Genomic DNA, 72089 nt, shown 5'->3' on the forward strand with positions numbered 1-72089 from the left:
GAGCTGGATTATCTAAAGTTAAAGCTGCTAGGTCAGATCTGGGATTAGTGTAGAAAAACTTGAAAGATTGAGGAACATTGTACATTCTATCTGCTTTCTTAGGTACAGCATTTTGGTTGTCAGAGAAACCACAGGTTGTGACAAACATCTTTCAAGCCAACACCACTGGTGGAATGAGAGAGGGTTCTGCAAATTCTGGTTGTAGCAAATCATAATATTTTCTAAGAGACAGAGAATCCTCAGTGTTCTCCCATGGAAAACAAATGGAACATCATGGAAACAGTCTCAGAGAGAGTATCTAACACAGGGGGATTCAGATATTTCAGATATCAGTCTCAGAATCTCAATCAGAAGCCTTAGGAGAAAAGAAAGCATCTGTTCCCTCACATTTTCTAATTGTCCAGCTCTTGAAACTATGCAATGAAATAGGAATCCCCTTTGTTTTAAACCAGAAGCCAACTTACAAGTGTCAATAGCCTGCACAAGACCCTGAGCTAAGCCCAATAAATGACTCCTGCCCAGAGAAACCTACACAGGAGAAACTAAATGTTTAGTTTTCTTTTTGTTAGGAAAATTAGGGCAAACAGAACCAGTACTGCCAGCAACAGCTTCCTCCAGAAGAAGCACATCATAATGGTTAAGCGAGTGAATATTCCCTGCCTTCTTCCATGACCAACAAGAGTGGCTTTCCATGGCCCACTGAGGGGACCCCAGCAGCCATACAGACTGTGGCTAACCCTGGTCCAGGGTGGCTGTATGAACAACAGAGTCTGTGAAACTAGCTTTGGCCACAGCAGACCTACCTGCCACTGTGGCAAATTACCAGCCTGATGTGATGACAAAGGCTGCTTAGTTAACTTTTTCTTTTTGTAGCTGGAAGAAGGTCTGACCAAGTAGCCAGCAGTTTTACCACCGTCAAGCTGAGAAGGGGGCTTGTTTCCCAGGGAAACATAGCAGCAACTGTCAGTAAAACAGGAAAGTAGCAAAAAAAAATAATAATGTACTTTAAACAGCCCCAAAAACAATTTTGCCATAGAAAGGGTAGTTTTAAACCACTTTCTACTGCAAAAGTAAAAAAAAAAAAAAAACTGCACTCCTGTTTGAGTACATAAAAGTCACAAGACAGTCAAGGAAAAAACTTTCCCAATGGGAACTTATCTGCTCAACAATGGAACAGCATTAGCCAACTGTCAATCTTCAGACGCCTGCAGAGAAGCACTCTTCTTTACGGCTGGAAAGCTATGAATGGCGTTCTGTCTAAATCTGTCTTTAGTCAGTTTAGCTTGAGATGACCAATGGTTTGGGTATGTGGAACGTGTCCTGAAGCTTTAGAAGATGGATGGGTTATATCCTATGCAGGATATAATCCAGGTAGCTTAGTCTACTGCAGCAGTGATTAATATGAATATCATCCTGACTGAGTGGAGAAGAAATTGGTGCATCTGTTAGCAAATACAGTAAGGAGAGGGGCACTAGGATAAAAGCAATGGTATTATACACAGAAAATGTTTACTAGTATTGGCTTAGACAGAATTAAAGGAAAATATAGGATGATTTCATAAAGAATGAGTTTAGGGGCCAGACAACTTGGGAAGGAAATGATTTATATGACAGACTAATGAAAGTAAGGCTTTTTGAAGGCAAATAACTTGTGTAGGTTAAAACAAATGCCCACTGAAATCTCAAGACTTGCATTACGAAATCATAAAGGATAGGAGATACAGAAAAGCAAATATTTAATATTGCTCTTTTCCATTAATTCCCCCATATTTAAATATACCAGTTCCAAGAACATCATACCGTGTTAAAAAGGGACTATTCCAACAAATGGCAGTCTTGGACTTAGTCTGCAAGTCCAGATTTTCAGCCATTCAGTCTCCATATTTGAGATTTTAATTGGTTACCACATAAAATTCATATAGAAGTTGGTTTATAGACAGATGAACATTGGCACGATGCAAGGAGAAGTTACAGGTTCATAGGTTGGTACTTGGCTATCAGCCCTAGGGCCTATACAAGCTTAGCCATAACAATTCCCTGGACCCCTGTCTAGCAGGGCGACTGATGTGATCCCTGGGGTGAATTTCCTATCTCCCATCCAATCGTCAAGGTTCCTTTTGAAGAGGGCCAGAGGCGCTCTGCTTGACATGTATGGGCAGTCTATTCCAGAGTCTGGGGAGTCTCTGGGTCAGGAACCTATCCCTTCAGCATGTTTTGTTCATTGTGATGACAAGGTTTAGATCCCTGGAGCATGTGGCTCTGAGGGATTGGGATTTCTTTAAGTGTAGCATGTCCAACAGCTCTGGGTTTGACATGGCCTTGTATGTTAAGCAGAGATCTCACCTCTGAGTAGACGATATGCGACAGAGTACAGCTGGAGTTTATTTTTAGATGGTCAGTGTACAGGGTTTAAAATCACTTGATTCAAGTTGGAATACACTACACTCAAGCCACATCTATCCCCAAGCATACTACATTTGATGTATGCATACTCTTTCAATAAGTTGTAGGAATTTTTTTTTTATTTTTTTTATCAGAACCCAAATAGTTTAGCAGCACTATACATCAAGGCCACTTTTAACAACATGAACAGATATAAGTTATGGAAGTTATTACTTACAGTTCAACACTGGCACATGTTAGGATATCAAGAAAGGGGCCTCTATCTCCAAAATAAAAAAGTGAGGCAAAGTTGAATTCTTCCCCATGGCACAGGAAAGAAGCTCCAATGTTCTCAAAACAGGCTACAAAGAGGAGTTAACAATACCAACTTCTTCTGAAACACTGAAGAAGCAACTACTGCTTTTCATAGATTTATAACAGACGAAGACATTCAAATAAACATAAAAACAAAACTGATAATTTAAAACAGCAACAGAACGTCAAGGTCTGCTTGAGGGGGTAGCTTCCATAAGCTGGAGCCTGATTATCACATCTGGGAATAATTTCCATACTATTGGCTCTTGAAATACACAAAGGGAGCAGTTAAGACCAAAAACAGAAAAATCAGTAAAGCATTACTTAGCATGGATGCTTTGTAGAGTAATGAAATATTACCGCAACATTTAGAATGACAGCTAAACTAAAAGTTAAGAAAAGCAATGTTTTATCTCATTTTCACAGCTGTACCTAGAAAAAGAAAAGAATTTAGAATAATATTGACAAGACACTAAGTAGTAGTACAGTGGACAAATTTAGCATGGTCACAAAAAAAAATGAAATTACCAAACATCTGGAAAGGTGAAAAACAGTGAGTCAAAGAAGTGACAAGAATAAGGGACTTATAAGATCCATGGAGATGGTGTAAAGTATCTAGAAAAAATATATAACGCTCAGTGAAACGTATATGCCACACGTAAGAACAACATTGTGGTTGAATAAAGAGGAAAAATGGGAGGTTTATACAGTTTATGTATGGACTTGCACATGAAGATTAAAGAAGGCAGAGTTTAGTCATAGAACACTACCTAGTTATCTGGACCTTGCTGTTATATTTCCATATACACAGCTAGCAGTTACTAGTACCCTAAAACACTTCTAATAACTTAGAACCACCCCCATTACAACTACAAAGCTCAAGTTGTAAATGTCTATTGTGAAATTAGTCATAGTAAGTCAACAACATGTAAACAAGTATTTATTTCATTTTGTCAAATGATATACCCATCCAGAGGCCTTCTCGATATGTCCAGTCAGGCAGAAAAATTCCATACGAAGTAATAATTCTAGACACCAAATATAAACTTACTGCCAGGCATATGTATTCCAACATTAATAGCAAGATGCATGCACTGCAAAACGCATTGTGACAGTCTCTTTATGAATGGACAGGAACAGCAGATACATTCTGATATTTCCAAATAAATTGTATACATTTCTGCATTAACATTATTTTACAGACATTCACGTAAATATGCTGGCTAAATCCAAACAATAACTCACAACCTTAGTTTACAGGAATGAGTACAGACAATTTTATATACAAGACGTTGTTCTGCATTACTTACAAGAATAAACACTACAGAAATTCTCATAATGCAGAATAAGCACTGAAATTTAGTCAGTAATGTGCATTATCAAGTTGAAAATGATCTACAAAAAATACACTCTGAGGTATGTACAGCTATAATGGTTTAGAGCTACTGGAAAGTGTTCGTGCTCACAAGAATAGAGCATGCAGTCACTAGCAAAACAAAGCTGTAAACACCTACACTAGGATTTTACAGATCTAGGGATATCAGTCTGATTAAATCTGTAGTCCACTCTAGTAAAATGCTGAGAGCCCAGCAATATACAAAGTTAATACAGCTGCAGTTTAACACAATGGACCTGCAAATTATTTTTTTTTTACTTTTCTACACAACAATGGCTTGATAATCAAAGGTACACTTCTCTGTTAAAAAAAAAACTATGAATAGTTTCCAGACATATTTATTTACAATAATTTCTTAAATTACTAACATATACATTCCTTTCCAAAAAGGAGGCAAGTTTCTTCCCCACAATTGCTCTTTTTGCAGCATTCCATAAAAGAAATGTCTCTGCTACAGACCCATGTAGCTTATGCTGTGTTCTGTGCTGATTGATTGGCACATGGAAAATGTGGGATGAAACAGTACAATACGGTTCATCACTGATACTGCCGGTAATCTACAAAGGCAGATGGCTGCAACTGTGAAGCATCTTCTGCAAACTGGGGACCTGCAAATTTGAAGGGAAAAAAATACAGCATCAAACTCGCAAGAGAAAACCAAGTCATGCTATGAAAAGATTAGAATCACACCCACATATATATGAAACGATGTCTACTGATTAATTAAAAATATGCTAAAATACAACCTTCAGACAGAAGCTCACTGCAACACTGGTTAATATAACATGATTACATAAATGCACTATTACCATGTAAATATATATTCCACTAATTACATCTAACACTGTATTGTCCTCACTTTGTATTCCTTGTATGCTGTAAATATACAATAAAATAGTCTCTGTAATCTTGTATACAAATAACTGTATCTGATGTTCATTTAGCTTGAATTGTGGCTGACAAGGGTCAACAGACCAGTCCATCTACCCAGTTGATCAAAGAGAAATAAATAAATCCCAGTACTGTTAACTCCCTTTAGAGAGACAGCTACCATGTAATCACTTTATAATATTCAAATACCTACATCTGTAACTTCTACCTTTAAAGAATTTCTACTTTTATATATACACAAGTACATTATATTATTGCTATACTGTGCGCAAATACATATGACCAAAATTACTTTATCAGCTGACTGATTCAAAAAAGCATACTAAAAGATTAAACACTGTGTGATGTTCTTTTTAATTATGACAACCTTTAAAGCATACAATGTCAAAGCCCCGACTACAACCCACACAAGGAGAATTTAACTAGTGGCTGTGACATTTTAAGAGTCATCAGGAAGGGACAAACTGAGCAACAGCTGCCAGCTCACCTCCTTAACCTGGTATGTAACATTAATAAAACCTGCTGGAGGGACAGATTTGCCTCCCACAGGTTACCACACTTTTGGAACAGACTCCCACTTCATGTCAAATAGAGCACCTCTTTAGCCCTCTTCAGACATAATCTGGACAATTGGATGGGTGACCATAAATTCACCCCGGAGGATCAACCTGTGTCCATCATGGACAGGGGCAATAGGTGCTGACTCTGGAAATAAGGGTAAGAACTTGTATAGGCTTGTAAGGGCCCTAGGGCCATTAGCCTAGTAACTTCCTATGATTACGTGTCCTCTGATGGAGAAAAAAGTGCACCTTTGGGCACATATGCAGTACACACAGCAATCTCACACATTCCTCTACTTCTTTCACCATGACTACAGCTAACTGCTATTAGAAGAGGGATATGAAGGCCTCCATTATATAACTTGTCTTGTATGACCAAGGCCTGGAATGCTTTGGCACATGTCTCATATGCGACAGGTATCCTGTGCACAAATGAGTAATGTCAGCATCATTATAGCACAGGTTGTCTCATGTGCGCCAGGTCAATGCCAGCCAGACTTCCTTGGCCGGTGAGGGGCTGAGGTTAAAGGTGAAGCACCACCAATGTACCGTACAAACTGCCAGTGTGCACTATCCACATATCTTACACCAGGTCATCATCCAGATGTACATCCTAGGAGGGTAAAGCATTGGTACTCGGGCTGGATATCAGTGAGCTACAACCCATCTGTTAAGAATACTGCAACAGTGATCAGTGGGACATCTACTGTTATGGTAAGTTCTTACACAACTGTACTTTTTTAGTAGAGATGCTAATATAAAGGAGGAGGCTGAATTCAGGTTGAGGGAGTCCAATTCCTTTCCCTACTGCAGATATGATGGAGTGTGAAAGAAAAGGGGATATTTTATGTGCTAAGAAAATTATTAGATTTTTTACATGTATCATCAAGATGCAGGTGAAAGATGAGTGAAGGGTCCAACCCAAGACCAGTATACTTGAAAGAGGAAACTTGCTCTAAGGGATGGTTGCTGTGAACACAAACTGCAGACTTCTGTTACTTGAAAGAGGAAACTTGCTCTAAGGGATGGTTGCTGTGAACACAAACTGCAGACTTCTGTTTAGTACCAAAAAGCATAGTTTTAGTTTTGGATGTGTGCAGTATGAGGCTTTTAGTAGTAATCCACTCAAGGTGTCAGATCAGATGTTGATGTAAGGTATTGGCTAGATTAGTTGAGGACCCTGGAATCTATATATAGGACGAGGAGAAGATAAGGAAGATCAATGAAAGTTTATTGATGTATATAGAAAACAGAAGGGCTAAGAATATAACCTTGAGGTACACGTCTGAGTAGTTGTGAGGAAAGAGAAAGGTACAGGAGTTACAGTTCACTGAGAAATGGTGGTTAATCAGATAAATTTGGAACCACAGGATCGCACAAGGGCTAAATGCCTAGTTCTGAAAGGTGGATTACAAGACAGCTGTGATGGACTAAATCAAAGGTTCTGATGATTTCTGTAAAAGCTGTACCAGAGAACATACCTTTGTCCAGTGACATGAGTATTTCATCAGTCAGAGACCAGATGGCTGTGGCCATGCTACTCCCTGACCAGAAGCCATGTCTTTTTTTTTATGATAGAAGGTGGTATTTACTAACATATTTTGAGACACAAAGGTAGACAATTTTCTCCAAGATTTTGCACAGGGTTTGGAGAACGTAAGTAGGGCGAAAGTGTAATGGAAGTGTGGGTTGTATTTGTTTGGGCAGTAGTTTACTATAACAGATTTCCATATATTAGGTATAACATTAGTAGGAAGACAAAAGATTAAAGACTGCATGTGTTGATGGCTGTGGGATCAATTCCCCATTCAGCTGTACATCATGCCATCACTGGGCATTTGGTGTGTGTGTTTGTTCTTTTTGAGTAGGGTACTTTAACATTATCAGAAAAAAGCACCCATGAATTGCACTTTTTCATTGTATTTGTAACTTCTCTTTCCCCCATCCTCTATCCTTTTGTATTACATTTAATTTTCTCTATTTATTTTACAATTATACACAGCAGCATTTAGACCTACACTATTTGCTCCGACAAGACTTGTCAGCCCCCACATGTGGCACCACAGCCACCAAAATCTGTGGCCCAGGCTACCCAGGTCACCCTCACACAAACAGCAGTTGCAGGAGGCACACTAGTGATACCTGCACCAGAGGTTGGGGCTGCTGTCCAAACCAGTAAAGTAGAGGTTACATGTCTGTCATGTACCAGCAGCTGACTGACTAGCAGCTAGATGCCCATACCGGCCATCTCAAAACATCCTCTTGCACCTCTGTGAGTTGTGTTCCTGCCCAGCATCGGTTCCTTTATCTCAGCCAGGGCGTAGAAGTGAAGGAACCCAGGGTGACAAGTAAGAACCCACTGGCAGGGACAGCACCTGTGCAACCCAATCTTATACTCCATCCTGGTATTACTGTCGGCATACCTCTCAAACTGTATAGCATTTGGGGGAATACTTAAATTTGTTGTACCACCCCTAATAAAGTGCATCATATTTTGAAAATTCTAAGTTAACATGACCAACATATAAACTGTGTTCCTAATTTGTGATTTGTACCATAATTTTTTTTGTGATAGCTCATTAACTCTGCAGGTAACAATTATGAAGTACGCCTTTTCTCTCTCTGTCTCTCATACACCCCACTGTGTGTACATATGGATCTACTTTTTTTGTTCGAAATTACATTATTTCAAACAAGAAAAGCATGGCCCCACTTTCATAAAAGCTGATTTCACAGAATCTGTAAAATAAAGAGAAAATAAAAAAATACTGTTTTGCAGGGGGCAAGCTCCCCTGCACCTCCGCAACTTAAAGATACCAACTTCCAGGATGTTATCCCCACTGTAGTGCAATCTCAGAGTTGATATATTTAAGTTGCAGGGGTGTGGGGGGGTGCACAGCCCCCCCCCCTGCAAAACAATTTCTAAACATTGGGCACCTGACCCACTAAAATATTTTACCCCACCACCATCCTGGTCATTTCTTAACTTTTCACATTATGTTCTACCCTCTGCTTGCTTACCCCACCCCATTCAGTACTTTCCTATATTCCCATATTCAACTTTTAATTTGGTTAAAATAAAAAGTGTGAATAGCAGCCAAAGACTTGACTTTAGAAGAACTACTTTTAAATGGTCAGATTAGTTTGGATCTCTCTGACTTTCAAACATCCCAAAATTCCAACTATTTTTGGAATCCCAAAGGTCCACAAATCTATTGTGGAACCCCCATTGCGCCCAATTGTCGATGCTAAAGCATCAAAGACTATTTGCTTAGCAAAATATATTGATAGCAAAATTAAACATGTATTAGATGATAGGCAATGGGTGATAAAAGATTCTTGGGATTTTTTTTAGGAAAAATCAAGCCTGAGATGTAATCTGGCAATTTGATTATGGTCACAGTTGACATCTGCAACTTTTTTCTGTAATTCCACATACAATTGGGCTTGAGTAGTTCTATGACTATCTTTGTTTCAATTCTAGTATGGACCATAAAACTATTTTAATACTCCATACTTGTATGGAACTAGCACTCAACAACAATCTTATTACTTTCAAAGACCAGATTTTTAAGGTGTGGCTATGGGTGCTTGTTGTGTCCCGGTATTCGCCAACATTGTTCTTGCTCATTGGGAAGATTTGTGCATTCTAGACTCAGAATTTAAATGTATGTGGGCACTGTATGGTCAGTATTTGGATGATTTGATTCTTTTTTGGACAGGTAGTGAAGTTGACTCTGAGAGGTTTTTTACATATATTAAGCCACAGTGGTGCAGCAGTAGCATTGTCGCCTCACAGCAAGAGGTTCTCCCGTTCAATTCTCAGCTGGAGCAACTTCTGTGTGGAGTCTGCATGTCCTCCCCGCGGTCGAGTGGCATTCGAAAGACATACGTGAATGGGCATGCCTTCATTGAAGGTTGGGTGTCAGGCTGGCACCTCGGTGCCATAAAAATCGACTGCCAATCATTAGCGGACCGGAGTTCCGCTGTGGTGACCCCTAACTGGGAAAAGCCGAAAGAAAAACAACAGTACTACATATTTCTTGAAATTTACTATGATCAAAGATGTGTATCAGTTAAACTACTTGGACATTACCATTAAGAAGGACCTTGATAGGAAGATTTTTTTACCTCCCATTTATACAGGAAGCCCACATACTCAAACTCTTTATTACACTTTCAGAGTTGGCATCCATCTCACCAGAAGAAGTCCCTTGTTAAAGGGCAACATGTGAGACTTGCAAGGATGATTTCTGAGGAATCTGACTTTTTGGCTGAATGTAATATACTGCAGAACATGTTGGAAAAAAAGGGTTACCCTGCTGTCTTTGTTAATAGTATTTATAGTGAAGTATTGGAAAAAAGACAGCAAGGCACTTGAAAAGTTTTGCTTTTTTCTGGTCTTTCTGAAAAGGTAGAGAATGTATGTGGCAACAGATTTCGTAGGGCTTTGAAGTCTTACCTATACTTTGGATTTCTTTGATATAAAACAAATCATTAAACTATGGTGCATTTTCAACCTGGACAATGAAGTTTTGTGTAAGGTTGGTACACAACCCCTTATTGTTTATAAAAGGTGATATGTCCTTGAAGGGACTAATTATGGGGAAGAACATGGAAATTTTGGACACAGCTGGTAATAACAAATGTGGTAGATGTGGTCAGTGTTCTTATATCATGGAAGGATCTAAACTAGTAGGTAAAGGTTTTGGGACCATTTCTCTTAAGAAAAAATATTATTGTTTTTCTAAAGGTGTGGTGTATCTTGCAGTCTATGATTCCTGTGACAGTTTCTACATAGGAAAAACTATTGGAGTTGTAAAACAAAAAATCTAACATCTTTATGATACAAGACAGAAAAATGACAGCAATGCCCTCTACAAACATATTAAGAAGCATGCTACTCATTCATTTAAATTTGGGATCATTGACCATGTGGACCTCGATTCTAGAGGGGGACCTTCTAATGTATATCTTGAGTTTTTTAAACTCAAATGGCAGATCAGAACAAACACTTGTATTGCACCTGGTCTTAATGATAAGATTGTCTCTTGGCTCTTTGTTAAGGTTAAAATCAATGCATTTTAATTAATAATATTTATCAGTGGTTGACCTATGTAAATGTCACTACTTTTATATGAATGTATGGTCTTTTACTCATATAACATTTTTTCAGAGACATTGTACTTATGAACAGTGGGTGTTTTGACCTTGATGTAGTGTGAACATGTTTTTACAAATGTTTGTGTGTTAGGGGAAATGATGTCAAGTGATGTGTGATTTATTCAAACTATGAAATGTTGAATGTGTTAGGGGAAATGATGTCAAGTCATGTGGGATTTATTCAACCTATGAAATGCTGAATGTGTTTTTAAAAAGGAACTTTCATTGCTTTACTTGTTATTCTGAAGAAATCTTTTGATGAAAGCTTGCTCAATAAATCTCTTATTTATTTTATTAAGTATGTGTTGTGCGGTTCTGTTGCCTTTCTGTGCATATTTACCAGAAGGCTTATTAGTGATCGTACTGTGTTTTTAGTGCATGTATAAATTTGGCATGTTTACGTGTAGTGGTTAGCAGTGTCCTGTATGGACGCAAACATCTAGAAAGTAAATTTTCCTGTAAACCACACCCAGTAAATAGGTAAGCTTTGAGTAACCACTTTGCAAGCTATGGTGCACAGAGCAGCTACTTTGCATGGTGGGGAGCACTGCCCTTAAATTTAGTGTTATGTAGTCTAATCTAGTGTCTTACTCCAAAAGCAACCTTAGTAGCCCTCTATTAACTCCTTGTGCACCACACCCTTCTAACTCACCTAATGAAGGCCCTGACATCATGGATATGTGGTTTCCCAATTTCTCCACAGCCAGTTTAGTGGATATGGATATTTGAGACAATGTAGAAATTGTCTCCTGTACACTGACAAACACTTACTCCTTAGAGAAACAGTATGCAAGAAAATGTACATATACAGTGTCAATGTAGGCAAAACTCTCATGTACAAGCACACATAATAAAAATCGAGTTCTTAGAAACACACATGCTGAACCCACCACATACAGTACACACACCACACAGACCAACTTATACTGAGGCACTTAAATAAAATCTTACCAGACTTTCCACCTGTAAAATTATCCTCCACAAACCCAAAACCTTCATCAGGGTTTGTTTGACCTGAAAGCTTTGCTTTATTAATCCCTTGTTCAGTATCAGTGTTGCTTGGTTTGTTTCATACTGTATCTCAGAGAATTCCCATTCTCTGAAACAGGCTCCCCATCCACATTTAGCAGAGCCCCTCCCTAATCCTATCCAAATGTAACAAGGACCAGTGGATGGGAAATTATAAATTCACCCCTAGTCTAGCACCTATGTCTCTGACGGACAGAGGCAGCCATTAAATCATTCCCTAGGTATCAAACACCTCTTATAATAATAATGCTTAAGCTACAATAACTCGTGGGATACATTTGCACAGCTAGGCTTTTAAAGGCCCTAGTGGTAGTTAGCCTAGTATAAAACTATGAGAGAAGACTGTCATAGTTAATTGTCAAAGGTAGGAGTTGAACTGAATCAAGAGAGGTGGTGACAGTTGATGCAACACCCTGATACCATGTCAAAATGGAATGGGAATACATCAAGGATCAGCTCTGAGCCCTTTCTAATTTGCAGTGGTGATGGACTGGTTGACAAACGAGATCAGACAGGAGTCCCCGTGAACTATGATGTTTGCAGATAACATTGTGATCTGTTGCGAGAGTAGGGAACAGGTGGAGGAGACCCTGGAGAGATGGAGATATGCTCTAGAGAGAAGAGGAATGAAGGTCAGCAGGACTAAGACAGAATATATATGTGTGTGAATGAGAGGGAGGATAGAGGAATGGTGAGGATGCAAGGAGTAGAGGTGGCGAAGGTGGATGAGTTTAAATACCTGGGATCAATAGTTCAGAGTAATGGTGAGTATGGAAGAGAGGTGAAGAAGAGAGTACAGGCAGGATGGAGTGGGTGGAGAAGAGTGTCAGGAGTGATTTGTGACAGACGAATACCAGTAAGAGTGAAAGGGAAGGTCTACAAGAGGGTAGTGAGACCAGCTATGTTATATGGGTTGGAGACAGTAGCACTGACAAAAAGGCAGGAGTTAGAGCTGGATGTGGCAGAGTTAAAGATGTTAATATTTGCACTGGGTGTGACGAGGGTGGACAGGATTAGGAATAAGTATATTAGAGGGTCAGCCCAGATTGGAAGGTTTGGAGACAAAGCCAGAGAGGCAAGATTACGTTGGTTTGGATATGTGCTGAGGAGGGATGCTGAGTATATTGGGAAAAAGATGCTAAGGATGAAGCTACCAGGTAACAGGAAAAGAGAAAGGCCTAAGATAAGGTTTATGGATGTGGTGAGAGGACATACTGGTGGTTGGTGTGACAGAGCAAGATGAAGACAACAGGAAGAAATGGAAACAGATGATCCGCTGTGGCGACCCCTAACGGGAACAGCCAAAACAAGAAGATGGTGATAATAATGATCGGCTAATCTGCACATCACTGAATCCCAGTTATCTACTGCAAGTAACAATTAGTACTTTCTCTCAGTAGTTCATAGTACTGGCAGACACACCGTATGAGCAAAGGAACTCCCATATTCAGTCTCACTCTCACATATATATGCATACCCCACATAAAATGTCTGTGTTGTCATAACATCTCTAATGTCTTCTTTTTCCTGCCCTCATAAATCATGGACGATTTCAGGCAGTCATTAAGGTCAGAAGCTTCACACACTATATTCTGAGATACAGGGTAGTGCAAAAGCTGTTTGAGTATTGAAATATCACACTTTACAGGAGGCATAATTTAAAGCCATTGCTGATTATTTTCCTGTGTTACGTTATGAAGGTGACAGAAGTCAGCCTAATCTTTTCTGCCCCATCCCCTTATGCATCACAAACTGTTGCAGGCATTAAATAATTCCCAAGACCCTCCACATATGTTTAAAAAAACTCTACTACACAACTTATCTGTTACCGCAGTGGGTTAGTGCCAAGGATTAATGATGCAATGGTACAGGTTTCAAATCCTTTTGCCACCCCCTTTTGCAGTTACCTTTGTATGTGTTTGTTCACTTCTTTTTAAGAGGGTATCGCTGGTGTCTACTGGTAGTACAGAGGTCTTATGAGCACATGGGAGAGTTGGGAGGATACAGAGCTGGAATCCGTTAGTATTCCTGGTGTCTACTGGTAGTACAGAGGTCTTATGAGCACATGGGAGAGTTGGGAGGATACAGGGCTGGAATTCGTTAGTATTCCTGGTGTCTACTGGTTCCCTGCACTGCTTTTTCTTTCTTTTTTGTTTTCTGAATCATATGCCTTTAGGGCATGACATATAGAGTGAGTATCCCTAGTGTCTAATGTTTTCCCCCATTATCATTACGTGTATGTGCCATTATGGCATGAGATATTAGCCCTGGTGTTCAGTATTTTCCCCTCCAGAGTCCCATTTTGTTTAAGTGCCATTAAGGCACAATAATGGAGTAATTGTTGGTGTCTACTGTCTCTCAGCAACCCACGTAGAGTTATATCTGGTGGCCAGTGGTCCCCCATCACAAGTGGTTGCACTTATTCCTGGTGGCTAGTGTCCCTCCCCAACCCATTGCTGTAGGCTTTGCTACATAGTCCAATGGTGTGTGAAGTATGACAGCTACCCCAACCCACATCTACACCCCCCCCCCACCAGACTACACTCACAAACATAGTCACACATTCACTCATACACACACCTACCTAACCTGCCCCTTCACTAATCCCCCTACTGTTACCTCCCAGGCAGGTGTACATCTTAACACCACCTAACCACTACACTCTCCAGTCCCATACACCTTGATGGATGAACATGGCCTCTTGGCTGTGTTCATTACCATGAGCAGCTAGGAGTGGTCGTGCTAGTTTACTTAGCTGAGCAATTCTTTAAACTGCTTGGCTGCATATATGGCTTATTGTATGTAGTTATGGGGAAAGCACATGGCTAATTAGTAATGCCTCTCCCTCAGGCTGCCTCATTCATGTGCAGCACAGCCACAGAGACAGCTCACCATGGTGCTGCATGTCTTTATGCAAAAGCACTGTGATAGGGCTCTCTCTCTGGATTAGAAAAAGTTAACGTAGTGTGTACTCCTAACAGTGGCTTTTATGAATTTGGCCCAGGGAGTAGTTCCTGGATTTTAATTTTTCTTTGAAAATACTGTTTGGATTGCTGATCTAATGCTTGTTGGTTAAAAGAAAAACAATCATGTTGTCACAACCCATCAAGCTCTTCTGAAAGACTGTTTCAGTGACCATATGACTGTACATTAAGTTGCACATCATGACTGTAATGCTGTTGAGAACCAGACTCTGTGCTCAATACAATACAGCATTGCTGTCTTAACATCTTAAACTGTGCTATTCACTCCTAAATTTCAGTCATTGTGGAACTCAACATTTCTAAACCATGCCTAGTGGTTGCAATGCTGTGGAATGAAAGGATTACATTAAAAAATATATGTTCCTCGTGTTAAATACATGCCAAGTTTGATAGTTGTAAAATCAACTGACCTGTTGGAAACTGAGCAGAAGCAAATCTGGTTAGTAAGATGCCAGCTCCTTCAATCAAGGCAAGAAGGATGCCCCCCATAGCTGCTGATCCTACCATAGCAACTGGGCCATCTAAAAAGGAGGCAAATGCACACAATTACCAGGCTTTAGATTTTTGATTACACACATTTGCAAATAAACAGTTGGTTGACAAATAGGGTAGAGACTCCCAAACAAATTCTGTTGGGAATACGAGGTATACTTACTTCTTGCTGCAAGCACAGCCCCAGTAAGGGCACCACTTGTGATGGAATTCCAAGGGTCTTCTTTGCCTCTCATTTTTACCAAGCTGCAGTCAATCATTGAAAACAGTCCACCCCAAACAGCAAAGCTACCTATTCAGAAATAACTGAAAGTTTAAAAAGTACAGGGGAAATTCTGAACAGTTCCTTTGCTCAAATGAGAACAGAGTGAACAGACTTCTGTCTTAGTGTTATAACAAACAGCAAGGTCACACAATAACATGCAATACAATGGACCAAAACACAAGCAAAGAATTTGATTTCAAGGTTTACTGTTTACTCTGACACCTTTGACAATATTTTAGCACTGTCATACCATAGATGGAATTACTTCTTAAATGTAAATTCAACATCACCAGAGATCACATTTTATAAGGATCAATACTTCCAAAACATGGATGCTAGGAAATCGGAAGCACAGTACATAATTACTTTCTAGTTTTATGCATGCACATTTTTGCCAACTGTTAAAAGATTACAAAACTGCAATATTTCAAGTCATCTAAGCAGCTTCTTAAAGTAGACATGATTCAGACCACCAGTTTCCACTGATAGTTACAGTAGGAATCTTGGATAGATACAAACTACTGGGATTTAAAAGCCTACAAACAGAAGACAGAAATTAAATCAAAACCCTCAAGTAGGTTTCTCCACCAGCAATACTGTTTCCATCAAGTTCACTAACCTACTTCTGATAACAAATCTTGAGAGACAGAGGACAGAAAAAAAAAGTGTTTCTCTGCAATCCATCCCACTGTACTGGAACATCCTGCTGGTCAGACAAAGGTATCCCAGTTTGGGATAGGATGAGCATTAAAACCAGACAGTAAAACAGAGGAGTGCAAAAGGGTCTCATATTTCTGCTCAAGAATCAAGAAGTGCAAAGCACTGCATAGGACACAAACATGCTTATTGTATAAAAATGTGGTTACCTCCTATATGGGGAGCTCTGGTTTTAATAGACGCAAGGCTCCCTCTCAGCCTGTGATTCACTCCCTGTGAAAATAAACAAGACGAGATGCATTTTAAATATATATATATATATATATATATATATATATATATATATATATATATATATATATATTCCAAATAAAAAATACTGGATGATGAAGACAAATATACATTAATGCATAGATTCTTAACTGCCACAAATGCAGAGTTTAAGCTGTATCAAACTAGCCTACTGCAATGCAAGCCTGACTCCCTTGCATCGGTTCCTTCCTTTGAAAAACACCAAGCAGTATCACCAAATACAAGGCAAGCGCAATACTACTGCAGAAATCTGATATTGGCATGGATTCTAATTAAGCATTCAAGCACTGAAGTCTCCACCCTCTGTTACACAAATGTTGCATCACGTGACATACATTTCTCAAATTCAAAGGCTGCCTGTATGTCAAAGACTCCAAAAGAAAAAAAAAATTAAATTAATTTAAAAATATACAACTCTGAACAGACAAACCTGATGGAGAGCTGATCCCCCAACCAAGAGAAGTAAAGGTACAGCAGTGGTTCTTCACCGATTGTTCTGTCCTCATTTGGGAGACCCGAAATTATTTCAGAGTAGGACTGAGCATGTCTGAAGATATTATGAATTTAAACATTTAACTGTCTAGTGTGGATTTTTAAATGTTTAAATTCATAATATCTTCAGACATGCTCGGTCCTACTCTGAAATAATTTTGGGTCTCTCTAGGGTGGATTTGAACCTGTGGTGGGGGTGCTGCAGTAGCGTTGTCGCCTCACAGTAAGACGCTGTCAGGTTCGATTCTCAGGTAGAGCGTCTTCTGCGTGGAGACATGCGTGAATGGACGTGCCTTCATTGAAGGTTGTGCGTCAGGCCTGGCAAGCCGGTACGTAAAAATCAACTGCCAATCATGAGCGGACCGGAGTTCCTTTGTGGCGACCCCCTAACCGGGAAAAGCTGAAAGAGACACACAAAAGTATCTAGTGTGGATTTTATGTAGGGTCAGGCTAAAAGCAAGTCAGTGGATATGTGTATCTGTCTGCAAATAGTCATAAACAGCACAAGGATAAAGTGCTACACCAAACTTGCACTATTATAAATGTGTATGTTGGGGGGGGGGGTATTCTGTTTCTGGACAGAGCAGCACATTTTTATGTGTGTGAGGGAAAAGTGCATAAACAACTTTTGTGAAACCAAGGGAAACTGTGTTGTCATTTGAGGAAGACTCTCTGCAATCAGAGACCCAATGACACATTTAGTCATAGCTGCAAGCATCCTGGCACCTAAAGGAACATGGCAGCAAAACATACACAAACAAAACTCAAGACACTTGTTTTGATTATGGCAGAGCAAGCAAAGGGTGTGCCGGAATGTGGTGTGGCTAAGAAACCACTTTTACACATATAGCCCAATAAAGGAATGCACACTGAAAGGGACATGTTTGGGTAACTGTACATTCTGTGACTGTAATACATGGGGTACAGCTTTAAATGCTAATGACTAGCTACATTTAATGTGCATGTTATATGGTACACAGTCATTCTAGTGAGTTCACTCTGATTAAAGAGCTCATGGATGACAAGACACTCATTCCCAGCATCTGTGTGTTTACGGACCAACCTGACAAACACCCATGTCACACAGTGTCAGTGTTAAAAGGGAAGAAATATTTGTAGAACTGGGGAAATGTAACAGTTGTTAACAGTTTATGTGCTTGAAAGTATTTTTTATAGTATTTCAAATTTTTTGAAACTTGAAATTCATATGGTTGTGACCATATCATCAAGTTTCCGAAAACTTAAAAAAAAAAAAAAAAAAAAAGAAAATTGTTTTTGAATATTTATTTTGTGTTTTTGGAAACTCAATCATATGGTCTTGACCATATGAATTTCAAGTTTCTGAAAACTGGCTGATATAATATAAACCCATTTGGAAGTATAGAGTTATAACTTTCTCATTAAAATACATCTTAGGAGAAAACTGGAAACTTTGGGTCCTGAAATTCAGTGTACTCTTTACCCCATGTTGAATAGCTAAGAAGCCTGAAAAGTTACATTGTGCCACATCTTTATGACTGGAAAGAAGTCTTGAAGACCTTTGAATGGCTTAAACAGGAGTACAAAAGCATCAGCAATCAAACATAATTTTGGGAATTACTGTGAACCCAGAAATGGTTTGCCTTTTATCTACCTTCTGATAAGGACCTGAAGAAATTATATATACTGATATTTTAAGATGAAGAATGAAGTTAAAAAAATGTGAGTTGTGCTACATGCTTGATTCATTAATACGAAAGAATAGTTTGCAGTAAAAGAAATGATAAAAAAAAGAGGCAGACCAAATTTTATCAAAAGTGATGGCGGAATGTACAGAAGGTCAGCACCCTAATAAAACAATCAAAATGGTTACCTTGCTAATCAGAAGTGTACAATGTAAAATACAAGTCAAACAAAAGAACTACCGAGAAATGCATTAAGGTAAAAATTAAAAACAAGTGAGACTGCATTGAAACAATAATGGGTAAAGATTTGAGGATATACTACACCAGTAATGGAAAAGAAAATGGCAACCATTAGGTGCAGACAACATGTAGTGGATGTAAAATGTAAGCACAGAGTACTATTTGTGCTATAATCATAGGAAGCATTGTCCTGCGTTTAATGACTTTTCTACAATCTGTACTAAAAGGAACCATGTTTTCAAAAACTGTATAATGAAAAAAAAAGTGCATTCAAAAGAATTTGCAAGCTGCTTAGAACTACAGAAGTGAGCTACTTGTTAGCACTACTAAAGCGAATACTGAAAATGCATCAGAGGCACTGAAAAATAATGCATATCAAACTTTTGGCACAAAAAAGTGAATTTAAATTGCATAAAGCCACAGAATGTAATATTTAGTTTGAGTATATAATTATCCGCGGTGGTGCAGCGATAGCGTTGTTGCCTCACAGCAAGAGGTTCTCCTGTTCAATTCTCGGCTAGAGTGCGGGGAGTGCCTTCTGTGTGGAGTCTGCATGTCCTCCCTGCAATTGGGTGGGCGTTCAAAAGACATGCGTAAATGGGTGTGCCTTCGTTGAAGGTTGGATGTCGAGCTAGCACCTCAGCGTTCGTGTAAAATCTACTGCCAATCATTAGTGGACCAGAGTTCCGCTGTAGCGACCCCTAACTGGGAAAAGCCGAAAGACAAACAACATATAATTTTGAAGCTCGGGGACTCGGCACACAGGAGTGCTGTGCTGTATGACTATTGTTAACACGTTTAGAACACCAGCTGGAACCAATGGGTCAGAAATATTGACATATGAATACAGAAATGAGACATACAACATCCATACCTCTCAACCTCTTAGCACAAGAAATCTGTATAAAGCCTGACATAATGGGGAGACAAAGGCTCAAAAATAGGGACAAATTTTAAATATTACTCTTAGAAAGTTGTTAGAGTAACAGAATTTGTATTAGCCTGAAACTCAAATGTTATGTCATTACTTAGTGACTTCAATCCACAGATCATCCAATTGATTTGCCAGAAAACCACAAATTTTATGAGGAACGAAAAATATGAGGCAAAGATCTAGACATTCTTATAATATGGACAGCTGAGAGCTACAACAAGAGCCTATTTTAAATCACAATATTTACAAAAGTTAAGTATCCTAATAATAGGGCTGTTTGCCTGCCCAGAAGCTAGGGATTCTTAAAGAATTTCACAGTGTAAAATGAAAGAGCACATGAGCACAGCTACAGATATACTTCAAGACCCACAGTAGTATCTTTCACAACTATTCTAATGTATTTGCAAGTTTTGATATCATCCTAAAGGCGGATGAGACATGTAGAAGGAACAGCCCTGTCAGGTATTCTACATCCAGAAAACCACTAAAGAAACAAGTCAAATGTAAGAACAACTTGAGATTTAAACATGATATCAAACACCGTGAAGTTGCATTTGATAATGTGCTCTCATTCTGTTCTTTTGATGTTAAAAAAGGGAGCTTATAACGTGCTTAATATAAATTTGACATAAATGAGCAATGTACTTCCACAAAACGTATAAAAATGTTTAAGTAGAAAAAAAGGATAGGAGATGTATAGGTTTAAATGCTAATGAGTACGTGAAAGGAATTTGCATGTCATGTGATACACATTCTTTCTAACTAGTTTATGCTAATTAAAGGCCTAATAGAGACCAAAAGCTCATTCCTAGTATCTGTGTTGATTACTCACCATCCTGATAAACACCATCTGTCACAGTGCCTTGGTATGCAGAGATGGTAGAAAAGGATATCATTTACTACCATTTTAAGACACAATATATCAGTATAAGCACAGGAGAAGATGTTGAAAGGCTTCACAACTTCTTGCTGCTCCACAAGGCAGACAGTGCTGGAAGAGCTGAGTGCTAAGGTTTGGAGTGAATGGACAGTGCTGACCTGCTCATCCTGGGAAAAAGAAGGAAATCTGACCAGCAGCTGGGAAGGATGTGGTCAATATCAGTTGTAACACATGCAGTCTGTGTATTATACCAGTAGTAGTTGTGTACATGGTGAGTGCACTAAGCAATATTATCTCAATAACAATAGCACATGTGGTCAGGGTACTATACCAGGACCAGGGACATAGGTGATCACAATATATCAGCAGCAGTGACACATGACTAATGTCCTATACTAGCACTAGTGGGATGTGTCAGTTTACTTATACTACAGTAGTGGTACATTAAGTCAGTGTGCTACAACACACAGCAGTATCGCACATGATAGGGTCAGTGTACTAGACTACCAGTGGTGACACAAAGTCAATTTACTCCACCAGCAGCAGTGGCAGATATGGTCAGTGTGCTATAACAATGGCAGTGGCACACGTGGTAAATCTACAATTTCAAAGCACTGGCATACAGTCATTGCACTATACCAAATGCACTCAGTGTTTCAGACCAGTAGCAGTAAAACACGTGATCAGTGTATTATACCACCAGCAGGTGCACATATGCTATATGTACTATACTAGCAGCAGTGGCATACTTGTTCCAGGTGTACATATGATCCATATACTATACAAGCAGCAGTGGCATACTTGTTGTAGGTGTCCATATGCTCTATATACTATACTATACTATACTATACTAGCATTCTTTTAATGCAACATCAGGAATGAATAAGCATTTTATTTTCAGCTCAGCATTATGAACACATAATCTAACAGAATATTATGAAATAGATACTTTACCACTGGAGCATTTCTAAAGCCCTTGATAGCTTGAAAGATGCCACCTCCAATAGCGCCCATAGTAAAAGCACCACCGCAGTCATCTACTATCCTCCACGGGCTAAGAGGAAGAAAGAAATAACTGTGATACTCAAGTCTAAGAAACAAACACTTTACCACAACAGAATATTCTCCCCATCTCCTGAGAGTATGTTTCCATTCTCTTTTTGACCTTATTGAAAACAGCCATGTTACAAATCACATTACAAAAAAAAAGGAGCAGGACACCAAAACCTTCACAATAATTAAGGTGAATTATTATTCAAATGCAACGTTGCCTTCAGAATCTGCATAGCACATTGAAGTGATACTTTCTTCTTGCTACTGTAATATGGGATTATTCTACCATGCAAGAATGATGTTAAGCCATTTTTACAATTCAGGTTCAGAGATGTAACTAAAGAGTAAAATTCACAAAAGCTGGAAATGCATATATATTTAAAACATCACAATATGGCAATTGTAAAAACAAAGCAGTACTGATACAAATAAAGTTAAAAAAACTTTATTCAGCTGCTTTTACTGCATTTATGTCCGTCAGTTTCTTAACCTTGAATTACCTTCTGTTTCCCCCAATCTTACTTAAAAAAAGTTTATTCAGCTGCTTTTACTGTTTTGTCTCTTTTCCTACTTTATTTTGCTTTTACTGCTTGTTCTTAAAGTGTTTAATTTCATTAATTATGTTGCAATTATTGCTACTTGTTAGTAGCCTGATTAAATGGTAATTGTTACTCTAAGTATCTTACTTTTGGTTAAAGGACTTGGACTTCAGGCCACTTTGTGGTCTACACTCTTGTGGGAGGCGAGGGTAGCATCTACCCTTCTGAGCTGTGAATTGCTGGGTAATTGCCTGTTGTTCCAAGTGTCTTTGTTCCGGTTTAAGCACTTGGGTTCCAAACCTGTTATTTTACATTAGGAAGATTTGTGCTCTGGACTCTTGTGGCAGGAGAGTATAGCCTACACCCTTTTAAGCTGGAAATTGCTGGTTGAAGGCTCATTGTGTCTGTTATTCTGAAAGTGTCTTAGTTCTGATTTAAGCACTTGGGCTCTAAACCATTTACTTTACATTGGGAGGGTTGTGGTCTGGACTCCTGTGGCAGGAGAGTGTGGCCTACACCCTTCTAAGCTGGGAATTGCTGGTGAAGGCTTATTGTGCCTGTTATTCTAAGTGTCTTTATTCTGGTATAAGCACTTGGGTTCCAAACCAGTTACTTTACATTAGGAGGATTTGTGGTCTAAACTTTTGCAGCAGGAGAGGATAGCCTGCACCCGTCTAGCTGGAAATTGCTGGCTGAAGGCATACTGTGTCTGTTATTCTGAAGTCCCATAGTTCTGGCTTCAGCACTTGTGCACCAAAAACAGTTGTTTTGCATTAGGAAGATATGTGGTCTAGACTCTTGTGGCAGGAGAGTGTGGCCTACACCCTTCTATACTGGGAATTGCTGCATTATTTAAAGGTTGTAAATACCCTTCTAAGGCCAAAAATATAGCATCTATGGAACCTGATAACATCCCAGGCTGCATCCTACATGGGCTCCAACAGGAATTAGCAACACCACTGGGTACTCTTTTCAATCATAGTCTAAGCACCAGCTTTGTACCAGCTGAATGGAAAACAACCACCTTTATTCCCATGCACAAAGGTGGTGTTTCCACTGACCCTGGGAACTACAGACCTATTAGCCTGACTAGCCTTATCGGCAAGGCCATATAGTGAATCATCATGGACCTTATCAACAAAGATATAGGTAATCTACAAACACTTGACCCTACTCAGTTTGGATTTGTCAAAGGGAGATCATGCCTGTTAAACCTGGTGGACTTCTTTGAGACAGTCACCAAGGCCCCGGACAAAGGGAAATCTGTGCATACAGCCTATCTAGACATAGCCATGGCATTTGACACTATCCCCAACTCAGGCATCATTGACAAACTCACCCAACTAGGCACCAATCCTTATATCCTTAGATGGGTCACTGATAGAACTCTATCGAAATAGGGGAATCCACCTGCAGCAACACACCTGTAACCAGTACTGTTCCACAGGGATCAGTCCTGGGACATTTACTGTTTGGAATCTATTTCTGAGAAGTACAAGCAAAAACTAAAGGTCTATGGCTGACATATTTTGCTGATGACTGCAAACTGGGAGAAGCCATAGAATCTCCAAATAATGTCAACATCCTACAAGAGGGTCTTACACAAACAAATGATTGGTGCCAAAGTCATGGCCTTAAACTTAATGCAAAAAAAAATGTGTTAGGATTCTTTTCAGTAAAAGCAATGTTCCTGCTAACCACCACATCAATAGCAACACCTTAAGTACGCACTCAGTGGTGACAGACCAGGACACACAGGTTGACAGCAACCTTACCTTTGACCACCATGTCACCACAGTAAGCAATAAGAAGGGCATTTTATATTGCTCATCTCATAAGTAAGGGCATTGCCTCCAGAAAAAAAGAAGCTATAACCTTGCTGTACTCTTCCTTCATCAGGCCAATAACAGAGTACAATGCCTCTTTTGGTATGTACCTTTCCATCACCTGCAGCAATTGGAAAAACCATAAAGGTTCCTCCACAAGGAAAATTCAAGGTCTTTAGCATCTGTCCTATGGGGATCATCTGAAATAACTGTCACTTTATTCTGTTTCATACAGACTATGCAAGAGGAAATCTCTGACTCTTGTTTTACTGGAAACGCTGCATATCCATAAGTCAAATGGTACACTGGTTACTTGCTCTAAAGACCTTAACCTGGCATGTGACATTAATAAAACCTGCTGAAGAGAGAGATTTCTCTCAGAAGTTACCATACCTTTGGGACAGACTCCCACTTCATGTCAAAGAGCACTTCTCCGGCCCTCTTCAAATGTAATCTGGACGACTGGATGATTGGATGGGTGACCATAAATTCACCCCGGGGGTTCCACCTGTGTCCCTATTGGACAGGAGCAATAGGCATGGAAATAAGGGTAAGAACTTGGCTAGGGTTGTAAAGGCCCTAGGGCCATTAGCCTAGCAACTTCCTATGATACAAAGATAACAAAAATGGTAATGCAAACACAATCAAACACTACATTGCACGCAGAACTGAAGAAAAAACAAGTAATCTCCATGGTATCCCCGAAGTCTCAAAACAGCCCACTAAAGTGTAGTGGGTCCAAAAACAAAACAGTATAAGAAACTTCTCTGTGTGGAAGATTTTCAGTCCATATATTTCTAGTTAATCACTGTATATTAATCAGATCAGACAATAGTAGTAGAAGTAGCGAACGTAAACTCATCTTAAATCAAAACAAAACAAAAAGTAATAATAGAAAATATATAATTGTACAGCATTACTAAGTGTTCAAAAGCAATCCAAGCAAGGCAGGCAGTCTGTTTCCAGTTGAAAATCCTTTATTAAGTACACAGACAAGCGATGCAAGTAAAACAAAAATAGAGTAATAATTTCCTCACAAGCTTTCTAAATATATATATATATATATATATATATATATATATATATATATACTTTTTATAAGACATGGGAGTGGTTTATTGTGTTGTAAAACAAAGTGTTATTGGTACACATGTTAAATTCACATCCCTTCCCCCATCAGTGTGACAGTCGAGCTGGTCCTGCCCTGCTTAGTAGCTGTCATAATAATATATAACCCTTATGTACTTTAAATAAAATTATATAATGATGTGGTACCTCTTATTTAACCAAATTATTAAGTAGATTATTAAGTCTTTGATTTTATCCAAGACAATATACTACATGGCTGGAAATATATCAACCTTAGTTCATTTGGCAATCAAAATATATACATTTTGCATGTAAAAATCAATTTCTATTTTCATAACATATTGTTAACAAAGATCTCTTTCGTCCTTCTAGACTTCTTCAGGTCTGTGTACAAGAACCCTAAAAAACTATATAATTGTATAAATAGTTAGTATTGTTATTACACATCATTTTGAATAAAGAGGAAAAAAGAACCAGAAGAAAATAAAAATAAGAAAAAAATGTATGTATGATGATGGAAATAAAATATACACTTAAATTTCAACTGATTTAAAATGGTATTTAAAACCAATTTGTAGAATAAAATACAATTAGTCATGTAAACAATGTGGCAATTTTCTAAGTTCCAGTGCACTTTTAATTGAACAGTAGTAGTTTAGTCAGGCTTCCTAAAAGAGTTCAGCTTTAATTGCCACATGAGTTCATGTTTCTCCAGAATATTCGGGATATATCCTTCAAGATCACCCATGTCTATGCAATCCAGGATCTGGAACTTAAAACCTGTGTGTCTTTTATGAAGAGAAAGGTGTTTGGCTAGTGCATTATTTTTACATCTAGAGTGGATTTCTGACAGATGACATGAAATCCTATGCATGAGTTTATTTACAGTCTTGCCCACATAGAATGCATCACATTCATTGCACTGTGCCCTGTAAATTACTTTTTAAGTGTTACAGTCACCCCCTGCACTGGTTTTAATGATCTTCTTTAAATAAGGGCAATAAAAACTATCACCTTGCTGTATAAATATACAAAATGTACAATTAGTTTCACATCTTTTAGTGCTTTTCTCACATGGTCTAGGTTTAAATTCAACAAAACTTTTAATGTTCCTGGCCTTCCTATAAACAAATTATGGGGCTTCACCTAAGATGTTAATCAGAAAAGGGTTTCCTGTGACAATGTCCCAGTTTTCTTCAATAATATTTTTGATACTGTGATAATCCAAAGTGTATGTCAGGCTGCAGCTATTTTTGCATTTGTTATTCTCTGTGGAATTACTAACATTTTTCTACTGGGGAGGTTGAGTGAAGGTGCTACAGTACTTTACAGTTCTATAATGGGTTCCAGGATATTGCCTCTCACTAGAAAATAATTCTCAAGTTGTTCAGGTTTCTCAAAAATGGTTCCATCTCTGTTGTAATTCGAGCGTTTGGACTTCACTACATTATACTTGGTTTTTGTAGGATGAAGACTTTTATTGTGGAGTAATAAGTTAATCCTCGTTGGTTTTCTGAATAGATCAGTGGTAATTCTGTTATTGTTGGTGTCCTTGGAAATCTGCATATCTAAGAAAGTGGTTTAAGTACAGCTATGGGAAGAGGTAAACTTCAGGAAGGGGGTTGTTTGATTGAGGTAAATGATAAAATCTCCAAGCTGCAAGGTGTCACCTTCCCACACAATAAAGACATCATCAATAAAATGTAAATAGCATGTGATATGCTGCATGTAATCTGTGTTGTTTAACACAAAGTCCTCCTCCCATTTGCCCAGGGTTATATTAGCTATGCTGGGAGCCATGGCAGTCCCCATTGCTATACCAGTTTTTTGTTTGTAGTGTTTGCCATTGAAAGTAAATAAATTGAAGTCCAGTACAAGATTAATGAGCTTGCTTAACTTTTGCAGTTGTACCGGTGTACCCAGATTATGTTTCTTAAAAGACTCCATAGCTGCTGTTATACAGTAATTGTGAGGGAGCACTGTGTACAAGGATTTCACATCAATAGTTACCAAAATACCATCAGCTTCCACTGTAATGTTTCTTATTTTCTTCAAAAAATCAATTGAATCTCTTATGTATGACTTATTCTTTTCTGCTAGAGGTTTCAGCAAGTAATCAAATTAAATAGCTGTGGCTTCAGTAAGGGAACCTCCAACTTGATACCACTGGTCTATAGGTGGGTCTTCTCTGTTCTTGTGCGGCTTTGGTATTCCAAAAAAGTAAGGTAAACGTGGGCATGGGCTCCATAAATAATTATAAAGATTTTCAGTGATAAAAGTTTTTCTTCCCGTAATGTGGTGAGATTAGTGTTCCATAAATCATTTGCTCTTTTTATGTCATCCATGGTAAATAACTCATAAAATATGTTATCTTCCAGCATGTTCTCTATCTTTTGGTTGTAGCTAGTGGTATCAGTTACAAGTATACCTCCTCCCTTGTCTGCCTTGATTACATGCCTGGATTTATCATTGCCTAGCTCAAGCAATGCTTTTCTTTCTCCCTGTGTTAAGTTATAAAGTTTTTTCTTAGGAGGTTTTTTAAGCAGTTTCCCGATATCCATCTCACATTTCACTTCAAAAGCAGCTAGTGTTTGATGGAGTGGTGGACAATAGCTGCTAGGCCTTTTTGTAGTTTCATCAATAGGCTTATTTTCAGTGTCATTACTTTTGCCATGAAACTGTACCCTTAAGTTGAGCTTCCTCACAAACATTTTAAGGTCTATCAGTACCTGAGCAACCTCACTCCTGCAGCTTGGTACAAAAGTAAGTCCTTTGGACAACACACTTTTTTCCTCTTCAGGCAGTGCTTTAACAGAGTGGTTCCAGATATGTGAAGCACCTGTTATTGTACCAGTTATTGTGGCTGGTTCCTCCATCTGAGCCTGGGACATGGGTTGTAGTCGGGGTTCCAGTCGGGATTGCCCAGGTATTGTATTTCCCTCACCCCTGTCCACTGTTTGGTTCTCCTGTCTCCCTGGGAGTTCGTGGATAGAGTATGAGACCTCTGGAATTCCTCCTCTGCTTTCTGGAATCTCGGTGGGTTGTAGTAGTATTCCTCACTGTGGCTGTGGTATGGGGGGACCTGGTAAGAGGGACAAGCTCTGGGGTTGTGGTGGTCGTTCTTGTTCTGGTACTGGCTTTGGTATTGGTGTGGTGGTTGATGTCTGTGCTATCGATATTGGTCTTCATTACTTTCGAATACTTAGTAATGCTGTACAATAATATATTTTCTATTATTACTTTTTGTTTTGTTTTGACTTAAGACGAGTTTACGTTTGCTACTTCTACTACTATTGTCTGATCTGATTAATATACAGTGATTAACTAGAAATAGACACACAGGTTGTAAGTTCCAGATCCTGGATTGCATAGACATGGGTGATCTTGAAGGAGATATCCCGAATATTCTGGAGAAACATGAACTCATGTGGCAATTAAAGCTGAACTCTTTTAGGAAGCCTGACTAAACTACTACTGTTCAATTAAAAGTGCACTGGAACTTAGAAAATTGCCACATTGTTTACATGACTAATTGTATTTTATTTTATTCTACAAATTGGTTTTAAATACCATTTTAAATCAGTTGAAATGTAAGTGTATATTTTGTTTCCATCATCATACGTACATTTTTTTATTTATATTTTCTTCTGTTTCTTTTTTCCTCTTTATTCAAAATGATGTGTAATAACAATACTAACTAATTATACAATTATATAGGTTTTTAGGGTTCTTGTACACAGACCTGAAGAAGTCTAGGACGAAAGCAATCTTTGTTAACAATAGGTTATGAAAACAGAAATAGATTTTTACATGCAAAATGTATATGTACATATTTATATATATTTTTTGATTGCCAAATGAACTAAGGTTGATATATTTCCAGCCATGTAGTATATTGTCTTGGATAAAATCACAGACTTAATAATTTGGTTAAATAAGAGGTACCACATCATTATATAATTTTATTTAAAGGACATAAGTGTTATATATTATTATGACAGCTACTAAGTAGGGCAGGACCAGCTCGAATGTCACACTGATGGGGGAAGGGATGTGAATTTAACATGTATACCAATAACACTGTTTTACAGCACAATAAACCACTCCCATGCCTGATAAAAAGTATATATATATATTTTTAGAAAGCTTGTGAGGAAATTATTACTCTATTTTTGTTTTACTTGGATTGCTTGTCTGTGTACTTAATAAAGGATTTTCGACTGGTAACAGACTGTCTGCCTTGCTTGGACTACTTTCAAATACTTAGTAATGCTGTACAATTATACATTTTCTATTGTTACTTTTTGTTTTGTTTTGACATAAGACGAGTTTACGTTCGCTACTTCTACTACTATTGTCTGATCTGATTAATATACAGTGATTAACTAGAAATATATGGACTGAAAATATTCCACACACAGAACTGAAGAAAACAGGCAAGTCATTTCAAGCCTCTGACACTTCCTAGTCGGAATTTAGAGCACCGATAACCATTTCTGTATGACAAGTATCTATTAAAATGCCTATCATTAACAAAACATTTTAAACACTGTCTGCTACTCCTTTCAAGCTACAAACTACCCAGTTCCAAAACAGTTGTGCAGATGGTTAATTCATAGGCTTAATATTCGTAAACGCTGTGAATCAAAGTATTATACGATCAAAGTATAAGTGAATCAAAGTATTATATGTACTACGATCTTCAAACAAACTACTAGTTAATAGTACCAAACCCAATAATGCTGCAGGAGATTGTCTTTTTTCCAACTCAGTTGGCAAAATGTGGAACAAACTTCCACTTAATATCTCATCTTTGTCCACTCTTCCACTCTTTAAAAAACAACTGAAAATCCATCTTAATAAACACTGGCTTTGCTCCTGTACCAATCCTGATTAACCTTTCTTCCACCTTTCCTCTACCTCAATATTTCCCTCTCACTATAACACATCCTGACTGATCCCCATGGACATAATATCCTTGTAAATACAACTTATCTCATATATACTATGGGGAAAAAAAAAAAAAAAAAAATTTTTATGACTATGTATTATTTTGACTACGGGATGATATTATAAATTGCGTATTGCAATTATTTGTTTTGTTTTGATATGTGTATCTTCTATGTATTTTTTCTGTATTCCCCTTACTTGTTATAACCTTTGGAGCTTTTCTCCCCGGGCCTCCACTGAAAATGGACATATATCCAGCTGGACTAGCCCGGTCAACAAATGTAAAATAAATAAATAAAATTATCACATACAGAGAGCACAAGGATCCCTTCCTCCAGTCAACATCTGCTTTTATCTTTAGTACTTCAAATGAGCAGCAACAGATATAAAACAAATCAGAGTACTGGAGGAGTTACTATCACAAAACTATATTTCTGCAGCTGTTGGAGGACACCTAACATTCTTCAGTATAACCGATGTCCAGTGTTCTTCAAAATGCAGTTTTGCATTAGAATGGCTACAATGCAGTTATAGATCACATAAAGCGTTTTCAAAACAAAAGTAAAAAATGGTATGTTACAGATTTAAAAATGAAACTTTGTAGAATAAGTGCACTGTACCTTTAAGAAGCTTTTCAAAATTCTGTGTGTGCGTATAAATTCCAAGCACGTTAGTTTCAGTGTCATTTTGAAGGTCAACCAGAGTGTTAACATCTATGTGCATGATAGCTAGTTTGTTTATAAGTTAAAGTTACTTAGCTTTGTTTATAATGTGTTTGTATAAAATAAAGCTGCTTGAACAAGAACCCACAATGTTCGCCCGTTCTTCCTAATCTGGCGAGCGACTGTGTCAGAACTGGGATGGTAAGGACTACTCTTTAGAGCCACGTGGTGCAGAGGTAACAATGAAGGCAAACTAAATGAACTGAGAGCATAACCGGGCCAGAAGCAAGCTAAATTTATTAAAAGAGATAAAATGGAGCATTACAAGTGCACAAAACGTATTACTAAGCAAACAAATAGCACAGAAACATTTATTAAGCAAAAGAGAACCATAAAAAGCTCATTAATCAAACAATCTTTAAAACAAGGTTAGTTGATAGAACAAATATCAGAAAAGTACACAAGGGGGTTAGAACTACCTTAGAATTGTGAAACAAGCATGTTTAAAGTAAAACGAGCACAAGAAAGTATAATGGGCATGAAAAGAAATTAAATGAGTAAAACAAATACATTGAAAGAGCAAACTGGCATGAAAAGAGATTAAATGACTGAAATGAATATAACAGAAGGGGGCAGAAAAGGGCACATTGAGCATAAATAAAGCAAAGTGACTGAATGTGCTTTGGCATAAATTACTGCTTTGCATTGACGGAAGCCTTGAATAGCTTAACTAGAGTTATTTGAAGTATCTCAAAGTGGGTAAAAGTGCTTACAGTATGTTTATTGCTGTGCATTTATTTCGAAGAGTTTGTTGTGTGCAAACTGCAACTATTTAGTGAAGTGCAATCAAATACAGCCATTTCGAAAAGTTTCTTATGCATGGGTGTGTCTATTCGGAGACTGCACCCATTACAAAGTGTTTCTTGCACTGTACAGAGTATTTGGCAAAGTGCAGCCATTTTGGAAATTTCAGTGTGCTATGTACCGTTATTTGCATAGTGAAGTTATTTCGAAGTGTTTCTCACTCTTAGCTTCTTCTGCCCAGTTTATTCACAAAGTATAATTACTTCAAAACAGTTTATTTGCAAATTGTAATTACTTCTAAATAGTTTATTTGTAAAGTACAGTTGCTTCGAAAAAATCCATTGCCCTCAGCTTCTACTGCCCAGTTTATTTGCACTGTGCAGTTATTTTGAAAGGTTTCCTAAAATAATAATAAATTACCTTTACAATCATAATTTCATGCTAAATGGCTCATACAGTAAAATAATTTCAAGACAAGTTACTTTTACAATAAAGTGATTACATAGCATCACAGCGCCTAGGAGACTTATTCCATAAAGTTCAGTTGTACAGAGCCTTACTCTGCTATTGCAAGTACTGGCATAGATTTCAAGCACACGTATATGTATAAGTGTGTGTGTTTGCATATATTTGCAAAAGTCTTCATTGAGATGCATTAATATGGCAGATGGATTACGCCTGCCACAACCACTTGTAATTGATCAGAATATTGCAGAGAATCGGAGGATATTTGAGCAAGAGTATGATATATTTATATAAGCAGCTTATTCTGATAAAGATGCACACACCAGGGCATTCATTTTGCTAAACCTAGCAGGATCAGAGGCCATTGATAGGGAGCATTCATTTGTATATGCAGCAGCAGTGTATGAAGGTGAAGCAGAAGCTTGTTGTATTGCTGTGCAGGCTGAATCAAGGGAAGACCCCAGGTGTTTGAAGTGCAAATTCATCGAAATGTGTAACCCCAGACTAATGTTGCATTAGAGAGGCATTGGTTTTACAAGAGAGATCAAAAGCAAGGGAAAACTTTTGCAGCTTACATCACTGACCTAAGAAACAAAGCTAAAACGTAAGTTTGGTGATTTAAAGGAGGAGTTAAAGGATAGACTTGTATGTGGTATTAATAATGCTGCTTGAGAAACATTTTGCTTCATGACAGTAATATGACGTTGAGTAAAGCCACTGAGATTTGTCAGAGCCATGAAATTACAGAAAGGCACAAAAGTATGCTTGCTAGTGATAAGAGCATGGCTTCAACAGGCTCCAGAGCTAATTTAGACAGCATGTGACAGGCAAAAGCAGGCCTAAGCACACAGCAGCAGCAGTCCATGTGGGACTTCCAGGTAAAACCCGTAGCCTTCTAGCAAATTCCAAGACCAGTTCAGTTAAAGAAGCATGCTCAGTGCAGAACCAAATGCAGAACAGACTCCATTCAGTAGAGTACAGGTGTGAAATCAGCAAAACCCAAATCAAGCTTTATTGCTAACTATCACAATTGTGGTATCACCCATGAGTCCAGAAGAGAAAAGTGCATAGCATTTGGTCAGCAATGCCACAAGTGTAAAGAATGAAACCATTTTCAAAGATTTTGTAAATCTAGTAGGCCAAACACAGTTAAAGAAGGGTCACTCAAAAAAGCAAGTTGATCAAGTAAACCTGCAACAGCCCGCTTTCTATGTAGATGGTGTGTCAGTGATTGGTAAAAAGATTGATGCAGTAGATTTATTGGCAAGAAATGAAGTGTTTTGTACTGTTCGGATCAATAGTAAATCCACCAAGCTCAAGATAGACACTGGCTCAAAGTATAATGTTATGTCTGCAGATACTTTTGCAAAGATCAGAGCTGTTGAACAAATAAATGTGACTAGTTATGTGAAACCTGCTTATGGTGGTGAAGAAATTCAAACTGAAGGCCCAGTAGTGCTTTCCTGTTAGGTGGTCAAGAACTGTTACAGCCTATTACTCTATGTAGTTCAAAGACCTGTGCTATCATTATTGGGTCTCAGGGACAGTTTGAGAATGAATCTGCTTTCTTTTACCAAAGTTGTTCATCAAATAAGCACGTGTCAGAGTTGCAGCTTCACTAACACAATTTTGTCAGAGTATGCTGATGTTTTAGATGACAAATTGGGCAAACTTCCAGTGGTTTAGTCTATGAAATTAGACCCAGAGATCAGTCCAGTGGTCAGACCAGCAAGAAGAGTTCCGATAGCTATGCAGCATAAAGTCAAAGCTCTGTTGGATTAAATGATGCAACCAGGTGTAATTTGTCCAGTTACAGAACCTACTGAATGGGTGTCGTCCATGGTAACAGCTCATAAAAAAGGCTCAGATGGAATCAGAATATGCACTGACCCAAGAGATTTGAACAAAGCACTGAAGAAACCGCATCATCCTTTGCGTACAATAGAAGTTGCAGCCCCGATTTCTGTCTTGGATGCCAAGAGTTCATTTTGACAAGTGATGCTTGACTGCAGATCTTCACTACTGACTACATTCAGTACCCCATTTGGAAGATATAGATTCCTCAGGATGCCATTGGAATAAATTCTGCAAGTGAAGTCTTTCAGTGTGCAAAGGAGCAAATTTTGGGGGGTTATTCTTGTGTCATAACAGTAGAGGATTTATTGGTCAGTGGCTATGGTGAGGCAGAGCATGACAAAAATCTTAAAAGGGTTCTCGACAAAGCAAGTCAAGTAAACTTAAAACTCAATCCTCTGAAGTGCAAATTCAGACTACCACAAGTTACATACGTAGGTAATTTATTTACAAGTATTGGCTTGAGACCAGACCCATCCAAGCAAGCAACCATTCTTGAAATGCCAATGTTTTCTTGGTATGGTCAGCTATTTAGGCAAGTTTATACCAGACTACAATGAATTGGCATCTCCTTTGAGAGAGCCAACATGTAAAGAATTTACATTGTCATGGCGAGGACAGCACCAGAGTGCATTTGAAGTTCTTAAGCAAAAAATTGCTACTCCACCAACATTAAGGTACTACGATGTCAACAAACCAATAACTCTTTCCTGTGATTCTTCAAAATTTGGTTTAGGTGCAATTATTCTTCAAGAAGGCAGGCCAGTAGCCTACACATCTAGACCACTTACCCAGACTGAGATGCAGTATGCTCAAACTGAAAAAGACCTTTTGGCAATAGTGTTTGCATGCTCCAAGTTTCATGATTATATCTATGGTCGAGATATCCAGATTGAACCTGATCATCAACCTTTGGTTACTATTTTAAAGAAGCCTATGTATTCAGCACTGGCAAAATTACAAAGAACGATGTTTAAATGGCAAAGTCCAACTTCAAAATGGTCTATATGAAAGGCAAACTTCTTTATCTGGCTGATGCATTTCTGGGCTATCTGGATAAGGTAACGGAACAGCTTGACATAGAGAATTTTGACTTTGATGTCATGGAAGTGCGTAATTTTTCTACCACAAGACTTGATGAGCTAAAAGATCATACAATGACTGATTCAGTTTTGCAAAAGTTCAGTCACTACATCAGTGCTGGATGGCCATCAATGCAATCTAGTGTACCACCCGATGTGCAGCTTTACTTTCCTTACAGAGATGAGTTGTTGATGGAAGATGGCATTATTTTCAAAGGTCCTAAAATTGTTGTTCCTGTTTCCTTACAACAAGAGTACATCCAGATTTTGCATCGTGGTTGGTCACCCAGGTTCCGAATCTACTAAGAGAAGGGTGAGAGGACTTGTGTTTTGTACTTCTCTCGCAAAATACATTGGCAAAAGTTATTTCTTCCTGTTCAGTATGTAATATTACTAAACCACATTTGCAAAAAGAGCCACTTCAGCTAAGTCAAATCCTTGAACTATCTTGGTCAATAGTAGCTACTGACATATTCGAGTGGAACAATCAACATTACTTAGTACTGGTGGACTCTTATTTGAATTGGTTTTAGATCGATCTACTACCTAAACTAACTTCCACTACAGTCATTACTAAGCTGAAATGTCATTTCTCAGACCATGACAGTCCACAGAAATGAATCTCTGTCAACAGTACCCAATTTACCAGTCAATTGTTTTAAAAATTTGCAAGAGAGTGGGACTCAGTACATGTTACTCGTAGTCCAGAGTATCCGCAATCAAATGGACTTGCTGAACGTGCAGTACAGAGTCCAAGGCAACTACTTGAGAAGTCAAAGCGTGATAATACTGATGATGTTTTGAATTTACTCAATGTCAGAAACATACCTGTGACGATACACTTGGCTCACATGCTCAGGGACTTATATCCAGGCAAACTAGAACAACATTGCCTATCAGTTCTAGTTTATTGGGGCCTACAGCTAAAAACAACAAAGCCATTAGAGCCCAGTTATTTAAAAAGCATTTTTTTCAAAAGTCCAGCTATGACAAATCAAGCAGATTTCTTTGTCCATTGAAAAAAAGAGAGAGAGTGAGGATACAAACAGCAAAGGGTTTCAACCGGCTTGGTTAAGTAATGGGTATATGTGCAGAGCTGAGATCCGATTTTGTTAAATCCAAGGGTGTGGAGTACAGGAGAAATCGCAGGCAGCTTCTCCCTGTGCAGAACAGATATTGCAGCATTGTTCCTGTGATAAAGACTAACGTTCAGAGCATTCCAGGTGATATTCCTGTTCCAGAACAGGTCTTGACTCCCAATACTATTCCAGCAGATGATCCCAAGGTTCCTAAGATTGAACAATCAGCAGAGACAATCCAAGTTGCTAAACTAGATACCAAATTTTATGTCACACAATATGGCCGCATCTTAAAATCTAGTGTGAAATACACGGCAATTTGGAAATAGTTGTATATATGTCCCTAGCTTTGTGTAATTGCATGATGAAAATTATTCTTATGTAAATTGCATATTTATTAACATTAATGACAATGTCCGACTCATTTCTCAAAGAGAGAGGATGCAGAATAACAGGTGTGCTGTACCTTTAAAGCTTTTCTAAAGTCTGTGTGTGCATATAAATTCCAAGTACATGTTAGTTTCAGCGCCATTTAGAAGGTGCAGCCAGAGTGTTAACATCTATATCCATGATAGCTAGCTTGTTGATAAGTTAAAGTTACTTAGCTTTGTTTATGAAGTGCTTGCATATAATAAAGCTGCTTGAACAAACACCCACAACATTCACATGTTTCTTCCTGACCTGGCAAGCAACACTATTCTTGCAAATTCAGAACTACCTCTGTTGTGTTTTCATTTGCTTTCTAAAATGTACATCTCTCTTTTCAAATAGGGTATTCCATGGAAGCAAGAAGAAAGAACTGTGCCACCACATTTTTACTGCAAGTCCCAAGTACATTTAGGAAAACAGCAAAGTTTTGGAACATTAGATAACAGCTCTGAAGCCATTACTGCTGAGTGTAAAAGCAAGTATATCCAAAATCAACAGTTGTTTATTTTTCACTCACCAATGGCCAACTTTCATTCACCAATGGTCAACTTACTACTCCAAGACATCTATAATGAGACATACTTCCGGGATTCAGATTTTGGAGTTTACAAGTTATACAGTAGAGTCTGTGAGCATGACAGGTTAAGAGTAGAATTCACTCAAGATAAAGGTAACCTAAGGTGCATTCAGAGGACAAAATTGGAGTTCCTCCCAACAAATTTTACAGGCATGTGAACTGGAACACTAGAAGTATTTCACAGTCATAAACTAGCAATAATAAATAAAATAAAATAGGAACTTCCCAGTACATAGGTATCAAAAAGTTAACAGTTTAACCATAAGTACACTTGCAGAAATATAAAATAAACAAAAACATTATATATGGATCTGTACGGATCACCGAACGGCAACATAATCGAAACAGATTTGGAGGGCATACTTGCGCAAAAGTGCTTTTCACCAAAAGGCACTTTCGCATAAGTATGCCTGTTGCAAAGATCGCACTACAGTGGGGATAAGGGATAATTCCCCTTTTCCAAAGATCGCACTACAGTGGGGATAAGGGATAATTCCCCTTTTCCCACTGTAGTGCAACCTCGGAGTGAGAATATTTAAGTGGGGGGTGCAGGGGTAAAAAAAAGTACAAGTAATGTTTTTTTTTTAAACACTTTAACGAAAGCACTTTTTCACTGAAAGCGCTTTCATTAAAGTGTGTTCGGTGATTGTGGATTCGGACTTTTGAACTTTCGTTCAATAGTCCTAGATCTATATAGATATTTATATATATATATATATATATATATATATATATATATAAATAAATAAGAGAATGTTGTTGCATAAAATGAAGTCAGCTTTCACAGCAAAAAGCTCAAAAGCTCACCAGCCCAAAGCACAACAGCTAAAAGTAGTTGTGTTCATGATATGCTGCCTATGCCACTGCAAGATATTCCATTGTTAAGTAAAGGTTTGAGTTCCTTTAAAAAGAAAGGGGGGGCAGTTCCCTAATAGTGACAACAATGAAATTCCGAAACATGTCGTCTGTGATTGTAGACAAGCACCAAGTTAGCATCCCAGTTGTATCACAGCAGTCATAAGCAGTAATGTGCTGGGATATTAAGGAACTGTAATACAATCACTCCTTCCAAAGCTCAATTTCCCGTTTTTGCACATGGGGTCAGGAAGTCACTTCAGCAGTGGCAATCATCGAGAGCCAAGTTTTCAGCACAGTGGTACAGCAGCTAGTGCTGTTGTGTCAGTGTTCCCCCTAGTTCAGTCCCGACTGGGATGCCTTTTATGCAAAGTCACAAGTGTGTTCTCCCTGTATATGTCGGGATTTTCATTGCTACAACAGTTTCTTCTCACATTCCAAAGATAAGCCTTAGGTGAACTGGCAATCCTTTAAATTGTTTGCAGATGTACTTGCTATGTGACAGTGTCTGGGCTGATGCCCTGATTAAGATTAATTTTCTACATGATGCACCCCTTAAGTGACAGAATAGGCTCCATCATAGTCATGTTTTGGATGAACTGGGTAATTGGCAAATGAATGAATGTTTCATAGATGGTTACACAACCTTGAAACACTGCCACAAGTCATAAACAAGTTTAACAGCATTTGTTGTATGCAGCAAAAGCTACAAGGCAGTATGTGTACAAATACATGATTTCAACAAGTTATGACCTACTTTGTTATCTGCATTGCATTTGTGTTCTCAATAATGTTCTGTGCAAGTCATCACTTTTTCTACAGCATTTATTTTGCCTCTTGGTCTATGGCTGAGAAGATCCCTTTAGATCACATTTCATCTCATATATACCAGATTTTCAATATACCCGATTCTGTTCCAGAATTAGGGTTTGTCTACCCCTCTTAATATGCTGGATTTTCAAACAGAGCAGTGAGAGTTACAGCCATTAAATAATGTCTGACATTACAGTTAAAGTGGCCTTACTCTTCACAAAATCTATATCAAAGCAAATCATGTATTCTAACGACTTTCTATTTTATTTCTAATAACCGAATAATGCCAACAGTTAAAAAGCTTCCGAAAGACTATGGTTTTGCATATGGGAGTCTGTGTGCAAGAGTAAGGCTATGGGTTTTAACAGGATGCTCCATGTTACCCATGGTTTGATCCTTCAGCCACCATTTATTTATTATGTGACTAAAGAAATAATTTAACCAGACAGTGCTCACAGGTGATCCTGAAAAAGTCCATGTGGAACAGTGCTCAATCCTGGGTAACAAATACAAACATACATGTTCTGACATAATTCTAAGGGTAATAGTTTAGATATAATCAACACCAAGTCATGAAACATGGAGGTCTAGCACTTACAGCAGAAATCCTTTCCAATTCCAGCATAGGGTTGCCACAGTTTCAAATGCTCAAAAAGGAATTTGTTTAATGAAATTAGGAAAAATAAGTCCTATCACTTTTCTGCCAAAACATATGGTCTATCAACCTTGTAGAGTTTAAGTTGCTATTATTTCATTATTAATGCGTTTCAGATACAAAATAATTGCTGGATTCAACGATTACAGGAAACTTAGGTAATGCTTCTTGACTTAAAATCTCAGGATATTTGCTATTTTTCAGTTTTTTTTTCCCCACATGACAACTGCCATAATCATGCCTCCCAACCTCTTACAGCAAGAAATCGGGACAAAGCCATAAATAATGGGTCGACAAAGGTCCAAAAACAGGGACCAATATTTAAGCATTGCTCTTACAAACTTAGAAAGTTGATAGAATAACAGGATTTGCATTAGCACAAATTTATAAACTATATGAAGTCTAGAACTCACATTTCTGTCATTTTCTGACTTCCGTCCTCACTGATTTGCCAGAAAACCACATTTTTTTTTTGGAAAAAGAGACTAAAAATATGTATGGGCCTAATAACGACTCTCTAGATGAAACAGAGGAAGGTGGCAAACGTATTCCAGCTGTGCTAATGCCTACCATACAGTTACCAACATTATTCTACATGCCAAAGTTTCCACTACTAGTGTGTTCTATAAACCTGATTAAACCAAAGACATACATAAACGGAGTGGTGCTAGGGTTACCCCCTGTCCATAGCCGGCCTTAGGCATAGGCCAACTAGGCGGCCGCCTAGGGCACCGCTCTAGCAGGGGCACTTTTCCAGTATTTATTTGGTGTAAGTAGACGAGGATGTGGGCACTGGGTGGTGTGGTAGGGGGCGTCATGGAGCCCTGTTGCCTAGGGCATCAGTTTGACCTAAGGCCGCTCCGCCCTGTCCCACCCACTTTGCGAGGGACAGTCCCTCTTTGGGCAGTTGTGTCCTGCAAAAAAATTGTAAAAATGGCAAATGTCCTGAGATATTAGGCCAAAATTATCTCCTATATTTTATGTAATAGTTACATAAAACAGTTATTTTGTATCTGAAACACCTAAATGTTATACGAAACAGAATAAACAACTAAAATGCTATAAGAATAAGCTTTTATTTAGGCAAAAAAGTAAAGTTCTATCCTTTGTACTGGCCATGGGTATGTTTTGGCCTGCAAAATCTGATAATTGTCCTACTTTGAGCATTTTAAAAGGTGGCAACCCTAAGTGGTGCTGCTGACATCAGATGTTATAAAGCCTAGCTTTGACTTCCATTTAAAACCCGTATAGTAGACCGAAAGTACACACACAAAAAAAAAAAAAAAAAAAAACTTGTCACGGGTCTTCAGAGAGATCAAACACTACCAACCAAGCACAGAATACCCCCGACTATTATAGTGTGAAAAAATGATCTTATAATTTTACGGTTGTCACTGCCAACCCTCCTATCATGATGTATTCGGTGGACAAACACAGTCTTGAAATGCGACCTAAGCATATACGTTCATCTGCCATACAAGGTCAGTCAGTACCTGCCTACCAAACTTCCTTGGCCAAGGACAGACAACCTCAGTCATCATGAAAAGCCGGTTCCGGGATCTTCCACACAGAAAAAAAATAAGTGTCTGAAGAAAGCCAGATATCATTCAACATACCGTCATGGATACTACTGATTATTGATCAAATGTAAAATCATATACCCCCTGTCATCACACAGCCAAAAGAAGTACTTACCAGGGTTCACGTGCGTACTCCTCCATTTTTTGGTATCAGAGAATGAACGTGGTCCATAGTGACGTCACCAGTAGGCGGGGTCACGCTTGTGAATGAATTGTTCATCAATGGGCGGGGTTATGTTTGTGAATTAACTTTTTTCTACGCCTAGCGGTTCCTGTAAACCAAGTTAGTGAAGCTTGTGACTTTGCTAAGAGTTTCAACGTTTATAGACTATTACTAGAAGGAGAAGCAAAGATTCAAGGAATACATACTTTTAAATGATCACACTACACTTCTTTGAATGAAGACTGTTCATTAATATTTATGAGTGGTCTGATGTAATAACCGCATTCACTAATAAACATGATGACAAAAGAATGCAATTGCCACCAGTGACTTCCGCCTGTCAAACCATAGCATGTAGTCTTTTTAGTACAGCAAACTAGAGTGAAAGAAAATACCGTCTTCCAGGAAACAAATTACACCGTAGACTGCTTTTTATAAATTTATTTCCATTTTTGCTAGAGGGGTTCCTGGTGTTAATGAATAAAAAAAAGTAGAATCTAATCTATTTTTACTAGTTAAACATATTAGATTGGAGTGGCAGAGACTTTCTACTGTGTTGTAGCCTGCTGACTCCGTCTGAGGAAATACTGTTTTCAGATAATATATTATTCTGTTCGTACTGAACACAGCAGCTGGCTGCAGTAATTAGTCCTTCTAAATTTGCAGACAGTGAACATGCAAGATGCTGTTTCAGACCTGAAATACAGCACACTGTTTAGGGCTCCGTCTTTGCGCACGACAAATGACCTGAGATTTTAGGACAACCTGCTCAGACGCTACAAGAATAATCTTTTATTTGGGTATAAAAGTAAAGTCCTGTCCTTTGCACTTGCTGTTGTTATGGTTTGTCCCGCAAAGAAATATGTTTCTATAAACAATGTTCCACTTGGGGCATTTGGAAAGGTGACAAGCCTAAGCACACACAATTCCAATAGTTTCAGCAAAGAGACAGTAGCATTCTTTTTAAAAACAGGTTAGCTTGATTATGGTAAAGTATTTTTTTTATATAAATCATTGTTTTCATTTTGAAAATAAACTATATTATGTTTCTGTGAAGGACTCCAGCCATTAATAAAATATAATGAGGCCTGCTGGAATAAAAATGACATCCCATAAATATTTGTGCATATGTTGACTTATTGTATAAGTCCAGGGGAATTCTGAGAGCAAGAAGGCATTAAAATGCACTAACCCATGCCCATGTGAAACCAGTACACACTGCTCTCAGCAGTAGTCCTTTATTTTTCTGTTTTTTTTCTTATCAGTAATTACACTGCTTGGGTGGGGTGGGTTCAGTGAATGAGATCAACTGACATGCCTGTGGACATTATTTTTTGCAGTTTCTGTGCAAGCACTAGAGGTGATTGCCAAAAGCAGCTATCTTCATCTTGGTTTGCAAGTAGCAGTGACAATATGCACTGGCTATAACAATGATCATATCTTTCAAACTATAGGAACAAAGGCCCTTGAAAACTAGGAACATCCAGCTAAAAATCTGGACATCTAATTAGCAGAAAATCTGAGTACCAAATATCTTCCTTCTTCTGGTAGCAATGCTGGATACCACTCAGAAACACATGTTTAAAAGGCAGAGTCTGACAAAAATGATGGAAAATATAAGTATATTATCAGAGATAGTATAAAAATCTGTTAACTTTAATGAACTGTATTATAAAATTCTGCCCCGCAAGGTCAATTACTTTCACTTCAGAGAAAGAGAGATGTAAGATGTTTGTCCTCTTTCTTTAAATTATTCATGCCACTAGTACGTTGATCATGTCCTGTGATTTTCTATGTACTAGACAGCTACAAAATTGCATGTGATGAGGGGGGATTCGGAAAATTGTGTGAAGAGATGCTCATTGTACCCATTGTACTAATGCTGCTTAGATATCATTCTACAAAAAATGTGAAATTACGCATCGTTATATTCCCTAAGTTAATGTTATGTTATCGTGAAAAACTTCATAATGCCATTTGTATGAGCTAAGATGTACTTAATCCCAGACTTGCTCTGCAGTTCTTCCATTAAGTGATAAGCAAATGCAGCACTCTGATTTGTTATTTTGTGCTCTGCTTTAGACAGTAATTATCTGAAGGTATCATGGTTGCCTAGACTTGTTGTTGTTGTTTGTCTTTCGGTTTTTTCCCGGTAAGGGGTCACCACAGCGGAACTCCGGTCCACTAATGATTGGCAGTAGATTTTTACGAAACGCTGAGGTGCCAGCTCGATGTCCAACCTTTAACGAAGGCATGCCCATTTACGCACGCATGTCTTTCGAACACTACCCAACCGCGGGGAGGACATGACTTGTATTTTATTTAATTCTTGCATAATACACAGAAGATAGTAACTGGATGAAAACTCGTAAGGGAAGTATGGGGGAACAGACTACTTTGTCCTGGCCTCTCCCTCCCCCACTCAACGATTGAATGGCAGGTAGAGCCAGGAGCTGGGAAGAGGAAAACAGAAGACAGTGAGTATTCTTGGTTAGGGACAAATCATCAATCAGGTATCAGTGGCTGCAATAAAGTCAGGCTAGAGAGGGGCCAATTAGGGGCTATAACACAAAAAGCGCAGTGAAGTTCAGTCTGTTTTTACTCCACCTGGTGAATCATGCAGTCATCTTGTTCACCTGTGATGGAACTAGCTGAGGCAGGCCAATTTGATAGCCACAGTTCCAGTGGGCTTAATTAGGTCTGTGGAGGTTAGGCCTAAAAGGACAAGTGCCTGGTGGCTTAAAGGGTGTGAATTTTTGAGATTAATGGAAATGAGTTAAGGAAAGTATTTTGGTATTAATCAAAAAACATTTATACCAATTTTTATGGATAAGTTAACCAGCAATGATTTATAAAGGTGGATCTGGTCTGATGTTGCCTGCTGAAATTAGAAGTTATGGAGCTGTAAATGAATCAAGTGCTAAGGAAGTGCGTGCGTGTGTTTGTTTTGTTTGTTTGTTTTATAAAAGGTCATCTCAGAGTTGAGGTCCAAAAACAAACAAAAAAAGCTCTTTTGCATTTCTGACTGCTGATGCTGTTATTTGCAGTCATGACAGAGAGGCTTTCTGTGTTGCACTGTACCTCTAACATCTTTCATTCATGCCCCTCCCAGCACCTTTCACCTGGAGCAGCCACCCCTTCGCCCCTGCCTTAGCTACACTTCTGATCATAAAGTAAGGTGGGCTATTGGTGCCACATAAATATTTTCATTTTTGAGGAGCAAAAAATCTATTTTGATGCTTCTGAAATGCTTACAGATTTTAGGAGACTAAAATGTGTGCTTATAGGTTTACATAATCAGTACAGTTATTTGGTGATTGTAGGTATAACTTTGGATTTGTTGATAAGCCAGTAGCAGGCTGTGTTAAGGCACTATACCCCTCCCTGCAGGGAACAAGTTACATTATAACTGTTTTTACCTTTGTTAGAGTCCTCTTAAGAACATATTAAAAGAAAAAAGCTTTCCGTGCAAGTCAATGACTGCACAGATAAGTCATTATATTGTGTAATTTTGTAGTCTTGAACTAAACAGAAGGCCAGACAGCTTGTCTTGCCTCACAGTACTTGGTATACTCATGCAGTGTAGCAGTTCCCTGATTCTCATAGACAGTGAATTTTCACTTGCCTCGTCACAAACAATCTGTGTGTAATGTAAATATTTAACCAATTTGGAGGCATCATTCTTGCATATGAACAGAGTCTGTGAGCACAACACACCTTCCCAACACTCCACAAAAATACCTGGAAAATTATCATATGCTAAGGATGTTGAAAAAAATTCACTGCCTAAGCCTGCAAGGACAAACAAGTTTAGGACTCAGAGGAAATCAATCACTACAACAGATACCACCACATCCGTAGCTAAGAGTCACCAGTCAAAAACTCTTCCCAAACCTGGTCCACACAAACACTCCACTAATAAAAATGTATTGGTGACTGGTGAATCCATAGTCAGGCACACAAAATCTACTCTCACAAGGCTGGACAAAATAGGGTGATAGAGAGTTGTCTTTCAAGTGCCAAGATCTCCAGTGCATCAATGGACTTCAACACCCTGAAGCCAAACAAATATGACTGTGACATAGTAGTAGTCAATGTGGATGTAAATGGCCTGGCACAGAAAATTCAGGATATGCAGAGGGACTTCAGAGCTTTCCATGCATATCACAAATACAGGAAAGGCACAGGTCCTGAGTGGAATTGTTCCTTCTCCAAGAATGATGCTGAGATACAAAGAAAAGATTATTTGGTTTCAGTGACTGACTGAATAAATTGGTGTCATTCAAGGAGGATCCAATATGTGTCAGTTTGGGATGAGTTGTTGCACAGCTCTACTTGCTTCACCAAAGATAGCTTGCATCTCTTATTCAAAAGCTTCTGCATACTGGTTAAAGGCCTTGCTGACATCATAATGGCTTTGGCTGACCAAATTTGCAGATTATTTCAAACTGGGGGCAGACATAGAAACCTCCCAAGACACTAATATCTTAAGAGGGTTTAACACAGACAAATATCTGGTGCCAAAGCCACAGCTTAAAACTCAATGTTAAGAAATGCATAATTGTATCCTTTAAGTCTGCCACCCCAGGAAACTGTCCTCTATAAGGCACCCCTAAGAGTAGAGCCTGTAGTCAGGGACTTAACCCATGAAGATAGCAACCTGGTCTTTGATCAACATGTGTCCAAGGTAGTAAGGAAATCATTCTAAGTTGCTCTACTTGTAAGTAAGGGCATGGCATCTAGGTACAGGGAAATCATTGTGCAGCTGCACTCATTAAGCCCCTCACTGCAAATAATGCCCCCTTTGGTGCATAGCTAACCAGACACATGCAAAAACTGAAATGTCTGCAAAGGTTCCTCACAAAAAAAATAAAGGGCTTAAGCACAAAGTGATATGTTGATTGCCTCAAAGCCCTCTCTCTGCAATCTGTTTCCTAAATAATTCTCACTCATTGGAATAGACTGCCCATCCATGTGAAACAGAGTCCCTCCTTAACTCTGTTCAAGCATAATCTGGACCATTGGATGGAAAATCAAAAATTCACCCCTGGTCTGGTGCACGTGTCTCTAATGAAAGGAAAGGAACAGTCATTAGATCTTGGCCTAACTACTATACCCCCTATGTACAATGTCCAAGACATAATAACTGTTTGGACACATTTGAGATGCAAGGGCATTGTGATTGTTAACCTAGTGCAAACTATAAGAAGGCACTTTGGTGCCAATTTTGTGCCTCCCATGTCTTTAGATGTGATGGGAACTGAAGTGATGTGTTTGCATTTTTAAAAGACCACCTTACTCTAGAAATCCTCAAACTGCTCTTATTGCAGTTTTCCAATCACACTAAACAAAAACAAACATTAGATCATAGTATATTACAGAAACCACTCACTGTTTGATTACTAAATACAATAGATGAACTTCAGATACCCAGGAATGCCATCATCCTGGGAGATAACAACTACCCATTGATAAACTGGGATGCTTAAACTTGAGATGTAGGCTTTGTCCAAAAATTTCCCGATTTCATAAACAGGAACTTCATGGACCATATAATCAAAGATTCCACTAGAAGACAAACTATTCTTGACCTGGTCCTTATAAATATGGCATCTATGTGCAGTACTGCACTGTTATGCACTTCCCTGGTTATATCTGACCATAAATATGTAACCTTCTCCTTCAAACAATCAGCTACAACTGTCACAGTATTCAAATACTTCAAACATACTAACTTTCTACAATTCTTTGATGGTCTCAAAATTCAAATATAACTCTAACTCCTAAAATGTTGGCACAGCTAGTAGTTATGCAGATAATTTCTATGATTACCTAGAGAAATGTATTAACCTCACAATCCCTACCAGAACTAAATAAAATGGGAAATTTAAGAGCAAACCAGCCTGGTGGTCCGCATGCATAAATAATACAGTAAAATAAAAAAGCCTCTTCGAATATACAGCAAAACTAAAGAACCACAAATCAAGTTAAACATCAAAAAGTTATCTAAGGTACTGAATCATAGAATACAATGTCCCCCTTGGCATGTATCTTTCTAGACATAATCAATCAGTTAAAGAGCCCTCAAAGACTCCTAAAAAACAGATCACTGGCTTAAAAGACCTGAAGTATCAGCAGAGACTGGAGGCTCTATTCCTGTATTCTTTCAGTGGCCTATAGACCACTTAGGAGGATAAGCTCGTTAGCTCGCTTTTTGAGCCATTAGGAATTTAGCTGTCCAAAATCTCTTATCTCAACAAAACACAGTCAAGTGAACACTAGGACCAGCGATCTGAACCTGAATCAGCAAAGAAACCACTGTGAAAAGCTAGATTCATTACATATCTACCCCTTCTCTGGAATAAATGTCCACTCCAGATAAAGCAATACAACACGCTGTCTTTCTTTAAAAAGGCACAAGACATGTGGCTGAGCATTCACATATGCACCCTCCCCCAAGCTTAACTGGTCTGTCTCTAGTGAAAAAGACTCATGGTCAAAGGGTGGGTACTGGCAAAGTGTAAATGGACACATGGCCCAGTTACCTTGTATTCTCTAGGATTTAGGTTGTGCTTTTTAGTGTATATAATAAAAAGGAGACGGGGAAGCTGTTGCCTGGCTTAGTTTGAGGCTTTAATTTTAGTCTGGTCTCTTTTTTTTACTACCATTTATAGTTTACAGGTTTATCATTTCATTATTATGGCTATTCGCATTCCAAGACATTTGATACTATATTACATGCTAACATAATTAACAAACTAAATAACTAAACAAGAATCAATTCTTAGTGTAACTCCAAAAAGGAGCAGCAAGGTCTGCAGTGTGCTAGTTGTTTATTTACTTGTTTGTTTGTGTATTTATTTACTGTTGGATAACTGGGCCAGTTTGTAGGCTATGTTCAGTCACAACCCAGGCACAGAAAGACACAAAGCAAGAAAATAATTTTGCAAATATCTATATATAAACAATGCAATCTCAACAAAAAACATACAGTTGCTCTGGCATTTGGTGGCATATCTAGTGCAAAATTGTTATATTAAGCATTCAAAATAACCGAGAAAATAAATACTTCTAATGAACAAAACATATGTGGTTGGCTTGGTGTACCTTATCATTGTCCCTAAAACATTTGCAAGCCGAGTCTTTATGTAGATATTCTGTTAGAGTTTCTTTGAAGCTGTCAAGGGCATCTTCACCCTTTGTATGAGAAGGTGAATTATTTGACAATGTGGGTTCTAATGTGGAAAATGCTCTCTTGCCCAGAACTGTTTAAAGGGTGGCCTACTAAGAGATTTGGTACCCTATACCTGCTTTCTAAAGGGGAGTAACCTTTTTAAAGGGGGGCAATAACCCTCATTTAGACCTTTATATAGTAGGGTGTCAAGTACCAAGACTGCTGTTTCAGTAAGGAAGCCAGTTTAACCTTTGCTAAAGGAGGCAGAGATGCATGTGGGAAATGGCAAGCAGATCAAATCTGCATGTCTCATTCTGTAATCATGTATTGTACGCTGAATGAAATATCAACAGTGGTAGGCTATACTCTATTTTAGATAGAAGTACATATTTGGCTAAGGATATTCTAGCTATTAGTGAGAGAAGGTAGAAGAGTCTGTAGCATACTTTCAGCTGATAAAGGCCTTTATTGGTGGTGCTGTCAGTGTCGGCAGAGAGGGTAAGACAGAGATCAATGGTGAGGCTTAAGTACTTATATATTCTGAAACAAATGGGATGATTATATGTGATTATGATAATGTCTCTGATCATAACCATATTACGTGGTCTAAACATGGATCCCAAAAAAGTGCTGTTGCACAGACAGCATCTTCAGAATCCATTTAAGAATTCTGGGGGGTTGACAAAGGAGAAAAGTCAGAAACAGTTATTTCTCTAATTTACTTAGTTATGTATGGAACACGTGCATTTTGTGAACAATAAGAAGGGTAATCCTGGCATTTTTTGACTGACTAATGTTTTGTGGGCAAAATATGAGGCAATATATTCAGGAACCTATGAAAATCATAATGCTCCTTCAAAATAGGGCCATTTGAGATGTCATCATTACAATGAGCAAGGTGAGAGGTTTATGCTAGTGAATGAAGACAGCTAATGTATGCATTGTTTGTTTATTTATTTATTTTATTTATTTATTTATTTATTTATTGCAGTTTCTTCATGATCACAGCGATAATTATCACAATAACAGCTAGTGGGTTGTAGTAACAGAGAGCACTACCCACAGCAGCAGTCCATTTGGTATCAATCTTTTTTTCCTTTACTGGTAATTACAGTAATCAAATAGGGCCATGGTATCTATGAATGACAGCAGCTAAATACAAGCTTGTGGACATTATTTCTTACACTTTCTGAGCAATTACAGGTGTGATTGTCAAAAGCAGCTCTCTTTATCAGTTTATAGCAGTAACAGTACACACTGCCCAAAGCAGCAGTCTGTTATTTTTCTTTATTTTGTTTTTCCTCTACTTGTAACAGAAAGATCATCTGGGGTGTATATATATGTGTATAACAACAGTTATTTGTATATTTCATTAGGAACAGGCTCTTTTCTTTATGAATGATTTTCTCTTGTATGTATTTTTTTTGTGTTTTTACTGCCAGCACACCAGATTCTTACTTTATTACTCATGCATGAGTCAGTGCCCCCCTACTTTCTTAAATCCATTTTTTTAACATAAATTGCTTGACTTATGCATGAGCATGTATAGTTCCTCTATTGTATGGCATTCAACTTTTTTTTTAGGTTCATAGGTGTGAACTAGGCTAATGGCCCTGGAGCCTTTACAAGCCTAGCCCTTAGGATTACCGTGGCATCGTGCCACCCTACCTTAGTTCCCAGTGCATCTGTCAAGAAGAGTCACTGGAGTGATCCCTGGGTTGAATTTTCTATTTCCCATCCACTCATCAAGATTTCTCTTGAAGAGGGCCAGTGAGGCACTCCGCTTGACATGTATCTGTTCCATAGCATGGGCAGTCTCTGGGTTATGAACCTGTCCCTCCAGCTTGCTCTGCTGATTGTGGTAATGAGGTTGAGGTCTCTGGAGCATGTAGTGCAGAGGGATTGGGATTTCGTTATATGCAGCATTTCTAACAGAGCTGGGTCAGACATGGCTTTGTAAGTCAAGCAGAGATTGCCTCTAAGTAGGCGATATAAGACAAAGAATATTTGGAGTTTTTTGATTCGGCCCATATAGGATAAGTGTTTAAGGCCTAGGATCCTCTTTGTGAGGTACTTTTGCCACCTCTCCAGTTGTTGCAGGTGTCTAGTGAGGTACATTGATGATTGGACTAATGAGGGAAGAGCAAAGGGAGACAATGACCTCCTTCTTCCTGGATGCAAAACCCTTAGTAATGAGATGTGCCACATAGAAGGACTTTCTGACCACAGTGGCAGTATGGTAGCCAAAAGAGAGGTTGCTGTCAACCTGTGTTCCCAGATCTCTTATGATGCCTTCTGTGTTCACTGGACTACCATCGATGTGGTAATTCATGGGAACTGGGTTTTCCCAAAGGGGACGATGACACATTTTTTGGCATTGGGCTTAAGGCCATGGTTCTGACACCAGTCGCTGGTCTCAGTGAGGCCTTTCTGTAGGATGTCAATATCACTTGGGGAGTTAATTATGGCTCCCAACTTGCAATCGTTTGTAAACTTTGTCAGCCACAGTCCATTCATGTTGGCCTAGACGTCAGAGAAGTAGATACCAAACAGGAGAGGACCCAGGACCGAACCCTGTGGGACTCCACTCATGACTAGTAGGCAGTCTGACTTGGAGTCAGCTACTTTCACACTGTGGGTTCTATCTGTGAGCCAGTTTGCAACCCACCTAGTGATATAGGGGTTGATGCCTAGCTTAGTGAGTTTTTCTATGATTCCTGAGTGGGGAATGGTAACAAAGGCCTTGGCCAGATCAAGGTAGGCTGTATGAACCACCTTGCCTTCATCTATACCTCTGGTGACTGACTCAAAGGAGTCGATCAGGTTGAGCAGGCATGATCTACCCTTCACAAAACCAAACTGTGTGGGATCCAGAGTTTGGCGATTCCCTATATCCTTGTTTATTAGGTCCATGATGATGCATTCCATAGCTTTGCATATCAGACTTGTCAGGCTAATGGGGCGATAGTTCCCAGGGTCTGTAGTCGCTCCTCCTTTGTGGAGAGGGTGACTGCAGCAGTGCACCATCTGCTGCAATTCTGTTTTCATAGATAGCTTTAGAGGATTTGATAAGGGATCTCAACTTTTTGTTGAGGCTGATAAGGGAGTTTCCAGTCTTGGGACTTCACCTTTTTTTGCATCAGTTTCTTCCTTCTGTTGTAGAGTTTCTTTATGGCAGGAGACCACCAGATTGGCTTCTTTTATTTTGGAGGGGAGTCTTGGTTCTATTGGGTATGGTGAGATCCATGCATTTGTGTACGTGTTCGTACAGGGCATTAGTGTATGATTTGGCGGTCATGCAGCTGTTCTCCAATTGCATGGGTGCCGTGAAGTTAGCCACCTCTGTTTTTAGGAGCCCAAAGTTAGTTTTGAAGTTTTTCATGGTGGTTACTTTTGCAGGGGTGGGGTGGGAGGGATGTGGATTTCCAAGGTGATTAGTGTGTGGTCAGATCTAACCAGGGATGAGTTGACTATTGGTATAGAGCAATGGTTGCTCATGTTAGTAATGACCAGGTCAAGGATGTTGCTACCTCTAGTGGGGGTAAGAATGAGCTGGTCCAGGGCATTGGAATTAATGAATTCCAGGAAATATTGGGCAAGTGTGTTGGTACATGAGTAGTTTTCCCAGTTAATGGAGTGGTAGTTGAAGTCACCCAGTATGAGAGAGTTAGGCTGGACCCTAATATTCTCCAGGGTGCTTAGGAACATGGAGTGTGAGTCTTGGGTCATGGTTGGGGACTTATAGCAGGATGCAACCTGAATCGTTGTCTTACCCAGTGTTAGCTGCACCTGAAGTATCTCTGATGCGTTATGTTGGGCTACCAGTCTGGAGGTGTGTGCATCCTTTATGAATACGGAAACACCACCGCCTTTGGAGCTTCGGTCCAAGTTCTGGGGCCAAAAGGTGTGGAATGAGTTATAGTCTGTTAGTGCAGGGGTGCTTTCTGCTGCCTTGAACCAGGTCTCTGTTACAGCACGAATGTTGATGTTCTCCGTTTTAAGGAATGCTTCGAGCGAGTGCATTTTGAGAGTTAGACTTCTAGCATTGAGCAGCATGACCCTCAGATTGCATTTGTTTGTAGCTGTTACAGTGGTGATTTGGTCTTTGGAACACCACCTAAAAAAGGCAGTTTGGGGTGGCAAGAGCCTTGGCCAGTATCCGGAAGCCCAGGTGTGACATATGCTGACTATCTCTGGCAAAGCATCGAGATCTGTCAATCATGTCATCCCAGGCATGACAGATACTGGATCCCTTTAGAATGACACCAGAAACTTAGCCAGTTGTTGAAATCTTATAATAGAGTACAAGGCAAAAAGGACAATCTTCTATGCAATATATATTTTATAAATATAATAAATTTCCTGGAAGGGCTCAAGTCATTCACAAGTACAAGATAATATGCTTTTGTGAATAACAACAAATACGTTAATGATCACAGCAAGGGCAGGGCAATTAATAATGCGGTTTGCAAAATAAGGTAAGACTGTAGTAGGGGAAATGAGTGCCTGTCAGGGAAGAAGTTATGGCCTACTTTTACTAAGTACAATATATATACTTTCAACCAATTATTTCTAGCCTGGACTGTACAAGGAGTCTGAAATGCAGCACAAAAAAGAACAGATTTTCAAGAAAAAAGTTATCCTGTTTTTAGGGACCACACTAAATTCCATTGAACAAAATGACTTGGGTCATAAAAAAGATTTTGTCCAAGTACCTGGACTATAACTTTTTTCCCCAAAATAGACTAGATTAGACAATAGCATAACAATGGGACTGTCTTCTAGGATAGAGATTCACACTGTGCATTTTATGAATAAATTAAAGTCCAGTTGCTGGAAGATAAATTCCTGCTATGTGGCCTTTTTGAATCAGGCTATATTCTATTTGTAGGAAGGACTTTATTCATTAATAAATATGTTATTTTGCAGCAGGAAATAAAAATAACCTATTCCTTGCAGTACCTGGAATCTGATCCTTTTCCTTAAATATATCAGACTGTAGTGGGAAAGGACTGTCATTTAGAAAATACAGTCTAATTTGCATTTTATGAATATACAATTGCACAGTTGCTAGTAGAATTCCAATCATTATTCAATATAAGAAAGTCTGCTTTAGTTAGTTTAAAAGGTCCTTAGTGATCACAAGGGGAGGGGGGAAGCCTGGTTTGTAAAAGAAGGTGAAAGTACAGTAGGAAAATAGACCATCTATAATGGTAATAAGAGACAGCTTATCCTGCTGGGCTTCAAGTCTGCAGCCATTCCATATTTTCAAGAAAAAAATTTTTCTGTGTGCAAAAAAATGTAGTTTTATTTCTTCTGGTTGCAATAACTGATCAGTTTCATCTCATCATTTTTGTCTTTGTAATTACATATCAATATTGTGTATATAAATCCAATACTAATATTTGTTTATAACTTGAACTCACAGCACCATTGAATGCTAAATATAATAATAAGTAAAGAAAAGTTCTTTACGTGATATTGTATTGCCAAGACTTTCACACTGTAGTCGATTATTCTCATATTCTGTCTTACTTAGAACAAAGGATTATATACAAAGATGTTTTATTTTACCTTTTCCTACATTATTTTTTCTCTTTTTTGTTATTGTGTTAAGGACTTCTACTTTTGTATTAAGGATTTTTTTATCTTTTTCTTTTGTAATATATACTAGTTACTGGTGATGGTCTCTCAGGCTGAGCCTGAAAATGGACCAGCTGGACTGCTGCTCTTCCCCAGTTAACAAAGAATGAATCGATCAATCAACGCACAGTGTTTACACAGCTTGCACTAAGCACAGTCTGTGTGACCTTGCATGTGATTATGGAAAAACAAAAGATCAGTAGGTTGTGCTTTGAAACAGATTGGTGAAAACACTTTGGCCCATTGAGATTCAGTACACTATACCTGCTGCTTCCTCCTGCTATAACCACAGAAGTTAAAACGGTGCCACTGTGGGTGCTGGTTGGACTGTGAGAGACACAGAGTACACTATACCTGCTGCTGCTTCCTCCTGCTATAACCACAGAAGTTAAAATGGTGCCACTGTGGGGGGCTGGTTGGACTGTGAGAGACACAGTGTACACTATACCTGCTGCTTCCTCCTGCTGTAACCATAGAAGTTAAAATGGTGCCACTGTGGGGGGCTGGTTGGACTGTGAGAGACACAGTGTACACTATACCTGCTGCTGCTTCCTCCTGCTATAACCACAGAAGTTAAAATGGTGCCACTGTGGGGGGCTGGTTGGACTGTGAGAGACACAGAGTACACTATACCTGCTGCTTCCTCCTGCTGTAGCCATAGAAGTTAAAATGGTGCCACTGTGGGTGCTGGTTGGACTGTGAGAGACACAGTGTACACTATACCTGCTGCTTCCTCCTGCTGTAACCATAGAAGTTAAAATGGTGCCACTGTGGGGGGCTGGTTGGACTGTGAGAGACACAGTGTACACTATACCTGCTGCTGCTTCCTCCTGCTATAACCACAGAAGTTAAAATGGTGCCACTGTGGGGGGCTGGTTGGACTGTGAGAGACAGAGTACACTATACCTGCTGCTTCCTCCTGCTGTAACCATAGAAGTTAAAATGGTGCCACTGTGGGGGGCTGGTTGGACTGTGAGAGACACAGCAGCCTGTAAAAGAAAAATATTTGGTAGTTGATGTTGCCACCAAAATTGCTAGACTGTCTCAGCCCCAACCCACTGCTGTGATTTTGCTTTTATTGATTACATCACCAAGCTAAGTAACTAGTGACAGTGAGTATTGTAGCTGCACATGGTATCTGGCAATGGCAGAATAAAATGATCCATGCATTATCACACCCAGACTATGCAAGACAGTGTATGGACTGACCATTCTGTGTCTCAGGCATTACCTTACATACAAAGGATATGGGTGAGCAAGGTGCAGTCATCATTTGCACAAGTACAATGGAGGGATGGTGTAGAAGTACAGGAATGTGCACACATACCCTGATAATTCTGTCTCATGCTGGAAGCTAACCGGTGTATATCATCCATGACCCAGATGATAGCCACAAGTAGGAGTGGTTCCCCTTCTGCCCACAGGAGATATTGATGGTGTAGAAATAAGGTAGGGAGAGCTTGTGGCCTGGTGAGGTGTCCAGGGGTGTAGTCTGAGAAGCTTTGGCTGATATGTACATGAAACCAGATATGACCAGGTATGCTGGCCTGTGTGGTAAGAGCCAAAACTGATGCTCTTTTAGAGCAGCCTGTGTCATCTGCTTATGTCTGGGCTGTGACCAACCACATCACATCCAGACTCTTCCATAGGTATGGACAGTGAGGGTCTGCAGATGTATTCTGGAGGACAATTGCGTCATCTGCTTCATAGGCACACCTATGGATGCAATGTTTGCCACTAGTGACCAAAACAGCACTAGCTGCTCCCTGTCTCTATAATCCAGGTCACAGTGTAGGCACCATATGCCATTCCAAAGAATTTGCAGGTGTTGCACATTGTCACACAGGCCATGCAGTACACTCATGATCTGTACAATGGTGTAGGTCACAGCTGTCAGTGCTTGGATTACTTACCTGCACATTTGCTGATTAATGGCAAGTATTATACCTAGGTCAGGGATGGCCTTAAAGTTGTGTTGATGTTGCAGACCACCACATCTCTCCCTGTGGGATATATGTGCACATCAGATGCAACTCATGGATGTCACCTGGACTCAGGAGTTCCGCATGGCCAGGGTGAGGGTCATGTTACTGAATGTCTGCTAAACACTTTCAAGGCTGGAGGTTTGTTCTGTCTCACCACAGGGTCTTTCTATGTGGAGGATGTGTGTGAGCTCTCTGATGTTAGTGCTGCTGACAGTGCAAGTGTCTCATCAGGCTGTGCCATATGCACACTGCCATCATTGTCAGCCACAGGTGACCTGCTGAAATTAGTAGTGTGGTGTCCTGTTGTGCTGGACCATCCACCAGTAGAACCTGTGAAAAAAGGCAAGACACCTGTTGGAGCACTGAAATAAGTGTCTAGCCCCACGGCAGGCACTGGTAGTTGAAACAATCTATGAATCACATATGGATGCATACGTACATTGTTGTTCAGAGTGTTGTAGTTGCAGACCAGTGGTGCCTGAATGACAGATATGCAGACCAATCATAGAGTACAATGCTCCCTTTGGTATGTATTTGACCAGGCGTATGCAGCAACTATAGTGACCTCAAAGGTTCCTTACAGAAAGAACACAAGGAGTAACAAACCTGCCCTATGCAGAGCACCTTAAAGCCCTTTCCCTCTAATCAGTCTCCTATAGATTGCTGAGGGGTGATCTATGCCTGGCTTACAAAGCATCCGCAAACTCCAAACTTATGAATCTCCTACTTAATTGTAAGTAAAGAGTACCAGAAATACAAGGTGTAGGGATCTGAATTTTGTCTGTGACTTAAACAGAACATGCTGGAAAGACAGATATGTGTCTCAGAGAATGCCCCTGCCATGGAACAGACTTCCTGTCCATGTGAAGCTGAGTTTGTCTATTACCCAGTTTAAGCACAACCTAGACAAGTGGATGGGGAGCAGGAAATTTACACTGGGCCTGGCATCCATGTCCATTATGGGCAGTGGTAGCTTATAAATACTTGGCCTATTTGGATACAGGACATCATTATTCTTTTGAGAAAACTTAGCTAAGCTTACAAAGGCACCCCCAGGTCATTAGTCTAGTAAGCCTATGAATCTATGAATGCCACCTGCCTCACATGCAGTGCTGTGTACAACATGGCAATGTAAAAGTTAATACTAAACTGGTGCATCCACTGCACACATGCATGCAGTTGCTACCAGCCCCACTGCCATATATAGGCCACCACTGGATATGATGGCCATCTCAGCATCATCGTATAGGGGCACCAAGATCTATTTCTCATCTGCGAGTCATTTGTGTGTTGGTGGTCCACCTCCTGTGGTGAACATGTACTTGATATAGATTACCCTCCACCGAACCTGACATTGACTGCTGTTATGCCCACCTACAGCACTAATGTCTTGCACTACTCCTTGCCAAATGTCACCTATGAATAGTATGCATAAGCCATATATCCAGAGGGCTTGGAGTAATACCTCAGTCTTCTGGATGGTGAACTCTTCCTGCTGTTGCCTCTCTTATGGGCCCGTGACAACATGTAAACACCTGAGAGTTACACATGCTGGTTAGAGTGTGTGTGCATGGCTATCTTTGTATGTCCCATATGACTATATGCTGGCCACTCCAGTTATGATGGCCTCTTGCTGGATGTCTAGATGTTGATTACAATGCATGGGGGCACATTACCAGATGTTTTGCCCTTCATCTATGTCTATTTCAAATTCCATTGTCTTAGTTCAGTAAATCCACTGAGTCTGTGGTTCTTAGTCTTAGTGGGGTCTCTTACAATATGGTGTCCCCACTTTCTCTCTGTCTCTCTCTCTCTTTCTCCCTCTGTCTCTATGGGCCAGTTAGCATGACAGTTATGTTAATGGGGGAATTTAATACATCTCTCTAAATCACTCTTCTAAAGTACTACACTATCTACATTGTATGGAGCTAACCTGTTAATTCCAACTTGCCCTGATATGAGAACACATACACACAATGCTCATTCACAGCATTTGTGAAACTCATAGTGCCAGGGCTGTATGCCCTACAGGTGCTTTCAATAGCATACCATTACTGTGCTACAATACGCATCACTTTACATTTCATGTGTACAGGGCTACCGATTTGCTGCATGAGTGGACCTGACTGTGTGGTCACAGCTGCTTTAGGTGCTAAGAATAGTAGGTATTCTGCACAGTGTGTAAAGGAGAGCAAGCTTCCTCTGCAGGGACTTTCAGGAACACCCGATGGGCTATTCTGATGGCCCTTTGTACAAGGTGGTTACCTGGCACAAGCTTGTCAGGCTGGTAAGTGATGCCACTAGCATCATATATTCTGGTGAACAGTGCAGACATCAGTATAGTGACCTGTGATTGTGCCTTCCCTATCTGCTTATCCAGTGGAAAGCAGGGATTGGGGATAAAGAGCCAAAGTTTTACTATAAGCGTATTTTGTATTTTTTCCCTGTTTTTTTACTAGGTGCACCACTGCATTGCATTCTTTCTGCTTTTGTCTTGCAACAGCTGAGGAATAACAAACTAATATGGAGGGATATTGCAGGACACAAGAGCACTTTTTCTGACAGTGGAGTGTGCTTCCTATGTGTATTTTGGTACTTTACAGCTGTACTGTTACATGTACCACATGTATGTACCAATGTGTTCTCTTTTTTGTTTCTTCCTTCTGCAGGACCATTTGTGCTGGTGGCAGAGAAGCGACAACTGTCATGTCAACCTTGTGCCAGCCAACACCGCTGTCAAAGGGTCACCAGTGTCACTAGGCCTACATCTCTGCAGGAGGACTGAGGTCACAATGTTGAAGGTGACCTAAAGGGATCACTGCTGGCCATTTAGAACACTACTCAGGAAGGAAGCAGAGGCTCCCTTTCTGATAATGGCCTAAAGGGATCCCATGTGGTCTCCCAGTATGAATTGCATAGGCTGGAGTTGTTTGAGGTGTACCAAAAGCTGGATGTATGCTTTGCTACTAAGGAGCACTTCCTGACATGGCTGGGTAAATTGCATAACTTGTAGGCCCCAACCAATGGGCTACCAGAGGCACAGCATGCACATGATGTCAGCAACAGAAATTACTGTTGTTTGTGTGTCTTGGCCTCAGGATCACTCTGACATCCACCATGTACCCTGCCTATCTCCATCCATGTGTCACTCCACATACCTCGTTTGTTGCCCAATCTTCCACATCACCATGTGTCCACCCTATGTGTTCATCCACTGTTGTCCCCATATTTTGTGTCACTACCACCCCTGTCTGTCTGTCTGCATTTTATATTTGTCTGCCCCGGTCATCTTCTCCTTTGTCCCAGTTACACTTCTTGTATGAAAATTGCAAGACTTTCATGCAAAATGTATGCCCTTGTCCTTCCCATCTGTCATTGCTTAATGTTACCTTTGTGTGTTTCCCTCTATTTGCTATTCCTGCTATTCTGCTTGTCCGATCTGCCCCTTTCTTCCCCATGTATAATGCAAACTGAGTTGGCACTTTGCTGCGCTGGTCTTCCTTGGGCTGTCACACACTGTGTGCTTATGGCAGGCATGTGACACTCCATTGTACTCAGGAAATTGTATAACTTTGGGCAAGCTAGGGCACACTACCTGCCTTTTTTGTGATGTGTGACACTGATCACAAGCACTTTGCTAGCTGCCATCCTTGCTTTGACGTCAATCAGATACGACAGCTTGGAACAGACTGTAGTCTGCTTTTACTAAACTGTTCAGTACTTTCTTTCTGCCAAGGAACACTACTCAGCTTTTTAAAAGTAGGCTAGCTTGATTGTAGTGGAAGAAAGGTTTTGGAAAATGCATTTTGCTGACAGTTTGGAAACAGTCCATGGTCTATCAACATGAAGACTCCAGTCTGCTGTATGGAATAAAAATGACCTAGTTATTTTAGTATCTGGAAACTAATCTATATTAAATAGACTGAAAAAAGGAATTTCTTCAAAGGTATATATTCTAACTAGCATTTTATAAATATAACGTAATCCAGTTGCTGAGAGGACTTCATTCATTAAATAAATGTAAGACAGTCTACTTTAAGGAATAAAAAAAATCTTTATTACAAGGGCAGGGAATATTCTGTTTTGTGAAAGAGGGTGAAATTGTAGTTGGAGAACTGATTATCACAGAAGAGATTCTAGCTTGCTTTTACTAACCAAATTAATTGGCCCTTTAAATCAATGGATTCTGGCCTGCTTCTTAAAAGCCAGCATGATTGATTATAGCAGGAGAAAGGACTGGGGGAATAAATCCTTGCTTGCGTTTTGTAAACAGCCTGTAATTCTATTAGCAGAAGGGGCTCAAGGCAGTAATAAATATAATGCAGTCTGCTGCAGGGAAGAAAATGCACAGTCCTTTTCAACATTTGGACTTTAATCTTTTTGTTATCCATAAATAGAGTAGATAGTATAGTAGTACGAAAAAAAGGACTGCTTTCTAGGAAATTGATTATAGTTTATATTTTGCAAATATGTTACAATCCATTTGCCAGAAAAAGTTACTTAAGTTCTGGCAAATGATGATGGGCAAAGGTCCGGAATCAGAGACAGAGTTCTCTTACATACTTAGAAAGCTACTAAAATAACATTTTTGTATCAACATGCGTTTTCTTCATTGAAGTATGAAACTCAAATCTCTGTCATTATTTACTGACTACAGTCCCAAATGATTTGCCTGAAAACAGATTTTTATGAGAAACAGACCAAGAATATGTGCAAAATCAGGGCCATTCTGCAAAATTAGAGTCTTGAAAGCTTTATTTCACATAAATAGCCATACATATTCCAACTTATTTCACACAAATGTACATTTAGCCCTACAAAGTCAGATGGTTAACTGAGTCAACTGCTTTCATCCACAAACAGCCCCACCCCATCCAGCACAGTTACAGATACTGTTTTGTGTAAACCTCATCTGACTGTGATGAAAAAAAATAGTACTCCTCAACCTCAGTGCAGAAGTCAATGGCAAAGCCAAAAGATAACGAGAGACAAAGCCACAAATCAGGAACAGACTTTAAATATTGTTCTCATATACTTAGAAAGTTGCTAGAATAACACTTTTTGCATCATCATGCATTTCCTGAAGGATATAAATTCTAGAAGACAAATGTGTGTCATCTGTACTCAAGTAATATGAAGTGGCGGATGCTCAGCAGTAGCATGCATGGGAGTATGACTGTTCTGAGCCACATATGGGAGCATGGTGAGATGTGCACAGTGGCAGTGCACCCTCACAGGGCTATGGATGTCCTGAGATACATATGGGAGCATGGTGAGATGTGCACAGTGGCAGTGCACCTTCACAGGGCTATGGATGTCCTGAGATACATATGGGAGCATGGTGAGATGTGCACAGTGGCAGTGCACCTCCACAGGGCTATGGATGTCCTGAGATACATATGGGAGCATGGTGAGATGTGCACAGTGGCAGTGCACCCTCACAGGGCTATGGATGTCCTGAGATACATATGGGAGCATGGTGAGATGTGCACAGTGGCGGTGCACCTTCACAGGGCTATGGATGTCCTGAGATACATATGGGAGCATGGTGAGATGTGCACAGTGGCAGTGCACCCTCACAGGGCTATGGATGTCCTGAGATACATATGGGAGCATGGTGAGATGTGCACAGTGGCGGTGCACCTTCACAGGGCTATGGATGTCCTGAGATACATATGGGAGCATGGTGAGATGTGCACAGTGGCAGTGCACCCTCACAGGGCTATGGATGTCCTGAGATACATATGGGAGTATGGTGAGATGTGCACAGTGGCAGTGCACCCTCACAGGGCTAAGGATGTCCTGAGATACATATGGGAGTATGGTGTGATGTGCACAGTGTCAGTGCACCCTCACAGGGCTAAGGATGTCCTGAGATACATATGGGAGTATAGTGAGATGTGCACAGTGGCAGTGCACCCTCACAGGGCTAAGGATGTCCTGAGATACATATGGAAGTATGGTGAGATGTGCACAGTGGCAGTGCACCCTCACAGGGCTAAGGATGTCCTGAGATACATATGGGAGCATGGTGAGATGTGCACAGTGTCAGTGCACCCTCACAGGGCTAAGGATGTCCTGAGATGCATATGGGAGTATGGTGGGATGTGCACAGTGTCAGTGCACCCTCACAGGGCTATGGATGTCCTGAGATACATATGGGAGCATGGTGAGATGTGCACAGTGGCAGTGCACCCTCACAGGGCTATGGATGTCCTGAGATACATATGGGAGCATGGTGAGATGTGTACAGTGGCAGTGCACCCTCACAGGCCTAAAGATGTCCTGAGATACATATGGGAGTATGGTGAGATGTGCACAGTAGCAGTGCACTCTTACAGGGCTAAGGATGTCCTGAGATACATATGGGAGTATGGTAAAATATGCATGGAATGTCAGTGCACCCTCACCAATGTAAAGCTGTTCTGAGACACACACATGGACATATAGTGAGAAACGCACACAGTAGCATTCCACCCTCTTAGGAGACAAGCTGTTTTGATCTATAAGACGAAATATGGTGAGATATGCATAGAATGTCAGAGCACCCCACCCAGCAGTAAGTCGGCCTGAGCTATGGATGGGAGTATGGTGAGATGTGCTCAGAGTCAGTGCACCCCAGCCAACAGTAAGGTCACTGTGAGCCATGTATGGGAGTATGGTGAGCTGTGCATAGAATCAGTGCACCCCACCAGCAATAAGGTCAGCCTGAGCCATGAATGGGATTATGGTGAGATGTGCATAAAGTCAGTGCACCCCACCTAGCAGTAAGATCACTCTGAGCCATGTATGGGAGTATGGGAGACGTACATCGAATCAATGCACTCCACCCAACAGTAAGGTCAGCCTGAGCCATGAATGAGAGTATGGTGAGATGTGCATAAAGTCAGTGCACCCCACCTAGCAGTAAGATCACTCTGAGCCATGAATGGGAGTATGGTGAGATGTGCATAAAGTCAGTGCACCCCACCTAGCAGTAAGATCACTCTGAGCCCTGTATGGGAGTATGGTGAGATGTGCATAAAGTCAGTACACAACATCTAGCAGTAAGATCACTCCGAGACATGTGTGGGAGTATAGCAAGATGTGCGTAGAGTCAGTGCACCCTACCCAGCAGTAAGGTCACTCCAATCCATGTATGGGAGTATGGTGAGGTGCATAAAGTCAGTGCACCCCACCTAGCAGTAAGATCATTATGAGCCATGTATGGGAGTATGGAGAGATGTGCGTAGGTCAGTGCACCCCACCCAGCAGTAAAATCTCTCTGAGCTATGTATGGGAGTATGGTGAGATGTGCATAAAGTCAGTACACCCCACCTAACAGTAAGATCACTCTGAGCCATGTATGGGAGTATGGTGAGATGTGCTTAGAGTCAGTGCACCCTCATATGAAGTAAGACTGTTCTCTCCCATCCAAGTTCCTGATCTTTTGCATGTATAAGTACATTTTTATTTTATTTGTATTTATTTCATATCTGTTAACAGAATAAGTAAACTAGTCCAAGGACCCTATGAAACCCAGGCAGTAAAGATAGAACAATAACACAGAGTAAATGTAGCACAATATATATATATATATATATATATATATATATATATATATATATATATATATATATGGGTCCCTATGAGTTGATCGACAACTCAAATCAGCGACAGTGACTTCACCAAGTCACATCACCGACATCGCAAAACACGGAGGTTTACCGAGTAACGGATGCAAATTCGCTACTCATGCCTACCATGGTTTGTTAAGTGTGGCAGTGTCATGCAACCATGGTAGGCATGAGTACCGGATTTGCATCCGTTACTCGGTAAACCTCCGTGTTTTGCGATGTCGGCGATGTGACTTGTCGGTGAAGTCACTGTCGCTGATTTGAGTTGTCGATCAACTCATAGGGACCCATATATATATATATATATATATATATATATATATATATATATATATATATATATATATATATATATATATATATATATATATATATATATATATATATATATATATATATATATACATACAATCTATACGAGAAGAAAATATAATATATGAACATTAGACGGTACAATAAAACAAGACTGAATTTAAATATAATCAAGCTCAACAACAGCAAGAAATAATATGTGCATTACATAGCATGGACAATTGAACATAGTAAATGCATAATGTAGGACAAAGAATTGTGCAGTCAGGGAAAGTACAGAGGATGCAGATACACATTACACACACACACATATATATATATATATATATATATATATATATATATATATATATATATATATATATATATCTCCATCCATTCCTCCATCCACATCCCCTTTTTCCCATTTTTGCACATAGGGTCTGGATATCACTTCAACAGTAGCAATCCTGTAGAACCAAGGTTTACACAACTGGTTGGCTAGCTGTGCCACGGTAGTTCTTCCACACCACATACTCTCACGCACACTCACACCTATGGTCAGTTTAGAATGTCCAACCCACCTACTACATATCTTTGAAATGTGAGAGGAAACCCACACAAACACAGGGAGGACATGCAGACTCCCCCCCTATATATATATATATATATATATATATATATATATATATATATATATATATATATATATATATATAAAATATACATACATACACTGATAGGTAGATATAGCAGATATAGATATAAACATACATGCATAGATATATACCCATAAACAAATACATATACCACATATGTATGTACATATTAAATATTATAAATATTAGAATGTCACCAAGAGTGGAGACAGCTGATGAAGTATAAGACAGTTCTATAAACGTACCAAAGATTAGGTGCTGAGCCAGTCAACCTGAGTTCCTGAATCACTTGCATTTATTTTCATCAGAAAGGTGCTCCTCAAGTGATTTCCTGAAGTAAATAAGATTGTCAACTACCTTTATATTGTCAGTAGTAACATTCCAAGTGGCTGTAGCAATTTTAGAAAATGTCTTTTCAGATGAAGATAATATAAAAGAAGGCTGCTGTATTTGTATACCATTGGTGTTTCTCAGAGAATGAGATACTCATGAGCGTTTAGTGAGAAGTACACAGAATGTCAGTCACCCTCACAGTAGACAGGGTGGTTGAGCCATGAGTGGGAGTATAGAGAGAACTGCACAGAGTATCAGAGCATCATATATGTGTATGGGTGTATACATATGTATTACTATATATGTGTGTGTGTGTGTGTGTGTGTGTGTGTGTGTGTGTGTGTGTGTGTGTGTGTGTGTGTGTGTGTGTGTGTGTGTGTGTGTGTGTGTGTGTGTGTGTGTGTGTGTGTGTGTGTGTGTGTGTGTGTGTGTGTACCTTCCTAGTACATTATTTATGTCTACTTTTCATCTCCAAGGAACAAATAGCCTGTCTAATGAGGAATGATGTAAGATTGACACTGGATGTAAGGTCACAAACATTATTAAAAAGAGAATGAATGAAAAAAGGAACAAATGAATGAAGAAAAAAGGCTGTCTGTTCTAGGGAGCAAAAAAGAGCAAGGGGCCAGATTCAGTAACACCTACACTAAGTGTACACGATCTACATTCAAGAACATCCCTAGCACATTTTTGTACTGTCTAATCACTCAGAAAGATTACACTTAAGTGTACATATTGTCTACACTTTGTTGTAATTTTTATGAATACCCCTCAATATTTAAGGCTGCAAGAAAATCAGTAGGAAAACTAAAATTAGGAGAAATAAGGTGGGAGTTATGCTTGTGTAATTTAGTCACTCAGAATGGTGTACACTTAGTGTAGGCGTTACTGAATCTGGCCCAAGGTCCTTTCATTACTCGAACTTTAGCCTGTTTTTTATACGCATTAAGTTGATTGTATTTTCTAGCTATGATTGTATTTTATAGGTTCGTAGGTAAGAGCAAGGCAATCCATCTACAAGCCTAGCTAAAAAAAAAAATGATAGTTCCCTCCCTCCTGAAAGATAGCAAAACAAGGTAAACTAGCGGAGAATGTAAGGCTGCTAATTCAATTGTCTAGGTTTACATTGAATGTGGCAAAGATGCTACTCCACATGACTTATAGATGTAATATGTATTTAATATGTACCTAACCAGACATATCCAACAACTGGAACGTCCACAGAGGTTCCTCACTAAAAGAATACATGGAGTAAGTAAAATGTCCTATGCAGACCGCCTCAAGGCCCTATCCCTCTATTGTCTCCTACAGGCTTTTGAGGGGAGATCTATGTCTGGCATACAGGGCATTGTCAGATCCCACTCTAATGGACCTCCTGCCATATCCACAAAACAAACAGCACCAGAATTACCCATTCTAAAGACTTACACCTTGCCTGTGATATAAATAGAACCTGCTGAAGAGATAGACATGTATCCCAGAGATTACCTCGTCTATGGAATAGGCTCTCCATCCATGTGAAGCAGAGTTCCACCCTAACCCAATTCAAGTGCAACTTGGACAATTGGATGGGAAACTGGAAATTCATCCCTGGTTTGGCACTTATGTCTCTAATGGACACAGGTAACCTATAAATGGTTCATCTCCCAGGCCCATGCTTACACTTATCAAGGGTATCAGAACTTGTCAGAGATTTGGGATGTATGGCTAGGCTTAAAAAGGCCCTTGTGGTAGTTAGCCTAGCAAACGCATATTAACCTGTGAACCCATGATGCAAGTTGACTGATAATTTCCCATTATTCCCTATGAAATCAAAAGGGGTATAAATCTCCATGGTGGAATGCTGATCTGGAGAAATTATATAGAAGAGTTTGTAATTCATGGAAAAAAATTAAGAAAAGTCCTGGGAGGAAAAGTTTTAATAAATTTAATGAAGTAAGGAATAAATTAAGTAGAGTTGTGAGGTTAACCAGAAACAATATGAAATGAATTTGGCTGGTAATGTGGCTTTAAACACAAAGGCTTTTAAGGACATTTTAATAATTATAAGACAGATGTGTATTTAGGCGCTGCTATAACTGTTGGTTCTGAGTTGGTTACTGATAGCAGTCATTTGTCTAATGTATTTTTGAATCATTTTGTAAGTTCTTATACCAATAATGAGAAGACTAACGTTTCAGTTGTTACTGTCCCTGTCTTTTTTGTTAAGTTCAGATGAAAAGTTGAAGTTGATTAAAAATAAAGTTCATTTGCTGGCCCTGATGGCATAAATGGAATGTTGCTGTCAGCTATTGTTAAGGAAATCTCTCCATGCTTGATTTTTCTTTACCAGTGGTTACTGGAAACAGGCTGTGTGCTGGTTAAATGGAAAATGGCACACATAGTACCAGTGTTTAAGGGTGATGATTATGATATGGTAGGAGATTATTGACCAATTAGCCTTACTAGTATTTTTGCTAAATGTTATAAATGGGTAATTTCTAAATGTTATTGATTCCCATCTAGGATATTGATATGTTATTGATGGGTGTATGTTTGCATGTCGAAAGGAAAATACAGCGAACGGCTTCTAGTCGAACATTAAACAGCAAAAATTTAACATCCCAAAAATGCTTAAGAATGAAAAATAATTCACTGAATGGCCATAGTTGGCCAACAGCCAGGAAGTAACACAATGCATAAGGTAAGTGAAGGAAACATTTTAAATTTGCCCTATTCCCAGCTATAGTGCAATCTTGGAGTTGGTATATATAGTTGGGGGTGTGGGTGGCACAGCCTCCCCACATTGGGGGGGTGTGGGTCCCACCTTGGTTGGTTACATTTGTGATGCTGGCCAACTATGACCATTTGATGAATTAATTTTTGTTCTTAAACATTTTCAGAATATTAAAATTGTGCTGTTTAACATTCGATTAGAAGCAGTTTGCTGTATTTTTCTTTCAATATGCGAACATAGACCTGTTACTGATACCGTAGATGGGAATTTTCATATTATCCATCATGGTTTTGTTGCTGGAAAGTTGTGTTGTACTAACTTGCTATCTTTTTATGAGCATCTATAGTAACTTATGAGTGAAGGGGTAGCTGCTGATATTTGGATAAATTGAAGGCTTTTTATACTATGCCTCATTTTAAAATTATTTCCACACTAAAAGATAGCAACATTAATGTGTATGTAATGAAGCTGATTAATAATTGGCTGATAGGAAGGAGTTGTGGGGTAAAGAGTGATCATATTTTTAAGAAGAGAGGAGTATAATGTCAGGAATGCCGCAGGGCTCTGTTTTAGGTTCAGTGTTATTTGGAATTTTCATGGCTAGTTTTACGGGTTGTATGTGTAAATATGCAGTTGATGAAGAAGTTGGACCTGTAATTTCCAGATTAAATGATCAGATTGTTCTTCAGACATACTTGGATAATTTAATTGGGTGGGTCACAGAGAATGGTATGAAGTTTAATGTAAAAAAAAGACATGTTATACATTTTGGGGAAGTGAACCCCAAATACACATATGCACTGCATAGCATTAGCATTCAGGATGTTAGTAATGTAAGAGATTTGGGTGCTAAAATTGATATTAGACTAAGTTTTGGTCTGCATATGCTTGATATTGTCAGAAGATGTATTGTGAAGTGAATTATCTTCTGAACTCCAATTAGTAGAGATAAGACTGTTCTATTTCCAATATGTGAATCCATAGTTAGATCCATTATTGAGTATGGTGGATCTATTTGTGTGTATGACAGATTACAGTTAGATCAATTAAAATGAATACAGCTGCATTTTACAAGAAGGATATCTGGTGTTATGGGAAAGAATTATCATGAAAAAAACTGTCATTATTTGCAATTCAATATACGTTAGTTAGGGATGATTTAATCATAACCTATAAACAGGTTAAGGATGTGATTTCAGAAATATTATAGTTATTAAAAGCAGATCCCATTCATTGAATACTAAGAATAATAATTATTTTGTTGATGGACTTTTTAGTGGGGCTGCTATGTAGAATAATGTTTTCCATTGGAGGACTTTGTGGTAGAATAGTATTTTATTATCAGTTAGGAAATCAGAATATGTTCATTTACTTTAAAATAGGATCAGTGGATAGGTACAAAGGCATTTAATCTGCATCTTTATGGTAACAAGCTCTTTGATGGCTTTTTTAGGCATTCACCTTGATCCCTACAACATTAAACATTGAATTATTTCTGAGAAACTCAAAGGTGTCAGGGATTACTTAGGGTGATTATCTATCCTATCCTTAATTGTATGGATCTTTTTTCTTTTGTGGTTCATGGGGATGCATTTTGACAAGAGAAGAGTTAGATAAATTTATAACTGACAGGACATAGACTTTGCTGGAGGTGGTCTGTTAATGTGCTTGGAGCAAAGAGTGAAATGTTACCCTCCTGTGTCAGATGAACAAGCTAAGAAGGCATGTACCTATCAGGGTTCTGAAGGAGGTAAAAGCTTATATAGCATGAGTTGGTTGGATATCTGTTAAGAAAAAAATGAGTGATTATGAACATTTTGATATGGAAGGGCCATACAGAGTATGCTTTTATAATGGAATGAAATATAATAACACCCAGGGGAGGAGTATTTTATGGAAAATGTTATTTATGGAAGGGGCACATGGCATAGCTCTCAACTTTCTATCTCAAAAATGAGGAACACTACCTCATAATGTGTAACAAATGGGCAAAATGTGGAACACATACTAAAGGCTTGCTAACAACTTCAACTATGAAGGTCATAGGATGGTTAAAATATGCTGATTTTAGTTATAAAAAGATCTTTTAATTAATTAATATGATTCTGTTCAATTTACCATGGATATCACTTAAAAGTATTCCCAAAATTGAATGTGTGACAGACTCTTTCAATGTGGAACTTCAATGAACATGAACATTTTAAGAACCTAAATGAGATACATTCCTCATAATGAGGTACAGTTGAGAGGTATGGCACATGGAGTGATTGCATGTGAGAAATGGAAAACTATACAGTGGTACTCAAGGAAGATGAGTGTGTTGAAGTTAAGTGGTGTTGAACAAGACTGTTGCAGTTGAGTGACTTTCTGTAACATTAGTATTATGCTTTCTATTTGCACTAAATTTTGTTTAATTGATAATGAAGATAAGTTGCATGCTGAATATTTTTGAAAGGCTGTAGACTTTATTGATCACATGGAGAACAAAAGGGAGGGGCATAATAGTATTTGACAATAGGGAAGTGTTTGACACTGTTAGTTAAGAATCAGTTCTTGATATTTTGGAGGATGTGAGATTAGACAGGTTTAATAAATATTGTATGAACATTATATGCAGATGTAGTTCATAAGATAACAGCAAGCAGAATGATTTCAAATAAAATGGTGATAAGTAGGGGAGTCCAGGAAAGGGTGTTCACCATCGTGTTCATAATATTGAGTATGGTGTAAACTTAACCATATGAATTAGGGAGGAGCTCATCAGGATGGCCAGAGAAGAGGATGTGCATTTCATTTATTTGTGAATAAATGCATTTTTTGATAGAGCAACACAATTCACCACCTGTGTAATATCTACACATAAACAATGAACACCAGGCCCATCATCTTTAGAGCTGAGTGTACTTCCACCATCTTGAGCCAGAATCCATTCTATTCTTGTTTCTCATCAATTTTTACTTTTTTATGAGTAGATACTGAACAAGTAGGGATATTCAGAAGATGTTACAGTGGGAGTATTTCTGAAGAAGGACAGGGTGGGGGACTTCCAAGATGGTTGCACATTGAGTATCAGCTTAATTCTAGCTCCCCTGGTGTGAACACAGAAACTTAGCAGATAAAGCCAGTGGACGTAGATGTTTGGGTAAATTTCAGTAACTGGGTAGTAAGTACACTGCCTGGATGCCAGACAAAAAGAAATCCAGAGGACCTGAAGGAAAATGAGCTACAGAAGATGACAAAAAACACTGACTGTGAAAAGTACTGTAGCTGTTCAGCAAAAAGCAGTGCAAGCTCCAGACATGACTTCCAGTAACTCAGAGCAAATGCACACAGACCAGATTAAAATAAATAAAAGGCTGATGGACTATATCAATACAAACAATAAAAGGCTAGAAAAAAATGGAAGAAGCTTTAAACATAAGGTGATAAAACTGCAAAAATCAGAGGTCGGAATGAAGAAAAGGCTGGCTGAATATGAGACTACACAAGAAAGGATGTTTAAAAAAGTAATAGAATTGGGGGGCAGAGCATGTAGGGAAAACGTGAGATTTTCTGTTGTACCCAAAAAGCTGAAAGGAGCAGACTGCATTCATTTTATGAAAGCACAATGAAACAACTGGACTGGTATTCCACAATAGGAATTGTTAATTGAAAGAACACATCATGTGTATGGTCCAAACCTGGCTATGAGAAAACAGCCTAGACCTTTAATAGTAAAGATGCAATCCTACCAGTAGGAATTGATTCTGACAATACTGTGGTAGAAGGACAAAATACGAAAAGTTGGAGACAGCAGAGTGTTTGAGGAGAATGACCACTCATTGTACATCAGGCAGAGGAGAAAATTTATCCCATCATTCAGGGAGTGTTGAGAATCTGGCTTGAGATTTAAACTGTTGTACCCAGCTACTTTCAAAATATTTTTCCCTGGAGGAACAAAATATTTTTTTGATGAAGTACATGCTAAGGAAGAAATACAAAAGTTTGTCCAAGAAAAAGAGTGACCTCTGAAACTGAAGGAGATTCTGCTTCTTGTTCTTCTGGTAATAAATACCACAGAGAGACTGTGTCAGTGAAACCTTTTCCAGTGTTTCAATGGAAACTACTTGAGAGAGGGAAAAAAAGCACAGGAGTTGACTAGAAGATTCATGATTAAGTTGGAAATGAAGCAGAATCAGGATTTTGGAGAAGGAGATGAACAGAAATAGAACAAGAAAATCTGGAAATATTGGACTTTCTTGGACTTTGTTAAACATGTAGGGGACTCTAAATCATATGCCATATTTCCTGTCATTAATGTTTGGAGAATAAAATCAGCAACTTGGAAAGTGACAAATGTGAGATTACAAAGCAATAATTATATTTGTGAAACATGGCAGAACAAGGAAATATGGAAATATTGGACTTTTTTTGGACTTTGTTGAACTTGTAGGGAACTCTAAAACATGTGCCCTACTTCCTGTTGGAAAATACTCAGAAGAGGGGACGAGGAGGGAGAAAGTTAACTGTAAGTGAAACAATTTTATTTCTTAATTGTACTA

At 39.0% G+C, this 72089-nt stretch overlaps 1 protein-coding gene across 2 annotated transcripts; it reads right to left on the reverse strand.

The window, feature by feature from the left end:
* Positions 1–3624: 3624 nt before the first annotated feature.
* TIMM17A (translocase of inner mitochondrial membrane 17A) lies at positions 3625–41177 on the reverse strand. 2 transcript variants are annotated; one of them, XM_044076670.1, is made up of 6 exons: positions 41084–41177; positions 21611–21710; positions 16344–16407; positions 15376–15504; positions 15131–15241; positions 3625–4701 (listed from the first exon to the last, which is right to left on the reverse strand). In XM_044076670.1, exons 1-6 carry the CDS (start codon positions 41107–41109, stop codon positions 4631–4633), a joined length of 501 nt encoding a protein of 166 aa, XP_043932605.1. In that variant the 5' UTR covers positions 41110–41177; the 3' UTR covers positions 3625–4630. The 2 variants fall into 2 exon arrangements, with proteins under 2 accessions (XP_043932605.1, XP_043932606.1); XM_044076671.1 differs by lacking the exon at positions 41084–41177 and adding an exon at positions 40882–40996.
* Between the last annotated feature and the right edge of the window lie 30912 nt (positions 41178–72089).

The sequence above is a fragment of the Protopterus annectens genome, chromosome 7.part0 (assembly GCF_019279795.1).
Source record: "Protopterus annectens isolate FY-2018-M chromosome 7.part0, PAN1.0, whole genome shotgun sequence".
In the NCBI taxonomy this organism is placed as follows: Eukaryota; Metazoa; Chordata; order Ceratodontiformes; family Protopteridae; genus Protopterus; species Protopterus annectens.

Excerpts from the sequence above, each read along its gene's own strand:
- TIMM17A (XM_044076670.1), bottom strand. The coding sequence starts at position 41,109 with ATGGAGGAGTACGCACGTGAACCCTG. Across the intron at positions 15,505-16,343 it reads CAGAGCTCCCCATATAGGAG|GTAGCTTTGCTGTTTGGGGT; the intron begins GTAACCACATTT and ends ATTTCTGAATAG. Across the intron at positions 15,242-15,375 it reads GGCTGTGCTTGCAGCAAGAA|ATGGCCCAGTTGCTATGGTA; the intron begins GTAAGTATACCT and ends CCTCCTTTTTAG.